The sequence below is a fragment of the Marmota monax genome, unplaced genomic scaffold (assembly GCF_021218885.2).
Source record: "Marmota monax isolate L192 unplaced genomic scaffold, Marmota_monax_Labrador192_F-V1.1 WCK01_AAM20220418_F8-fsc00701, whole genome shotgun sequence".
NCBI lineage: Eukaryota > Metazoa > Chordata > Mammalia > Rodentia > Sciuridae > Marmota > Marmota monax.
This window is the reverse complement of record NW_026692643.1, coordinates 61,439-133,527: the sequence shown is the minus strand read 5'-3', so window position 1 is coordinate 133,527 and position 72,089 is coordinate 61,439. Positions and strand designations below refer to the sequence as shown.

General features: G+C 39.6%; 3 protein-coding genes across 3 annotated transcripts; 1 reads left to right on the top strand and 2 right to left on the bottom strand.

The window, feature by feature from the left end:
• The first annotated feature begins 9,973 nt into the window (after positions 1-9,973).
• Positions 9,974-10,918, top strand: LOC124093748 (olfactory receptor 2T27-like). The gene has a single exon (XM_046446319.1). It carries the CDS (start codon positions 9,974-9,976, stop codon positions 10,916-10,918), a length of 945 nt encoding a protein of 314 aa, XP_046302275.1.
• Positions 10,919-38,044: 27,126 nt separating this feature from the next.
• Positions 38,045-38,980, bottom strand: LOC124093747 (olfactory receptor 2T33-like). The gene has a single exon (XM_046446318.1). It carries the CDS (start codon positions 38,978-38,980, stop codon positions 38,045-38,047), a length of 936 nt encoding a protein of 311 aa, XP_046302274.1.
• Positions 38,981-38,982: 2 nt separating this feature from the next.
• On the bottom strand, positions 38,983-57,487 carry LOC124093746 (olfactory receptor 2T8-like). Its single transcript, XM_046446317.1, has 4 exons — positions 57,462-57,487; positions 47,517-48,401; positions 44,450-44,514; positions 38,983-38,993 (listed from the first exon to the last, which is right to left on the bottom strand). Exons 1-4 carry the CDS (start codon positions 57,485-57,487, stop codon positions 38,983-38,985), a joined length of 987 nt encoding a protein of 328 aa, XP_046302273.1.
• Positions 57,488-72,089: the final 14,602 nt, after the last annotated feature.

Below are 72,089 nucleotides of genomic sequence, written 5' to 3'. Positions count from 1 at the left end.
ACAGCCAGGACAGGGGCACAGGCAGGGTCCCAAACCTCACTCAATGCTGGTCTTCTTGACTCACTTCTAGGTCATTTCATTAAAAAGAGGACCACAGCAAAATGCTGCTAGCAGTCCAGGGAATTAGAAATAAGGTTAAGAATTGATCTATGCATGACACAGAAACAGCATTTATAAAAAATATATGCAAGACTAAATCATTTATGCACTGTTAGTGACTTAATTTTCACCTGTGCAAAGATCAAAATTTATTATATTTAAACTCAATAGCAATAGTCAATGAGTTGATCAATATTTTTGTTGTTCCTAATTTTGACGACTAGGCTATGTGTTGAAAGATAGAAACCTAGATTAGTGTATCCATACATTTCTTTATTTATAAACATGCGTATGCATGTTTTTTATATATATATATAATCTCCATATTGAGGGAGAGAGCATATATACAGAATATTACAAATAAGTATGAAGTAAGGATACAAGTAACCATCTTCCAAGTATAAATAAATAACATGAACACCTACGATTTCCCATATGTAGAATAAAAATGTTATGATTCAAATTCTACATGTTAAGAAAACAGGGAAAAGTAAAATATATTTGTAAAAATACATTGTTGATTTTGACTACATATAGCCTTCATTTCTTACATATCAACAAGGACAACATTTAAAATCATCCTATATTTCATCCACTATAAGTTTTATCCACTTAAAAATTCATTTAAAATGAAGTCATTGTCATAATATTTATGTGTCTATTTGTATATTTACTCATTTGTTCATGGGCTGCTGTGGCACATGCCCTTGAGGGAGGACTCTCACATCCTGGGCTCATGGCAGAATGGTCTCACTAGCATGGCCCATGTATGGTAGTCATGAACTCAACACCCATGATTGAGCAACTGCTGAAGGCCAGGTCTGTCCTGGGCAATGTCTATCATGAGGTTAACCTTGGTGGAGCAATGACAATGAGTGATGAGTAGAATTGACCTGTTCATTTAATAAATAGAAGGTGAAGGTGGATTGCAAACCCTACACAGCAGAACATTAAGGAGACCAGAGGAGTTTGGGTCCAGCAGGAGCATTGGGATTTTAAGAAGCCTATGCAGGGTAGGCCTCCTTGAGAAGGAGAGAGCTGACCAAAGACTGGACTTCAGTTCATTACGTGAAATTAATTGACACTTTGAGACCCAACATAGACTCAAAGGTCAATTGAAAAAGCTAAGCATGGCCCAGGAGCGGATCAAGTGCAGGCCCGCTCTGTGAAACTAGTCTGCACCAAATAATTATAACATATATCAAAAATTTGAGATAGGGGACTTTGCAGGTTAGTGACCAGCTGGTTGAAAATAGGTGGTTGTTATTCATAACCCATCAAATGACACTGAACTTTCATGGGAGAGGCAGAAGTCAGATGCTGAATCAATATAAAGGTGGACGGATGTGATCCCTGTTGTGTTACCAGAAGTCTTGTGAAGAATGGCTACAGAAAGACATGATCCCCCACCTCATCTAGGGAGAAGCACACCCTTGGCCCAAGTAATTATGGAAAAATGGTAATGGACAAAGTCTATTTCCTGTGAAAAGAAATAAAGAAGAAAACTTAACTATATATAGTTTCAGCAAAGATTCCATTTGGCGGGCCTTTTTTTGTGCACAATTGCCTATGAAATTACATCTGCAATAAATTTCTAATAAATGCAGTGAGTCACAATTTTTCTTTGAAGGTTAAATAAGGCATATTAAATAATGGGAGAGTTGGGTAAGGAGCACAGTCTGCCACAGGATGTGCTCAGGGTTTGTGCTCACCATCGCTGTCTCTAGGATTACTGTGTCCTTGTTAATGCCACTACCCTGTCACCATGGCTTCCATCTGTTTCAAAGAGACCCTTAGAGAGTCATGACTGAGCCAACCAACATGCAGCAGAATTGTATTTTGTGCTCACTGATGGGTCAAAGTGGTCCCTGATCTCTGAGAAGCAGGGGCACCTGGGTCAGAATGCTTGCTGTGGCTTCCCTTGTGTGCAGGATGGGTGGTGAGAGGGTAAGGCCATGCTCCTCCTGCAAAACCAACCACCTGAACCCACAGGCCCACTTTATACCAACCACTGCCCCTCTAAATTTTCAGATCACTGCCTGGTGACCATTTGTCACCTGCTAGTTGTTGTCACTGCACTTGATGGGAATCTGTGATCAGGTGTCACAGAGACATCATCTCCACCAGGTCTGACATGGACCTGCCCAATTGAGTCCTCTGACAGTGAAGGTTTCCACCAGGTGCAGTAGATCAAGCCAGAAACCATCCCACCAGCCTCAACCGCTCATTGCTGCCCATTCCTCATAAAGTACCATCAGCTATACAGTCTTCCAACACAAATGTCTCTGATAAGCTACTGTCTCTCCTCTATTCTGTCCCTGTGTTGTGGTGGCTCCAAGGCATGCCTTCTCGACCTCTCTTTCAATTCCACAGAACCTGGGTGGAATCAGCACCACCCATGTGGGACAGGACCACTCTGCACCCTTGAAGCCAATTGTGTGGGATTGGCTGTGGTCTGGACGATCTCAGCCCAGGAGCCGTGAGGACTGGGAAACACAGCCTCCATCCCCCCTTTATCCTGGGTTCCTCACGTGCTGTGATGGTCTATGTTCCTGCAGGGCTTCTGCAAAATTCACAGGAACATCCCTGGGGATTCAGAGGGAGAGAGAGCTGGCACCTCCACGTACTGCTGCTGATGAGGCACCAGCCCAGTTTCCATCCACCAGAATCTGCCCCGTCCCTCAGGGACAAGCAAAGAATGACCCTTCTCTGAGTTCTCTACAATAACTACAGTTGTGTGTATTTGAGGTTTATAACATGATAATATGGGGTGCATTTCGACAGTGAAGTGGCTACAGCAGTGGGGCAGATTGATTCCCATCATCACCTATGGTTACAAATATCTGTCATCACATTGCTATTTTTGTGAAATAAAGAGTTAAAATCTAGTCATTAAACAACCTTCCTTTATACAACATTATCTTATTCAATTTAATCTTTAAGCACATTTGCTTATTCTTCTTTTTTAAAAATTTCTATGTCATTCATACTAATGACAAAACCTAATTCTCTAATGATACACTATAAATTACAAACAATAGAGTTTAAAAACTATTTCCATGCTTTGGTGGAGTAAACTAATAGCGAAGACTCAAGGAAGTCTGAGAACCTAGGGAGGTGTGTAATGTGGTGATTATCAGGGTATGAGATTACTCTGCTGCCTGTTTTAGCCTTAGAAGGCAAAGGATGTATTGCATGAGATATAAAATCCCAGAAAAGTTTGAAATATTGCTCTTTCACTTGCTATTTTCAGCAAAGAACCATGAGTGAGATGAGTGAGGAGTGATGGTCTAGTGACTTGAGTGGACACAGGCAGGTGGAGGGGAAGGGCGGAGAAGGAGGAAGCAGAGCCCTTGGGGACTGTTCTGTTCCTGGATCTCCCCCATCCCCCCCCTCTCTTTCTCTCTCTCTCTCTCTCTGCTTTCTGGCTGCTATGAGCTGAGCAGCTTTCCTCCACTGAGTCCTTCTGCTACGGAACTTCAAGCCTTGGAGCCAGCGGACCATGGACTAAATCCTTTGAAACTATGAGCCACATAATTTTTTCCTCATTTAAGTAGTTTTTGTTAGGTGTTTTGGTCACAGTGATGAAAGGCTAACACAGTTTCCTGCAGTTCTCTGGAATTTACATTTAGTTAAATTTAGTTTTAACTGATATATAAAACCACACACACTGTGCATACTAATGGGGTTCCATACCGTGTTTCAACATATGACTACATTGTATAATCTTTAAATCAGACAGAACATGTCTATCTCCTCAAGCATTTTTCACGTCTTTATGATGAATACTTTCTAAATCCTTTCTTCTAGTTTTCTGAAATGTGCAATGCATCTTGTCACCTGTTGTCACCCTACTGTGCAATAGCACACCAGAATTCCTTCTCCTGTAACTATAACTTAGTTACCACTGATCTACTTTCCCCATCTCTCCTTACCTCCCTACGCCCCACCTCCTGGTGACCACTCTCCCACTCATCTATGAGATAATTATTTTTCCACATCTGAGTGAGAGCATGGACCCTTATTTTTCTGTCCCCATCTTATTTCATGTGACAGAATGATCTTCAGTTCCATCTGTGTTGTCACGAATAACAGAATCACATATGTCTATGTCTGATGGTGTGTCTTTTGTGTGTCTGAACACATTTCCTCTCTCCATTCTTCAACTGATGGACACTGAGGTTGCTTCTATTTCTTGGTTATTGGGAACCGTGCTGGGATGGACACAGCAGTGTCAATGTTGCTTGATGTGCTAATGTCATTTGCAAATTGAAACTACATCACTAGAAAGCCTAATCAGTGTTCCAGGATGCTTTGGCCACAGAGGAGGGATGTCACATCTTCAGGTATTCACTAAAGCATTTGGCAATGTGATAGTATTTTATTGTCATTTTAAATTTAATAATTTGGTGAGATTAAATGAATTTCCCTCAATTAATCAGTACACATTGTGCCTCTTTTGGGATTTCTTGCAATTGTGCAGATTCATTAATTTATACTTTTTGAGTACTGTCATATCTATTTTGAACACATACTTTTGCCATATTCGTTTTTTAATTTCTTTTAATTTTTATTATTCATTATTATTTCAATTGCACATACTATGGACACAGTGGGTGATTCAATGCATGTGCATAATATAGAATGATTAAACAAAGATGGTTAGCATTTTCATCTTAAATTTTTAAGAATATTTAATTAGTATATAACTGTGTGTTTATTCTCAAATGTTTCAAGAAGATTATTTCTCTATTTGTTTTATAAAGCATATCATTTCATAAATCATCTATATATCTTAGCTGGAATATGAATTTAAATAATTTACCTGTTTCCTCTTGGTGTACTGTTAAGAAAAGTAGCCTTTCTCCTTATGGAAAATAAGAATATAAAACAAAAAATTGATTTTTTTTCTAGTTTTTGTTTAATTTCACTAAGTAAGCTATTGTACTTAGTATAAATGGGATTTATTATTATTTGTGAGTTGGAGCATATGATTTTCTTCTTCTCTTATCCCATTTGGCTCTCCAGTGGACATGGTGTGCCTGTTAACAACATGCCGTGTAACTTCTAGTACTTCATCTTTCTAAATTTACACACACCAAGTCCAGGTCCTGCATTCTGCTCCTTGGGCCTCCTTGTGTCTCTCTTATATGAGAAACACACTCTCAGGCAGGGCAGTACTTTACTGTATGTGGCCATGAGCACGTGTGTGTGTGCATTTCCTTCTCCTTCTGTTTGGGTAATTCCTAGGCAGCATGGGGTGAGTGCCCCTTGCTGGGGAGCACATGGAGGTGGGATCAGCAGAATCCAGAATGCGGGCTACTCCACAGCACAAACAAGTTGCTCCCTTCATAAGCAAATTCCATTTAAAAAAGTATATAGGATAATGCAGATCAAAGCTGACTTTTCAAATTCTATAGTGGGCTTCTTTCATATTCCAGTTGTTAAATACAATGTGTATGACAATCACAATGGTACCAGAGGTGATGTTGTATCATTGTGAGAGTTGTTTTAGATTTGCTGATGGCACAGTAACTGTGCATATGTCCCCTGTTGTCAGCTACTTGCACTAGTGGGAGTGGCTGTGAGTTCCATGAAAACACACCACATGGGATTGTGTGGATGTCTGTAACACATTGTACTTGTTTGCTTCACACAAAGTGGTTAGATCCTGAGACTCCCTCTCCTGGGATATGAGGCTGGCGAGGCAATTAGAAGTGTTCCACAGTTGTCTCCTTTCATGCACACAGCATTCCCTGTGGTAAAATTCCCACTTGAGATCATTCAAGATGATGCAGTCATCAAGGGAGAACAAAATGCTCATGTACACACCCTTGGATGGCTTTATTTGGCTCCACATGTTTGTTCCTGGAGTCAGTGGGGACAGCTGCACAAGGAAGACACTCCATGCTCAGAGGCCATCCCTTCACTTGGACACCCACTCCTGCCCAGGCCAGCTGGAAGGTCATACTCAGTTCATTTCCTAGTCGTTTTGAATCAACCACTCACCAGCAGAAAAGTGAGTACCTATAAAATGGACCTTTCTAAGTGAGCAATGTGAAACTCATCACTGTGCAATAGCTCGGGGCTTAGGATCTTCTGTTTGTAAAATCTCACAATGAGGATGGTTGTGTTTCATCGAGAAAACATCTTCCTAATTGACTTCATCTGTAAGGGCTACAAAAATTATTTAAATTGCATTAACACAGTGTCAAATTTTTGAGTAATCACATGTGCATTCCTCTATTTACACACCTGGGGAAAACAACCAATCTTAGGTGTCTTCCATTAACACACTTACATTTTGCTTAATTGTTTTCTTTCTATGTCCTATTTTTGTTTATATATTTTTTGGGGGTACTAGGGATTGAACTCAGGGACACTTGACCACTGAGCCATATTCCCAGCCCTATTTTATATTTCATTAAAAGAAAGGGTCTCACTGAGTTCTTATCACCTCACTTTTGCTAAGGCTGGCTTTGAACTTGTGATCCTCCTGCCTCAGCCTCTCAAGATGCTGGGATTACAAGCATGTGCCATCATGTCCAGCCTGTCCCATCCTTTTTGAAATTAAATCTTTTGAAATTCTTCCTTTGATTTTACTGTGTCTCTGTGATACTTTCCTACATGCTCACTTATACCCATAATTCATACAAGTTAAGTTATGTGGCTCAGGTATTATTCAGATCAATTAATATATCTTCAAGCTTTCTCATTATCATAAGGAATTTTCTCATACCATGTGAGCAGTCAACTTAAAGATCATTTCCTTTTAAGCTAATAAAGATTAATTTGCTAACTGAAAAAAATTCTATGTGAATTTTGAAATTAAATCAGGCACTTTTGTAAACAGAAAGGGGAAGAAAGCAGAGAGTGAAAGAGGAGGGCAGACATGAGAGTGAAATTGAAGAAGAAATAAATAAACGAGTTCCAGGAATTGGTCCAAACAATAGGAAAGGGCGATGAAGGTGGATACAAAGAGCATCGTGTCTGTTGGAACTTTGTCCAAGCTACTGCCCTCAAAACTTCATGTGTAAATTGCTTTTTCTTTCCAGCTAGAGATAATAATCTCATTTTGTTGCTAAGTGCAGTTCTAGAATACAAGTTCACTGCAAATCAGAGGCCACAACTGACAGTGGGATCCCAGGTGTGAGTCGACTTCAGCAGAAAACCCAGCTTTGTAATGACCATATGTGTTGTATGGCCTGCCCCTTAGTGACCATGCAGACATCCCTGGACAGTGCAGAGTGGAGATTTCCTAAGAGTCCCCATGAGGCACAGAGAGGACAGTGGTGGTGGTGGGAAATCTAAAATAAGGGACAGCAGCACATGGCTCTGATAATTAATCACAACAGAAGAACAGACTTGGATCTCAGGAAAAAAGAAAAGTGTTATGAAGATAATTCAATAACATCAATCCAACTATTATTTAACAATTTAAAAGTGTATATATTTTCTAACATACTTTATGTGTGGAAAATTTTGAACTACATTAAAAACAATCTCAATTTTTTGATGGTTAAAACTGAGACTTAGATTGTATTAAATATTTCATTCCAAGACATATAACTAGTCATATAGACATATAAATAGTCATTCCAAGATATATAACTAGCAGAAAAAACTTACAAGTAAAGCTGACTCAAGTTCTGTACTTGACCAAAGTACAATTTAAAATGTATTTAATCCTGTCTGATCTGTATGAGTGAATAGAATGTAAAGGTTCTCTGTTTAGTGAGCATATGCTGTTGTAGAAAGCAGAACTCTAAAAATACATGTGACATGCATCAGAATGTGAAGTATAATAATGCAGCAAAACTCAGGAAGAGCTTGATAGTGACTGCAACCTCATCAGCAGTCAGGCAGCGGTGGGCAGGTGGGGGATGAGGTTGTCTTCAGCTGGGAGGATTCAGAGGCCTCTGGGTGCAATGAGAGACCAGGACAGCCCATGGGCAGATGGGAAGATGTCTGAGAAGTACACTTATGCCAAGAGTCAGGCATATATCCTATGCAGGAGGCTTGTGACTGGTACTTGCTTCACATTAACACTTTTCTTTTTAATCTGATTAATTGGAAACTGTAATCTCCACTAAGAAAAAAGCATTTGGATGGATGGCAACAGAGCATCCCAGCATTTTATTAATGTCCAGATATTTTGCCGCAGTCTGGCTGGGCACAATCAGGAGCCACTTGTCAAAAGAAACTAACTTTATTTTTAGAACCACACAGGACAAACAAAATAGTCTCTCAGGAAAAACCCTCAGAGCCTCAACTGCCACCACCGGCTTTCCCCAAGCCTCTCTCTCCCACACAAGCTTCTCTCCACCTCCCACAATCCTCCTGCTCTTGAGGCCGATTGGCTGGGTCACGTGGGCGGAGCCAAAAAAGTCCCCCAATGAGCAGCTCCGTGGTCTGAAAGGGCAGGGAAACAGTCCAATGAGCATCACCGCAGAGGAGCCAATCAGCTAGATGTTGCTGGGGCCGAGGAGCCAATCAGCTAGATGTTGCTGGGGCTGCTGTGAGCCAATCATCAGCCGGCAGCTGGAAGTTTGCTGGCAGCTGGAAGTTTGCTGGGGCCCCTCAGGCTGTGGCTCTCAACAATATTTGGCTGTTTTTCTTACCATTTGTAAATCCTGATGCCATTCTTTTTTATTTTCCTGCTTTATGTGTATGAGCCCTATCATTAAAATAGGTACCCATTGATTGCCCTACTGTTGAAGGGTGTGTCTGTTCTGATCATCTGCTGTTCATTAAATATTTTAAAACAAATGCACTTGGGTTATGGAACCCACTGGTAAAATTCTTCATGAGAATATATTCGCCACTTAGTCCTCACTAGCATCTCCCACACTTCCCACGATATAAACAACAAGAAGATAAGTTTATGAAATTTAGATGCACATATTATTGGAAGACAGATTTATTACTTCACAAAGTAATGTAAACGGTATCCAATGGTATTTAAAGGTGGACTGACCTAATGAAAACTTCACCAGTTTGATAAAGCCTTTTGGTTTACTGTAAAGAGAAGGTCTGATTTATCTGCAAGGGAAGGCTGCAGGCCCCTCTTGAAGGGGTGTGCTCCCAAGGCTGAGGAGCTTGGGCTTCTGCAGTGAGCAGTTCTGCCAGTCTGAGCACAGCCTTCCGTTTGAGGCAGAAGTGCACATCGCTATGTGAGACCACAGCAGACAGGTGTCCAAGGTGAACACACATATGGAGACAGCCCTGTCTTCAACACCAAGAGCAAACACCTGCCAAAACATTCTCCATGTCCTCCTTTGTTCTTAAAGGTGGGTGAACAGTCCCTCAGGTGAGTGAGACTGTGTAAATTCTGTAAGTTACCAGCAGTGAGGAAAATATCTGTAAAATTCAGTCTAGGAGCATTAGAATGGTCCATGATCCAACAGGGAACCCACCTGTACTCAGGTCTACTGTGCTGTCTTCATGCCCAGAACACTTACAGAACTTTGCTTCCTTCCAGACACCACAGTCATGATGCAAAGGGGATCCTGCAGTGGGGGAGCTCAGGGAGTCAATGGGAGCAGCTCTGACTCACTGGCCAGTCTGCACCCAAGGTGCTGGTGAGACACAGACAGACTCCCCTCCATTCAGCTATCCTGGACGAGAAGCCCTTGCTCAAAATACAGCAAAAGATGGAAAAATCAACTGAAGCCTTCACCTGATAGAGCATTTAGTAAACTAGACAAATACAATTGGATGAACCTACACCTGCAGGAGTCACCATTTTTTCTGAAACTGTCACATATAATATGAATAATGTTTTGATGGGCCAATTTCCAAATAGTTAAACTTTACCATAAAATAGGGTTTATACTTAGGTGCATTTTCTATGACCTTGGTGGAGCTTCTGAGCATGACAAGTTTGGAGAACCACACTGTGGCCGAGTTTCTTCTTCTGGGACTGCTGCAGCACACACCAGCTCACTTCTGTGTCTTCGTGCTCATCTCCATGATGTTCTTCGTCACACTGACAGGAAATAGCCTCCTGATCCTGCTGATTCTGGTGGACCCCCTTCTGCACACTCCTATGTACTTTTTCCTGTGGCAGCTCTCTCTCATTGACATCCTGTTCACAATTGCCATTGTCCCCAAGATGATGTCTGACTTCCTTCTGCACAAGACTGCCATCTCTGTGTCTGGCTGTGGGACACAAATCTTCCTGGGATTGGCCTTGGGCGGAACTGAGTGCATCCTTTTGGGACTCATGTCCTATGACCGATATGTGGCCATCTGTAAGCCTCTCCACTACTTGCTGCACATGAACTGGCCCCTCTGCAGGCAGATGGCACTGAGCTCATGGGTGAGTGGTGCTTTCAATGCCTTGGTACACACTGTCTACACCATGAAGTTCCCTTTCTGTGGACCCAGAGAAATCCATCATTTTTACTGTGAACTCCCTGGTGTCCTGCAGCTCTCTTGTGAGGACACCTTGGCATATGAGACGGGGGTGTTGATCAGTACCACTATTCTGCTTCTCATTCCATTCTCCGTCATCCTTGCCTCCTACATACTCATCCTGGTCACCATCATCCACATGGCTTCTGCTGAGGGGAGGAAGAAAGCTTTCTCCACCTGCTCCTCTCACTTGGTGGTGGTCAGCCTATACTATGGTGCCATCATTTTCATGTACATGAGGCCAATCTCTTCCCATACTCCAGGCCAAGATAAAGTTGTATCTGTCTTCTACACCATTGTGACACCAATGCTCAACCCCTTGATCTATAGTCTTCGTAATAAGGATGTGGTGGGAGCCCTAAGAAAAACCCTACGGAAGTGTTCAGCATGTGGGAAAACGTGACTATAAGGACGGGGCTTCATGAGTATTGACCAAACGTGAGCACTGACCAAACGTTAGACTGCCTCCAGTAGAGATGCTCAGAGTCAGGGCTGCAGGTGAGGGGCCACTGAATATTCTGAAGTGTCAGGTGTGGCACCAAAGGGATGCTGGGCTTCTCTGCAGGAACCCCTCTACAGCTTGGCCAGTGTGATGAGGGTGGCACTACCCAGCCATCAGGAAGACAGGGAGGCTCTGGTTCCAACCATGTTGTCACAAAGAAGCATGTGACTGCATTAGAAGAACTGTGATTACAGCTTATGAAAAGTCACCCTCTGTAAGGTACTGGGATAAAAGACCTGCAATTTACAGGTCTCATTAGTAAGTCAACTTCAAAATGAATATTTTATTTTAATTGAATGCATATAAGTGTCATATACAGTCCTTTAAAAACAATTGAGTTGCTAGATGGCCATGTGTGCGTGTTTGACATAAAGAGTCCTTTGTTCATTAAACATACCCGTCTCCAATTCTAGGGAGAACTTTTGTAATCACAGATTGTGTGTGGAGTGGTTTATGTTAACCTTGAAATTCTTACCTGAAGAGTGAGGAATAAGGCACAGCCCTGCACTCAATGCTTGCCACATTCAGGAGTCAGATGGTTGGTGGGTGATAGATTTAAATCTGTATAATGCTTTTGGAAGTATGGCCATTTTGACAATATTAATTCTGCCTATCTAGGAGCATGGGAGATCTTTCCATCTTCTGAAGTTTTCTTCAATTTCTTTCTTTAGTGTTCTGAAGTTTTCATTGTAGAGATATTTCACCTCTTTTGTTAGATTGATTCCCAGGTATTTTCATATTTTTTGAGTCTATTTTGAATGGAGTAGTTTTCCTAAGTTCTCTTTCAGTGGATTCTTTGCTAATGTATAAGAAGGCATTTGATTTATGGGTGTTGATTTTATATGGTGTTTGCTGAATTCATTTATTAGTTCTAGAAGTTTTCTGGTGGAATTTTTTTGATCTTCTAGATATAGAATCATGTCATCAGCAAAGAGTGACAGTTTGAGTACTTCTTTACCTGTTTGTATTCTTTTAATTTCTTTCTTCTCTCTAATTACTCTAGCTAGAGTTTCAAGGATGAAGCTGAATAGAAGTGGTGAAAGAGGACATCCTTTTTTTGTTCCAATTTTTAGCAGGAACGCTTTCAATTTTCCTCCATTTAGAATGATGCTGGCCTTGAGTTTAGTATATATAGCCTTATGTTGACATATGTTCCTACTATCCCTAGTTTTTCTAGTGTTTTGAATATTAAAGTGTGCTGTATTTTATCAAATGCGTATTCTGTATCGATTGAGATGATCATGTGATTCTTGTTTTTAAGGCTGCTAATATGTTGTATTACGTATATTGATTTTTGTATGTTAACTAACCTTGCAGCTCTGGGATGAATCCAACTTGATGGTGATGCACTGTTTTTTAAATATATTTTTGTATGTGATTTGCCAGAATTTTATTGAGCATTTCTGCATCTATGTTCATCAGGAATATTGGTCTGAAGTTTTCTTTCCTTGGTGTATTTTTTACTGTTTTATGTATCAGGGTGATATTAGCCTCATAGAATAAATTTGGAAGGGTTCCCTCCTTGTCAATTTTTAGGAGTATTGGTGTTAATTCTTCTTTGAAAGTCTTGTAGAACTTGGCTGAGAATTCATCTGATCCTGGGCTTTTCTTAGTTGATAGGCTTTTGATAGCATTTTCTATTTCATTACTTGAAATTGATGTATTTAAATTATATGACCTGCTCATTTAGAGTGTGTAGGTCATATTTTTCTAGAAATTTGTTGATGTCTTCTATTTTATTAGAGTATAAATTTGCAAAATAGTTTCTAATTATCTTCTTCATTTCAGACATGTCCATTGTGATATTTCCTTCTTCATCTTGTATTTTAGTAATTTGAGTTTTCTCTCTTTTTTTCTTTTTGTTAGAATGGCCATAGTTTTATCTATTTTAGTAATTTTTTTCAAAAAACCAACATTTTGTTTTGTAATTTTTTTCAATTGTTTCTTTTGTTGAGATTTCATCTCTGATTGTAATTGTTTCCTGTCTTCTATTGCTTTTGGTTGATTTGTTCCTCTGTTTTTAGGGCTTTGAGATGTAGTGTTAGGTCATTCGTTTGTTAACTTTTTTATTCTTTTGGACAATAAACTCAATGCAATGAACTTTCCTCTTAGTACTGCCTTCATAGTGTCCCAGAGATTTTGATATGTTGTATAAGTGTTCTCATTTAACTCTAAGATTTTTAAAATTTCAGCCTTGATTTCTTCTACTACCCATTCATTATTCAATTGTGTATTATTTAGTATCCATTGGTGACAGTAGCTTCTATTTTAAATTTTATCATTAATATCTGTTTTCATTCCATTGTGGTCTGATAGAATGCTTTTTTGTATTTACTAATAGTTTCATTGTGGCATAAGATATAATCTATTTTAGAGAAGGAGTCATGTGCTGCTGAGAAGAAACTGTATTTGTTTGTAGATGTATGAAATAATCTATATGTGTCTATTAAGTCTAATTCTTGATTGCATTATTTAGTTTTATACTTTCCCTATTTAGTTTTTGTTGGAAAAATCTGTCTAGTAGTGAAAGAGGTGTGTTAAAATCACCCAGTATTGTCCTGTGGTCCATTTGACTCTTGAAATTGAGAAGGGTTTGTTTGATGTTAATAGATGTTAATTGTTTGGCTCATAAGTGTAAGTGTTATATCTTGCTGATATACACTTCCCTTAAGAAGTATAAAATATCCTTCTTTGTCTCTTCTGAATAACTTTGGTTTGAACTCTTCTTTATCTGAAACAAAAATGGAAACCCCTGCTTGTTTCAGCAATCCATTTGAGTACTAAGTTTTTCCCCATCCTTTCACTTTCAGACTGTGGATGTCTTTGCCTATGAGACAGCATATTGTTGGATCGTGCTTTTTAATACAATCTGCCAGTCTCCGTCTTAGGATTGATGAGTTTATGCAGTTAATATTCAAGGTTATTATTGAGATATGGTTTGTATTCCCTGTCATCTTGATTTATTTCTGCTTTTTGATTTGTCCTAGTTTCTCCTTTGGTTGAATGTCCCTTTAGTGCAGACCCTCCCTTTGCTGGTTTTCACTTTATCCTGATAGAATATTTTGTTGAGAATGCTCTGTAGTGTAGACTTTATAGTTGTGCATTCTTTTAATTTTTGTTTATTGTGGAATGATTTAATTTTATTTTCAAATCTGTATCTTAATATTGCTGGATATAAAATTCTTAGTTGGCATCTATTTTTCTTTCAGTGATTGAAATATATTATTTAGGACTTCCTAGTTTTGAGGGTCTGGGCTGAGAAATCAGTTGAGATCCAAATTGATTTTTCCATATATGTAATTTAATTTTTTCTCACAGCCTTTGAGATTTTATCTTTATTCTCTGTGTTAGTCATTCTCATTAAAATGTGTCTTGGTGTGGGTCTGCTGTTATGAGAGAGAGAGAGGTTTTCTGGCACCGGTGAGGCCCTGGGTTTTAACCTCACCATGGAAACAAAAAACAATAACAACAAAAATTACTTGGGGAGACAGAGGCAGGAGGAGCCCAATGTTCAGTTCAGCATCTGCAAACTGTGAAACCCTAGCTCAAAAAACAAAAAATAAAAACAAGTGTCATGGATTCAGCTCAAAGTTTGAGCCCCACTGGGATTATTCCACAGCACCTCAATGAAAAACATTTCTCTATGCACATATAGTATCAGCTGCTGCAACTTCAAGCAACTTAGCAAATTATGCTTGTTAGGTGCAGGGCAGGCTGAACTAACTAAGTTGTCTGCAGGGCAGCCTGAACAAACATTAGCTGCAGGATAGCCCACACACTCAAATCCCCCTCTGTCTGGTCCTTTATCACCTGTTTGCGTCATGTCTGAACACTCAACCCCATTCAAGGCTGAACCCTCGACCCCCACCCATCTGGTGCAACCAAAACCCACATCTGACCCCTGCCTCATCTGCCTGAAGGCAGAAGATGACACTCTTAGCAACCACTGTATGATCCAATCACTGTATGCCAACAAGGAAGCTTGAAGACCAAGAGACCCCATTAGATTTTGGCTATAAAAACTCCCTCCTGCTGGGCCCTCCTCTCTTACTCTCTCTCACTTTCACTCTCTCTCACTCTCCCTCTCACCCTCTCTCTTGCTTTCGCTCTCCTCCTCCCTCTCTCCTCTGTCTCTCTGCTCTCCATGTCTTTCTTTTCTCTTTCCCCACTCTTTCTTTCTCTCTTTTGTCCTCTTTTGCACTGCTGCAATAAAGATCTCTTGGTCGCTCTGAGTGTTGTGGTCACTTTCTTTTCAATGCTGCCCAGCACAGTGGCGCATCCTGCAATCCCAGTGGTATGGGAGGCTGAGGCAGGAGAATTGTGATTCAAAGCCAGCCTCAGCAACTTAGCAAGGCCCTAAGCAAATGAGCAAGACTCTGTCTCAAAATAAAATATAAATAAATAAATGAATAAAATAAAAAAGAGCTGGAATTTTTGGCTCAACAATTTTGCCTTAGTTGTGTCACGTGTAGGGCAGGCTGGAACTTGGTGAAGATGGTGACCTCTGAGAGAGAGAGCATGAAGTGCAGGACAACCTGGACACTCAAACCCCCATCTGTTTGTTCTTTATCACTGATTTGTCTCAAGTCCAAATGCTCAAACTCTGCACTCAAGGCTGAACACTTCACCCCCCCTGCTCAAGGCTGAACACTCAACACACCTCCCCCCCCCGCCCCCCCCCCCCGCCAAGGCTGAACACTGAACCCCCCTTATGCCAACAAGGCAGCTTGCAAACCCAGAGACCCTATTAGATTTAGGCAGCACAGCAGAAGGTCTACAAATCCCTTCTGCTGGGCTCCCTCTCTCTCAAACATACATTGGAGAAAGGATAGTTTTTTTCAAAAAATGGTGCTGAAAAGTAGGAGTTTAGATGTAGCAAAATGGAATTAAATCTCTACTTCTCACCACATACAAAACTCAAATTAAAGTGGATCAAGCACATAAAAATTAGACTGGAGACTCTGCACTTAATAGAAGAAAAAGTAGGCCCACTGAGTCAGGGACACCTGGTGCAGCAGACCTCTCTTCTTATTTGTAGATAAACAACTTAGCTGGGTGGGAATGTGCCTAGGAGTGCTCTGTGGGTCTTTCCAAGGACAAAGGTCATGTCCCTTCCTTGGAAGGTTTTGCTCTGAGGTAGAGGCTGGTTTTTCATTCTGAGAAGTTTAGTAGTTTTAAGAATTTTCATCTGACACAGTAATTAAGGTAATTAGCTATTACAGGGCTTAAGATAGCCCAAGATAATGCTTGCTCTCCACACAGAACCTGTCTTCCCACCCTCATGGTGGTCTAGTTAGCCAAAGTCAAGTGGTCTGGAGGTTCTTTGATGTAAATGAAAGTGATGCTGCCAGTTATCAGTGAGGACTCCTGCCTCCCCACATGTTGAAGTCTGAACGTTAGAGAAGCACACTGAGGCAAACAAAGTTGGGTTTATCTAAAAAGGGGTAACCTAGACTTCTCCCAGGAGGGAGAAGGGGCCACAGCTGGTATCCTGGTATCCCAAGAAGCAAGGTGTTCCACCTTTTCATGTGTCCTAGGCTTCCTCTGTTCTCTGCGCTCTTCCCCTTATCTTTCTCCTTCCTGCACAGTGACTAGGCCCAGGAATGCTCCATGGGATGGCCCAAAGGTGGGACACAGGTGGGTTGAAGAGGGAAGGGCAGGATGGAGCAGCCCAGGACACATTAACAACCTTATAGCTCCCTGTAGGGAGGGGCAATTCCTGGGGTAGATTACCTTGGCAACAAGTTGGAGCAGGGGCAGGTTCTTGGTAAAGGTGGAGGAAGGGCTCTGAAGGAATTAACATTTCAATCCCTCAGTGGGCAGTCTCCAACTTCCCAGACTCACTCTAAATTGGCCTCCTTGATCCAACCTGACTCGGTTTACCTATATATACCAATTTCCTGTCTGGTCTGAAGGTTCTTTGATGTAGATCCAAGTTCATAGAGAACTTCAGTTCACACCTGTAAAAATCCTGTGCTTCTCCTTTTATCATTCCTAGACAACACATCACAATTTCTTTTTTTATTAGTATCATTCTTTTTTTAATTGCTTTTATTTTTTAAATATATGACAGTGGAATGCACACAATTCTTATTGCAAATATAGAACACAATTTTTTTCATATCTTTGTTTTTATATAAAGTATGTTCACACCAATTCATGTCTTTACATGTACTTTGGATAATGATGTCCATCACATTCCACCATTATTGCTAATCCCCTGCCCCCTCTCTACTCCTCCCTCCTCTCTGCCCTATCTAGAGTTGTCTATTCCTCCCATTCTCCCCCTCCCTACCCCACTATGAGTCAGTCACCTTATATAAGAGAAAACATTCACCATTTGCTTTTTTGGGATTGGCTAACTTAGAATTATCTTCTCCAACTCCATCCATTTACCTGCAAATGTCATGATTTTATTCTCTTTTATTGCTGAGTAAAATTCCATTGTGTATATATGCCACATTTTTTTATCTGTTCATCTACTGAAGGGCATCTAGGTTCATTCCACAGTTTAGCTATTGAGAATTGTGCTGCTATAAACATTGATGTGGCTGTGTCCCTGTAGTATGCTGTTTTTCAGTCCTTTGGGTATAAACTGAGGAGTGGGATAGCTGGATCAAATGGTGGTTCCATTCCAAGTTTTCCAAGGAAACTCCATACTGCTTTCCATATTGGCTGCACCAGTTTGTAGTCCCACAGCAATAAATGAGTGCTCCTTTTTCCCCATCCTCACCAACACTTATTGTTGTTTGTCTTCATAATAGCTGCCATTCTGACTGGTATCTTAGAATAGTTTTGCATTTCTCTAATTGCAAGAGATGATGAACATTGTTTATATATTTGTTGATTGATTGTATATCCTCTTCTGAGAAGTGTCTGTTAAGGTCCTTGCTCCATTTGTTGATTGGGTTATTTTATTTTATTTTTTTGGTGTTTAGCTTTTGAATTCTTTATATATCCTAGAGATTAGTGGTCTATCTGATGTGTGAGGGGTAAAAATTTGCTCCCAAGATGTAGGCTCTCTATTCACCTCATAGATTGTTTTTTTTTGCTCTAGAAACTTTTTAGTTTGAGTCCATCCCATTTATTGATTTTTGGTTTTAATTCTTTTTTTTTTTTAATTTTTATTTATTTATTTATTTTTTAATTTTGGTTTTAATTCTTGTGCTATAGGAGTCTTATTAAGGAAGTTGGGGCCTAATCCCACATGATAAAGATTTGGGCCTACTTTTTCTTCTTTTAGATGCAGGATCTCTGGTTTAATTCCTGGGTCCTTGATCCACTTTGGGTTGAGTTTTGTGCATGGTGAGAGATATGGGTTTAATTTTATTTTGTTGCATATGGACTTTCAGTTTTCCCAGCACCATTTGTTGAAGAGGCTATCTTTTCTCCAAAGCATGTTTTTGGTGCCTTTGTCTAATATAATTGTAGTTTTGTGGGTTAGTCTCTGTGTCCTCTATTCTGTACCATTGGAGTACCACTCTGTTTTGGTGCCAATACCATGCTGTTTTTGTTACTATTGCTCTGTAGTATAGTTTAAGGCCTGGTATAGTGATGCCACCTTCTTCACTCTTCCTGCTAAGGATTACGTTAGCTATTCTGGGTCTCTTATTTTTCCAGATGAATTTCATGATTGTTTTTCCTATTTCTATGAGGAATGCCATTGGGGTTTTGATCGGAATTGCATTAAATCTGTATAGTGTTTTTGGTAGTATGGTCAGTTTGATAATATTAATTCTGCCTATCCAAGAGCAAGGTAGATATTTCTTAGGTCTTCTTTGATTTCTTTCTTTAGGGTTCTGTAGTTTTCATTGTACAGATCTTTCATCTCTTTTGTTAAGTTGCTTCCCAAGTATTTTATTTTTTATTTCTCGTATTGTAAATGGGGTAGTTTTCCTCATTTCCCTCTCAGAGTATTTGCAACTGATTTACAGAAATGTCTTTGATTTATTGGTGCTGATTTTATAACCTGCTACTTTGCTGAATTCATTTACTAGTTCTAGAAGTTTTCTGGTGGAGCTTTTTGGGTCTTCTAGATATAGAATCATATCATAAGCAAATTGAGCACAATTTAATTAATTAATTTAATTTAAGTTCTTCTATTTCTATATGCATCCCTTTAATTTCTTTCATCTGTCTAATTGCTCTGGCCAGTGTTTCAAGAACTATGTTAAACAGAAGTGGTGCAAGAGGGCATACCTGTCTTGTTCCAGTTTTTAGAGGGAATGCCTTCAATTTTCTCTATTTAGAATGATGTTGGCCTGGCGCTTAGCATAGATAGCCTTTACAATGTTGAGCTATGTTCTGTTACCTCTAGTTTTTCTAGTGTTTTGAACATGAAGGGGTGCTGGATTTTGTCAAATGCTTTTTCTGCATCTATTGAGATGATCGTGTGATTCTTATCTTTGAGTCTATTGATGTGAGGAATTACGTTTATTAATTTCTTTAAGGCTCAGATTTATTTATTCAGGACCAAATAAGATGAGATATTATTAAAAAGGGAAGAAAGAAGTGGATTTAAAAAAAGTCTTCTTACATTTTCATTTGTAATTTACAGTCAGGTGCAATGGTGCACATCTGTAATCCTAATGCTTCAGAGGCTGAGGCAGGAGGATTGCAAGTTTGAGTCTGGCTTTCGGAACTTAGTGAGACCCTATGCAACTTGCTGAGACTCTGTCTTAAAATACAAAAGGTTGGGGATGTGGCTCAGTGATAAAGTGCCTCTGAGTTCAATCCCAGGTCTCAACCCCCCCCCCAAAAAAAAATCCTAAATTACCTTTCTACACCTGAGTATGTATTGAAAGTTTGTGAAATTTCATCTTGTATTTTTAGTGATTTCAAATTGACATCCATGTCCTGAAATCCAGAATGCCACTTAAGAAACAGAGAAACTCTATCTTGCATTATTGTTGAAGAACATGAATTCATTTCTACAAAAGAATGTGGTGGATAAATTCATAAGTAAGGATTTACAAAAACATCAGTTTCTGTCCTTCACAAGGTGGAGAATTTGACAGGGGATAATAGTTTGTTGTTGTTTTATGGATGTGGCGGGTTCAGGTTAACTGTATGGTTTTTGGTATCAGCAATGAAACCCACAGGTGCTTAACCACTGAGCCACATCCCCTGCTGCTGCTGCTTTTTTTTTTTTTTTTTTTTGGTGTGTGTGTGTGTTGAGACAGGGTCTTGCTAAGTTGCTAAGGGCCTCAGACCCATGAGTCACTGGGTTTACAGATGTGTTCTATGGCTCCTGGCTTCCTACTAAATTTTAAGGACAATTATAGCAGTACCTGAAATACTGAAATGTGATGATTTAATCACTAAATAATTTACCATTGAATTAGTAAATGACACCTATTTTCTGGGAAGGATATATACATGTTTCTGAAAAAGAGAGCTGATTCCCTTCACAAGCACTCTCACCATGTCACCTAATTCCTGTTCCCTCCCAAGTGCCTCCTCCTTGGGCCACCCCTTTGGGAACTGGACTTTTAGCTTATGAAGTTTGGGAGTTACATAAATACTCTGTCTACACTCACTGTGATTTGTCCAACATTTTGGCTGGTCTTAGATATCGTCTACAATTTCTATTTTTAGAAGTAGTATTTCATAAGTTCACCAACAAGCACAGCACACTGGTCCTGGATTTCACAGAATTTTCTAAAATACTCATTGTTTCTTTCTGAGAGTGTAGATCATGGGGGAAGTTCAGTCTCCTTGGTAAGAAACTGTATTGTCTCTATGCCTCTAATTTTGTGCATTTTCTATTATAATAATTTTTTTATCATTCATTAGATGTATTTTAGTTTTTGTTTTCTTTTAGAGTCTGTAAACAAGTCAAAATAACACCTGGCATTTTGCCAGGGGAATGTTAGAGTTCCTAAACAAGTCTGGATGGTGCCTGGCAAAATGCCAGAGGGAGTGGTTTGAGAAGTAACAAAACCGAGCCATTAAGTGGGGAGATTCCTTATTGGTTGACTGCTGTATCTAGTTTATGCTAATTAGATAAGCTGTGTGGAATGTATAAATACCCCTCCTGTCCTGCAATAAACGGCTCCCACTCCTGCTGTATCAATCTACACAAGTTGCTCGTCACCCCCCAGTTATTTTGCTGCAGCCGGACTGCGGCAGTTTTCCTTTTCTTTTTTTTTTTTTTGTGTGTGTATATGTGGACTGCTGGGGATTGAACTCAGGGCCTCATGCATGCTTGGAAAATGCTCTACTATCAAGCTAGCCCAAGAAAACTAGTGTATAGACTGCTATTTATTTACTCATGTATTGAGTGTTGGGGATTCAAGCCTGGGATAAGAGAGTTATCCTTCAAAAAATACTTTCCACTTTATGAAAGGGTTTTCCAGGTGGGTGGGTATTTTACTCAGGATTAAAAATAGAGGCACTTGAGCACTGAGCACATCCAGCACATTTTTAAAAATTTACTTTAAATTTTTGTTTTTGTTGTAGATGGACAGAATACCTTTAATTTGTTGATCTTTATTCAGTGCCTCACACATGCTAGGCAAGTGCCCTGCCACTGAGCAACAGCCCCAGTATGCCCATTTTTATTTTTGATAAAGACCAATTCTAACTAAATTTCTGACAGTCTCCACTGGGAGCTGGCTTTGAGACATTTGTGAAGTGAGTATGTTTCATTTCTTTGAATGTTAATGTCCAGGTGCTTTGGCAATTTTCCAAAAGAGTATGTTTTCCACTGATTTTCCTTTGCTTCTTTGTCAAAGATCAGTGGAATGTATTTATACAGTGTCAAATACTACACCGTCTTGATGATTGTAGTTTTTTTGTACTTCTTAACCTCAGGTAGTGTCCATCCTGTGAATTTAGTATTCATTACTGTGTTGGTTGTTCTGAGTCTTTCATGACTGAAAATCTAACTAAAAGATATTTTATTGGGATTTTATTGAATGCATCACTAGAATTGGTATGACTTGATGATAAAACTATTTCCATCTATGAACATGAAATAGCTCCACATATTTGCATTGTCTTTTATACTCTCCTTAGAAGCTTGCAGTTTTTGTCATAGAGATTTTTTCAGATTGATATTGAGTATTTCTCTATTTTTTTTTCCTTTGTGCTATATAAGTGGTGTGTGTTGTTGTTAATTTTTTTTTTTCTGTTGCTAGGTGTTGGACTCAGGGGTGCTCTACCATTGAGCTACATCCCCAGTTTTTTTTTTTTCTTTGAGACAGTCTTACTGAATAGCCCAGGCTGGCCTCAAAGCTGTGATACACCTGTCTTTGGCCCCTGAGTCCATGAATCTTAGGCATGGCTTCTGTGCCCAGATTGCTGCTGCCATCAGTATAATGATAGTCCTACTTATTAACCTTGTGTTGTACAACCCTAATGTCATCTTGTTGATTTTCATAATTCTTTGGTTTATTTCACATAATGTAGAGAATCATGCTGTCTCTTTTTAAGTTTTTTTAGAGAGAGGAGAGAGAGAGAGAGAGAGAGAGAGAGAGAGAGAGAGAGAGAGAGAGAGAATTTTTAATATTTATTTTTTAGTTTTCGGCGGACACAACATCTTTGTATGTGGTGCTGAGGATCGAACCCGGGCCGCACGCATGCAAGGCAAGTGCGCTACCACTTGAGCCACATCCCCAGCCCTCATACTGTCTCTTGATGAGGAAATTTGTGGGTTTTTTTCTGATCTTGAGTGCATTATTTCATTATTCTTGACTTTAACTGTTGATAAACTCATGATGTTTATTATTTAGCTTTTTGTTGTGGTGGATGCTGTTAACTGGGTTTTAAATTTTGAATCAGCCTTGCAGAGGTGTCCTGACTCCCTCTTGGGGAGGGATTATTTATAATTTTTTTTTATATTTTTGGATTCAGTTAAGTAACGTTTGTGGAGGAATTTTGCATTTATGATCATGAGTAATTCATGGTTTTCTTATTTTATCTGTTTAATTTTGATAATATCATAATATATGCCTCAGAAGAAATTAGAATGTGCTTACTCTGCTTCTGTGTTCCAGAAAAAGAAAGTACAAAATTAGTGGCAGTTCTTCAGTGTCTTGTGGAAGCCTGTATGACTCTCAGAGCCTTGTGTTTTCTTTTTTGTGTAGTACTTAGGTATTGAGTCAGTTTGTTCAGTAGGCATGGACTAGTCTGTTTTGTGTATTTCTCTTTCTGCAGAAGCTATAGAAGATTGTCTTTCTTAAAGAATCGGCTCAGTTCCTCTAAGTTATCTGATTGTGTCAAGCACATGTTCACAATGTTCTTGAATTGCCCATGAATGGTAAGGATGGCTCGCTTAAACCTAATGGGTTTCTCTGTCTTGTTTTTTAAATTTTTCAATGTTATTGTATTTTTTATACCTTTATTGTATTTAGTTCTTATATGTGGTGGTGAGGATTGAACCCAGTGAATCATAGATGCCAGGCAAGTGCTCTAGCCATAATCCCAGCCCCTCTCCTCCATTTTCCTAGCCTCATATCAGTTCATCAGGGATGCTGATGTTCATGAAGAACTTGGTTTTGCAGACTTCTGATTTCCTGATTGTGGTTTCATCACCACCCTCTCTTTTACTTTCCTGTGCTTAACTTTCATTTACCTTGCTCTTTTTTCTCTGGTTTCCTGAAGTGGAAGGTTCCATGATTGCTTTTATGTCTTCTTTTCTGAAATGTGCTTTGGATGCCTTCGATACCACAGAAGCACCATCTGTGAATTTTTTCCACATTGACTTTTCCATTTTATTTTCCTCAAAATGGTCAACTTTTCCCTTGAGTGAACTCTTCCTCCTGTTTACAGACCTGTTTCACCTCCCATTTCCTGGAGGCTTTCCAGCTGCTCTGATCTAGTTTCTGATTTAACTCCCGTGTTTTCTGAGCATGATCTAGATTTCACTGTTTTTTGTTTTTTTTAAGAGAGAGAGATGAGAGAGAGAGAGAGAATTTTTTATATTTATTTATTTTGTTTTTTTTTAGTTTTCGGCGGACACAACATCTTTGTATGTCTTGCTGAGCATCGAACCCAGGCCGCACGCATGCCAGGCGAGCGCGCTACCACTTGAGCCACATCCCCAGCCCCAGATTTCACTGGTGTTGCATGCTTGTTGAGGTGGGGTTTATGGCTTGGAGTGTGGCTGTTCTGGGTAGCGTTGCTATGACCCTGAGAAGGCTTTGTGCTTTGCTGTTGGCTGATGGCCAGAGAAGCCCTGCTGTCTGCTGCTCTGCTGCGTGGTCTCAGACCCGACTGAGTTGTGCTGATGTCTCCCAGTGTAACTGTGTATTCCTCATTGTCCTGGGCAGTTCTGTGTGTTTCCACCTGATATATTCTGACTCTGTTTCAGGGGCATGCATATTAAAAATTCTAGACAGTTTATTGAAATTTGAGCCTAGTGCCACCATAGTGGCATATGCCTGTAACCCCAGCATCACAGGAGGCTTAGGCCAGAGGGAAGCAAGTTCAAAGCCTGTCTCAGTAACATAGGCCCTGAACTGCCTAGAGATTTTTCTGTCTCAAGATAAAAATAAAATTAAAAGAGCTGGGGATGTGGCTCAGTGTTTAAGCACCCCTGGGTTCAATCCCTCATCCAATAAACAAACAAACAATGAAATAAGTGAAAAGAAAATAAAATTAGCTTAGGCATCCTAGAGCCTGATCTTTCTCAGGGATGGTCAATTTCAATTGGTTTATTTTCCATTCATGAGCCATGATTTCCTGTCTCTCAGTATTCTTTTTAAACTTTTGTTGTTGTTGAAAAGTGAATGAAATGTGTTTCTCCCCTTTCTCCTATGGTGCTATTCCTGTTTGTTGAAGGCTTTCTGTGTTTTTCTAGAGATATATGTTATATGTGCTCTGTGTAATGAGTTAGTGTTTGTTCACTCATTTGACAGATTTTTCTGAATGGCAGTGTGGTAGGGCAGAATGGAAACTGCAGCAGTTTCAGAGCTGACAGGCTGTTTTTCACCTGACACACAGCAGCTCCGCTTAGTGACACTTCACTTGGAGGCTTAAGAAGCTACAGGTGCCTGAAACAAGATAACCTCGGCAGCAGAAGGAGCCAACAAAGTAGCCAGGAGTGAACAATCCCTTTTAGTCTTACAAGTCCCTAATCTGAATGAGCTGAGTCCTTAGGCTGTTGAAAAGCTTGTGCCCACATAAGGAATATAAAATTGACCCTCCAATATATCACCCAACTCCCTTGCCTTGATGTCCTCAAAACTTGCTTATGTATAAAAGTAAAAGCCTGCTGTGCTCAGGCCTCAGGCTTGGGGAATTATTCCTCTGAGCTGTGGTGCCACTAATAAACTGTTGATTCCATATCTCAGGATCTTGGCCCTCATTTGCCCCTACAACAGAAGCTAGGAAAGAGCCATAGAAATAGAAAAAGCTCAGTTGTCATGTTTTCTGTTGTTGTTGTTGTTGTTGGATTTTTTTTTTTGGTAGTTGTTCTGTTGCCTCTGCTTGAACACACAGTGGAGCTGTTTAAAACTCTGCTGTGCCTTTACTCTGCAGAACCACCCTGGGGAGCAGCCAGTGCTGAGCATGTGGGTCTTGGTCCTCTCTGAAGGGATTTCTCTTGGCCTCTGTGTGCTTGCTTCCTTCCTTAGAACACCTTGATTGTTTTATTTTGGAGAAGGATACTATGGTGTGAACCCTTGGGTGCTTAATCAATGAGCCACAGCCACAGCCCTCACCTTTTATATATATGCATTTATTTATTATTTATTTATTTTTTTACCCTATATACATTTTGCAGATTCACATCCGTTACACATCCACTTTTTTACCTACTGCCATACTAGTGTATGTTGTATTCTGCTGCCTTTCCTTTCCTCTACTATCTCCCCTCCCCTCCCTCCCCTTCCCTTCCCTCCCCTCCCCTCGCCTCCCCTCCCATCTTCTCTCCCTACCCCATCTACTATAATTCATTTCTCTCTCTTGTTTTTCCCCCTTTCCCCTCACTTCCTCTTATATATAATTTTGTATAACAATGAGGGTCCCCTTCCTTTACCATGTAATTTCCCTTCTCTCTCTCTTTCCCTCCCCCATCTCCTCCCTGTTTAGTGGTGATCTTCTTCTCATGCTCTTCCTCTCTATTCTGTTCTTAGTTGCTCTCCTTATATCAAAGAAGACATTTGGCATTCATTTTTTTGGGATTGGCTAGCTTCACTTAACAGAATCTGCTCTAGTGCCATCCATTTCCCTGCAAATTCCATGATTTTGTCAATTTTAGTGCAGAATAATACTCCATTGTGTATAAATGCCACTTTTTTTATCCATTCATCTATTGAAGGACATCTAGGTTGGTTCCACAGTCTAGCTATTGTGAATTGTGCTGCTATGAACATCGATATAGCAGTATCCCTATAGTATGCTCTTTTAAGGTCTTCAGGGAATAGTCCAAGAAGGGCAATAGCTGGGTCAAAGGGTGGTTCCATTCCCAGCTTTCCCAGGAATCTCCATACTGCTTTCCAAATTGGCCGCACCAATTTGCAGTCCCATCAGCAATGTACAAGTGTACCCTTTTCCCCACATCCTCGCCAGCACTTGTTATTTGACTTCATAATAGCTGCCAATCTTACTGGAGTGAGATGGTATCTTAGGGTGGTTTTGATTTGCATTTCTCTGACTGCTAGAGATGGTGAGCATTTTTTCATGTACTTGTTGATTGATTGTATGTCCTCCTCTGAGAAGTGTCTGTTCAGGTCCTTGGCCCATTTGTTGATTGGGTTATTTTTTATCTTATTGTTTACTTTTTTGAGTTCTTTGTATACTCTGGATATTAGGGCTCTATCTGAAGTGTGAGGAGTAAAATTTTTTTCCCATGATGTAGGCTCCCTATTTACCTCTCTTATTGTTTGTCTTGCTGAGAAAAAACTTTTTAGTTTAAGCAAGTCCCATCTGTTGATTCTTGTTGTTAACTCTTGTGCTATGGGTGTCCTATTAAGGAATTTGGAGCCCGACCCCACAATATGTAGATCAGAGCCAACTTTTTCTTGTATCAGACGCAGAGTCTCTGATTTGATGTCAAGCTCCTTGATCCATTTTGAGTTAACTTTTTTGCATGGCAAGAGAAGGGGATTCAGTTTCGTTTTGTTGCATATGGATTTCCAGTTTTCCCAGCACCACTTGTTGAAGATTCTATCCTTCCTCCATTGCATGCTTTTAGCCCCTTTATCAAATATAAGATAGTTGTAACTTTGTGGATTAGTCTCTGTGTCCTCTATTCTGTACCATTGGTCCACCCGCCTGTTTTGGTACCAGTATCATGCTGTTTTTGTTACTATTGCTCTGTAATATAGTTTGAAATCTGGTATCGCTATACCGCCTGATTCACACTTCCTGCTTAGAGTTGCTTTTGCTATTCTAGGTCTTTTATTTTTCCATATGAATTTCATGATTGCTTTACCTATTTCTACAAGAAATGTCATTGGGATTTTGATTGGCATTGCATTGAACCTATAGAGAACTTTTGGTAATATCGCCATTTTGATGATGTTAGTTCTGCCTATCCATGAACAGGGTATATTTTTCCGTCTTCTAAGATCTTCTTCTATTTCTCTCATTAGGGTTCTGTAGTTTTCATTGTATAAATCTTTCACCTCTTTTGTTAGGTTGATTCCCAAGCATTTTTTTTTTGAGGATATTGTGAATGGGGTGTTTTTCCTCATTTCCATTTCAGAAGATTTGTCGCTGATATACAGGAATGCCTTGGATTTATGCGTGTTGATTTTATATCCTGCCACTTTGCTGAATTCATTTATTAGTTCTAGTAGTTTCTTTGTAGACCCCTTTTGGTCTTCTAGGTATAGAATCATGTCTTCTGCAAATAGTGATAATTTAAGTTCCTCTTTTCCTATTTTATGCCTTTAATTTCTTTCATCTGTCTAATTGCTCTGGCCAGTGTTTCAAGGACTATATAGAATAGAAGGGGTGATAGAGGGAATCCCTATCTTGTTCCAGATTTTAGAGGGAATGCCTTCAATTTTTCTCCATTCAGATGATGGTAGTCTGAGGCTTAGAATAGATAGCTTTTACACTGTTGAGTTAAGTTCCTGTTATCCCTAGTTTTTCTAGTGTTTTGAAAATAAAGGGATGCTGTACTTTGTCAAATGCTTTTTCTGCGTCTATCCAGATGATCATATGGTTCTTATCTTTAAGTCTATTGATATGGTGAATAACATTTACTGATTTCAGTATATTGAACCATCCTTGCATCCGAGGGATGAATCCTACTTGATCATGGTGCACAATTTATTTGATGTGTTTTTGTATCCGATTCGCCAGAATTTTATTGAGGATTTTTGCATCTAGGTTCATTAGAGATATTGGTCTGTAGTTTTCTTTCTTTGAGGTGTCTTTGTCTGGTTTCGGAATTAGGGTGATGTTGGCCTCATAGAATGAATTTGGAAGGGCTCCCTCTTTTTCTATTTCCTGAAATAACTTGAAAAGTATTGGTTTTAATTCTTCTTTAAAGGTTTTGTAAAACTCCACTGTATACCCATCCAGTCCTGGGCTTTTCTTGGTTGGTAGTCCTTTGATTGCTTCTTCTATTTCATCCATTGATATTGGTCTGTTCAAATTGTTTGTATCCTCCTGACTCAGTCTGGGCAAATCATATGACTTAAGAAATTTATCGATGTCTTCACTATCTTCTATTTTATTGGAATATAGGGTTTCAAAATAATTTCTAATTGTCTTCTGTATTTCTGTAGCATCTGTTGTGATATTTCCTTTTTAATCATGTATGTTAGTAATTTGAGTTCTCTCTCTTCTTCTCTTCATTAGCATGGCTAAGGGTCTGTCGATCTTATTTGTTTTTTCAAAGAACCAACTTTTAGTTTTGTCAATTTTTTCAATAGTTTCTTTTGTTTCAATTTCATTGATTTCCGCTCTGATTCTAATTATTTCTTGCCTTCTGCTATATTTGCTGTTGTTTTGTTCTTCCTTTTCTAGGGCTTTGAGATGAAGTCTAAGCTCATTTATTTGTTGATTTTTTTCTTTTTTTGAGGAATGACCTCCAGGCAATGAATTTCCCTCTTAAAACTGTTTTCAATTTTTCCCATAGATTGCAATATGTTGTGTCTGTATTTTCATTTGTCTCTAAGAATTTTTTGATTTCCTCCTTTATGTCTTCTGTAACCCGTTTATCATTCAGTAACATATTGTTCATTTTCCATGAGATGTAGGATTTTTCCTTCCTTCTTTTATCGTTGATTTCCAGTTTCATTCCATTATGATCAGATAAAATGCATGGTATTATCTCCACCCCTTTATATTTACTGAGGGTTGCCCTATGGCATAATATATGGTCTATTTTTGAGAAGGATCCTTGTGCTACTGAGAAAAAAGTATATCCACTTGATGATGGTTGATATATTCTATATATGTCAGTTAAGTCTAGGTTATTGATTGTGATATTGAGTTCTATAGTTTCTTTATTCAACTTTTGTTTGGAAGATCTGTCCAATGGTGAGAGAGGAGTGTTGAAGTCACCCATAATTATTGTGTTGTGGTCTATTTGATTCTTGAACTTGAGGAGAGTTTGTTTTATGAACATCGCAACACCATTATTTGGTGCATAAATATTGATAATTGTTATGTCTTGTTGGTGAATGGTTCCTTTTAACAGTATATAATGTCCTTTCTTATCCCTTTTGATTAACTTAGTCTTGAAGTCGATTTTATTGGATATGAGGATGGCCACCCCTGCTTGCTTATGTGGACCGTGTGCATGGTATGTTTTTTCCCAACCTTTCACCTTCAGCCTGTGTATGTCTTTTCCAATCAAATGTGTCTCCTGGAGGCAGCATATTGTTGGATTTGTTTTTTAATCCATGTTACCAGCCTATGTCGCTTTATTGGTGAGTTTAATCCATTTACATTTAGAGTTACTATTGATATATGGTTTGTACTTTCAGCCATGTTTGGTAATTTATCTTTTTTTTTTTTTAAATTTGGTTTGTTTCTCCATGATTAGCTTTCCCCCCACTCTCTTGCTTTACTGAGGTACTTCTCACTGTTGGTTTTGGTTATTGTTTTTCATTTCTTCCTTGTGTAGTGTTTTGCTCAAGATGCTTGCAATGCTGGTTTTGTGGCTGCAAATTCTTTTAACTTTTGTTTATGATGAAAGATTTTTATTCCGTTGTCATACCTGAAGCTTAATTTTGCTGGATACAAAATTCTTGATTGGCATCCATTGTCTTTCAGAGTTTGAAATATGTTGTTCCAGGATCTTCTCGCTTTCAGCGTCTGTGATGAAAAATCCATTGTTAACCTTATTGGTTTACCCCTGAATGTAATCTGCCTCCTTTCTCTTGTAGCTTTTAATATTTTCTCTTTGTTCTGTATATTGGATATCTTCATAACAATGTGTGTTGGCGTTGGTCTACTGTGATTTTGTATGCTCGGTGTCCTGTATGCATCTACAATTTGTACATCCATTTCCTTTTTAATATCTGGAAAGTTTTCTGTAATTATTTCATTCAACAGGTTGTTCATTCCCTTGGTTTGAACCTCTATACCTTCCTGTATTCCGATGACTCTTATGTTTGTTTTTTTTATGTTATCCCATATCTCTTGGATGTTTTTCTCATGAGGAGGACATACAATCTTAGTTGGCTAGACTCTTTTCAAGATGATATATTTTGTCTTCATTATCTGACGTTCTGGCCTCTACTTGCTCCACTCTGTTAGTGATACTCTCATATGAGTTTTTAATTTGGTTTATAGTTTCCTTCATTTCTAAAATTATTGTTTGATTTTTTTATAATCTCTATCTCCTGATAAAGATGTTTATTTGCTTCTTTTATTTGCTTGTGTATTTCATTTTCAATGAGTTCTTTCGTTGCTTGAATTTGCTGTCTCATATCCTCTTTAAGATTCCATTCCATCTGTCTAAGGTATTCCTTGAGTTCTTTATTTGACCATTTTTCTGATTCCTCTAGGTCCTCCTGCATATTTAGGCTGTCCTGCATTGTTTGTACTCCTTTTCTTCCTTGCTTTCTCATGCTGCTTATGTTACTTCTTGCTCTGTTTGACTGCTGAGTTACTGTATACTCCTATAAATTTATTTGATTTTGTGTGTCTCTGGGGTCTCTCTTTTGTGATGGGAGACTATGACTAGAGATGATGAGTTTTGTTGCACTCTAGTGCAGATTCATTCGTTTCCTAATCTGTGTACAGATTCTGATGTCATATAGCGGTCTGCGGTTTGGTCTTGGGACTTATATTTAGGTCAAATGATGTGATGGTATTGAGGTTGGTATCTCTTGGCAAACTTGGAAGTTTCTCTACTGATGAGGGATATTAACAGGAGAATGGTCTGGAGTATTTGGGGGAAGTTATGGTCTTGGTAGCACTATATAACATCTCGGAACATTGACCTATACATATTTAGTAAATTACACATAAACAGCGTAGTGTTGCTTGGGAGGAAAGGTATTAGAAGGGAAGGGAAGAAGTTACTAAAGAGAATGAGAGTAAACAGGTAGAATTCAAGGAAAGGGGAATAAGGAAATTGAAAAGAAATGAAAATACAAAGAAAAAATAGAAAAGAAAAAAGAAAAAAATTTTAAAAATAATCAAAAAAGTGAAAATAAAAAATAAAAAAAATAATACAAAAAATATTTTAAAAAATTAAAAAAGAGAAAAAAAATTAAAATTAAAAAAAAATGCAGTCTTAGAGTTCAATTAACGTCTCTTCCAGTAGGTGGAGCTGTGCCCACCAGGCCAACTTCTCCTCTCAATGCGGGGGAACCAATCACTGTGCAGCAGCTCCTCCACCCCGACTGGGTGGGTCTCCACTCCTGAGTGCCTCGGGCCATTTCTTGTGTCTAGACATCTCGCCACTGGCCCTGTTCACCGGTGACACTCACCACAATACTGGTTACGCGCCAGGTCTGCTGCTCATGGGAGCCCTATTTTCTTGTACAACTGGGCACAATCTCCCTGCTTGCCAGTCCCTCATCCCCTAAGGTTGTGGAGCTTGGGGCTGAGAGCCCTCGGTGTATTTTGCTTGCCCTCTGGTAGCCAGGCCCCTGGAGCTGGTGCAAGAGACCTCAGTTGTCTGCGCTGGTGGGAGCAGTAGCCAGGGGTCCCGCGCCACGGGTCCCGCACCACTCCTGAATCCCTCCGTCTGACTATCATGCTCACGGGAGGGCTGGGAAGGGCCCTTGAGGTTTCCCTGTTGTGTGGAGAGGGAAGGCTAGGGGGTTACACACCTGCCATGATTTCAAACAGAAGAGGCACCAGCAGTTCACTTTTTACAGGAGAGGTTGACTAAAATTTTAGACTCTTGAGGGAAAGATTGGCAGTCTTAATGTTAAAGTTTGGTGAGAGGGATAAAAATGCAGAAAATAAAACAATTAAGGTGTTGCTTAAATCTTGTGATTCCTCATGGGATATTGATGGTTAAAAGGAAAGGATGCACGTTTGCATTCTAGTATTTTTGGATGGAAAATATATGTCACAATTCACAATCATCAGGAGGAAACTTTGTGGAAACAGAATAAAATAGAGCTGAAAGTTGAAAGCCTCCAACTTCCTGTACCACAGAAAAGACAGAAAGACACACATTCTGGCTGTGCTGCTTCTGCTCCTGTCAGTGCCTTGAGCCAACTATCACTTTTGAGCAGCTGCTGGCCCTGTGATGACACAGAGACTTCTCTGGTTATCCCCACCCCCTGCTTTTTTCCCCTTGCAAAGCTTTCACATATTGAGAATGAAGTGGTGGCTACATATTATTTCATAGTAACCGTCAATAAGCAAGGACAGCCACAGAAAACCAACCAGATGCCCCAGGAGACCACACTGAAGTGGGACACAAGTGTCAATGCATATGACATAGCAATGCTACGTTCATTACCTCATAACAGGAACTTCTGAGGCTGACGGGGCCCACACATGATATGGGACATTCAACAATGAGGAAACACTAGATGGACATAAAAATATAGCCTTTATGACTTCACCTGAGATCCCATTCAATTTATTAACCATCCCAGGAAGTGTTGGCACTGTAACATTTTAAGAATTTAGTACAAAACAAGAAACTTCTGGGGAAAGGTTGAAAATACATAAATGAACAAATAAATCCATATTATTACAGGTGATAAAAAACAAATGCAAATTAAAAGTGGATGATAGGTGAAAAGAACAGAAACAGTGCTCACTTCTGAGGTGCCATCTTGAACGGCCTGGTTGAGTGAGACCTGGGTGCAGGACCTGATGTCTGAGTAGAGGTCTAGAGGAGGGAGGTGAGCCATGCGAGGGGGTGGGGACATTAAGCAGTTTGGTGCTCAGAGTAGGAATTCTTCTCCTGCAAAGGACAAAGCAGGACCAAGACAATGGAGCTGGAGAGCTGGCATGGGGCAAAGGGAGCACAGCTGGGGAGGAGAGCAGAGAGATTCCTGGGACAAAATCTCAGAGCATGTGAATCCCTCTGAGAAGCACTGGATTTTTTGAGTGAGGTGGAATTGTGGCCATTGGGTGGAAACTCAAAATAAACACAATAAATATTGCCTTCAAAATATCAGGATAATTTGTCCACAGATGTTTGAGATTTTAAAGATGAACACGCTCTTCAATTTTTCTGACCTTAGTCTACATTAATATGGACAAAAACCAGAATATGAATTAATTATATTTGATTGTGAATAGTTGTGTCTGCCTAGGAAAAAAAAGTTGCATGTATTGTTTTTTTAGGTATAAAAATGTTGAACTCAATAACTTGGTGATATCTGGCAATAAAATACTGTGCCACATATGATTTATGTAGAAAAATAGAGCCTGAAAATAAAATGGAATGAAAATAAATTGGGGCAATAATATCAAATAATGTTAAGCATCTCTTTGTTATCACTGATACTGTACAGTTCTAACAATATGTGCTAAAGATGTTTCATCACTTAAAGGAAATAACTCTTTGGTAGAGCTGATTACAGGGATCCATTTAAACAAGGATGGAATGAAAAGAGCTCTTAAACACCTAATGGGCCTGTCAATAGGCCCACTGTTCCTGGATATGGTCCCTCCTCTCCCTGCTGGAGGCCATGCCTTCAAGAGCAAATCTATATTCCAAGCCAGTCACCATCACCATTGCTTATGTGGCATAAATGGGTAGGAGTGGAGCTACATCAACATGCTCGGCAGTGCCAGAGGAGCAGCACTGCTTTACTTCAGTAATGTTGAATTTGTATAAAAAAATCCCTCTACAAATAACCTGGAAACTCAAACACCTAATAATTTCAGGTGAAGGTTTTCTACTCACTGTGAGTCACATTTTATTTAGTAGATTTGTCAGAGTCCAGCTCCAGCAAGGGGTCTCAGGAGACGAATGGATGGTGAGGAGGCGGCGAAAGGTGGCCAAGAAACAACACAGACCCGAAGTGAAGGTGCTGAATCCCAATCTTTACTTGTGAAGTTAATCAAATATACTTTTCATTTTGGCAGGCTCCCAGTATTTTGTGGTTATAAATCAGGAATCATTATTCAAAGAAACAAAGCATTACTCAGCTACAATTAGATAAAAAGAATATATCTTGGCTTATGCATAAGCAAGCATTTTTACTTTCAGTTCACATTTTGCTTTGAGCTGTTTCTGCTTAGTTAGCTTTTAATAATAGTTAGAAATGTCCCAGACTATTGACCTATACCTTAACTATTCTTTCTTGACTTACTGACTAGAACTGGCACCGCGGTTATGGCATGTGGTTATTTGAAAAGAGAGGCTACAAATTTTAATCAAACAAGAGTAAGAACACCAAACCATTGTGCACAGGAACAAGAACAAGTTGGCCAGTACCAAGCACTAATCTGTCTTCTTAATATTAATTTTTCTTCTCTGGATTTTAATTTAATTTCTAAAAAACTTCCTTGACTGTTTTTCCTAAAGGGTGTTTCTCATTAAACATTAACAATTTACATTCCACAGCTGAATCCTTGCATTTAGAGCAAACAGATTTATTCTTTGGAAGTGGTTGCATTAATTGGGAAAGTCATGTTTTTTCCTTCATACTTAATGGTCATATGAGAAGTTGCAACTATACTTATTAGCAGGAATACAAAAACAAACCAGCCCATTACCAGAAACATACTGCGCTCCTACAGAGGATGGATGCCTTGCACTATCCACCTCAGTAGGGCCTTGCCTTTGCCTGAGTCAGGGGAGGGGCGCAGCATAGATTGATAATATAATAAATCTACTTTTACACCTTTTTCTACTTTATAGAGTTACAATTTCTTTTTGAATGTGAGTGTTTTTCTTTTAAAAACTGAGAGCCACATTCCTAATTCTACATATACAATTCATAGTATTTATAAGATTCTACTCAAGAAACTGTCAAAATGATATTGAAAATTGTCTTCACAGATGTACATCTGGTCTAACTGGAATGCATGCTGAACTCTTTTCTGTAAACATCATTGAGAGGAATGGGATCACGGCTAGTGGCCAGACATTACCTAAAGAGGGCCTGGAGCTGGGAGGGGGGTGTGTCACTCCCAGATCTCCATGGTGCCCAGTGCAGGACATGCCCCATCCATGTCCTGGTGAGTGTGAGTGCGCTCACCTCTGCTCCACAGGAACTTTCCTTCCGCTTAAACTGCTGCAAACTCACTGGCCCCTAGGAAGGCTATGCCCCAACCACAGCAGACAAGCAAATGAGGAGCAAAAGGAAGTCTCCCAAAGCTTCTGATTCCACAAGCACCCTACCTTCTGTCACTTTTCTTTTGCAAGCATGAGTCCTGAAGTGACGCTGACATCAAAGAGGAAGAAAAAGGTTTACTGCTCATGGTGCATCAAGGGAAATCTTCCCCTTGTCTCCAGAGAGAGTGATCACACCTCCTCAGTCATATAGGAAGACACCACATGTGGATAAATCTGTACTTTCCATTCTGTGTTTTGGTACAAGTGCACATTTGACACAATGTGAAAAGACAAACACAATGTCTTACTTTCAGAATTCTGACTCACTTCTCTCCGACAACTGTAGAGTTAGCTGGTCATACACTCAAGTTGATTCCCTGTGTTGTACATCATTCCCCTTGGAGTAGTGAAAGGGGAGTTGCTGTTCATAGCACGTGACTTCCTGATTTAGGGTCCACATCAAGCAGAACACTGCTCACAGAGTAGGCTGGGAACAGCAGAGCTCCTACGTCACCACACGGCTTTCACCAGTAAACACAGGCGCCAAGTCAAGGGTCAGGGAAAGACAAGGCCTTGCTGAGCATCAGAAAGACAATTAGAGGAACAAAGCCCAGTGAACAGAGAAGTCTGAAGTCACAATCAAAGCACCAGCAACACAACTGGGTGTGGACCCTGGTTCTCCTTAGTTCAAAGTTTGAAAGGTGAATCTATTGAAAATAACCATTATTTGTTCAAAAGTATGCAAGATACAAGGTTATAGATCATGACAACTTACCTTGAAAATATGAGGAGGGAGTGGAGTTAAAATGGAGTATTCACATTTATGTATTTATATTTGTGGGGCTGGTGACAGAGCGCAGGTCCTTATGCATCCTAGACAAGTGCTGTACAACAGAGAGACACCTGTCTTGTTTTAGTTTTTTTTTTTTCTTTTTTTGAAGGTAATCAAAATTAAGTAACCATTTGATTAATATAACCTGATATTACTGTAAAATAGTCTCTACAGAGTTTGTGGTAATCACTAAGCAAAAAACCTGATGCAATGAAAATCAAAAGCAAAGATTCAAAACATAACAGTAGATGAAATTGCTTAACTACATGGAATTCAGTAAGAAAAAAAGAATTAACATACAGCAAAAATAGAAAAAAAACAAGGGAAAGTAATAAGTTCTTACCTATTAATAATTACATCATTTGAACATAAAATGAATAAATTGAACATACAATGAATAAATACTTTGATTCTAAAATGTTAAGCAGCTGAATGGTTAAAAACACCAAAGAGCAACCCAATGTGCTTCTAAGAGACCCCTCACATGTGAGAAAACACAGAGGAAAGTGATGGAAAGAAGAGGATATTCCATGAATGGAAGCCAAAGAGAGCAGCCACCTAGGCTTGAATTCAAATAAAACGACTGACGCTGAAAGAAACAAGAGTAGAAGTCACCATATTTATACAGGAGATGATTCAGCAGGAGAATAAAACATACCCAATATATAAAGCAACACTCTTTGCTGTGAGGACAGAGACAGCAGTGTAATAATGACAGGCACCTTCAACACCTGCCTTCAGCAGTGGGAACCTCAACCAGACAGAAATCCAACATGGCAGCCCTGGGTTTAACTGCACCTGAAACCAAGTGGATGCAGTGGGCAGGCAAGAACATGGCCCCCAACGTGTTCTTATCCACAGACTCTGGCATCTACCCAAGGAGATGGTGTTAGACCAGGACACAAAGAAAAGACCACTGACTCCAACTAAAATCAAATTAAAACAAGCTTATTATTTCAACCAGCCGGGCTGCCTCTCCTGACAAAAAACGCAGGAACAAGACAGAACTGCAGCTTTCTTGTAGCCCAGCTTTATAGCGCAGAAAGTTACACAAAGGGGGGTCACAGATAACAAAATTCTGAGGAGCATAACACTAATGCGAGTTTACATTTTTGCTGGCCCCGACATCAAAATTTATGAAGGTCATTAGAGCCTCAGTGAGGGTCCTTATCTTGGCCAGGGAAGGCCAAGATTTATGAAGCATCATTAAAGTTTAGAGAAGGCTGCTATCTGGTCAGAGAGAGCCAGGCATGGGTGAGTTCAAGGCATGGGCAGGCATTCCAAGCAAGATCAGAATTTGCAGTAATTTATAGTAAAGCCAAAATTAGATTTTCGTGTGGCGAGACGGCTCCCAATTTTAAGAGGGAATCAGACTGGGCCTATCACAATAAAATTTTTAACTGATTGACCAAACACTGCACAGAAATACCTTAAAAGGTAAAATGGCAAAGTGAAAACAAAATAAATTGAAAGAACACAAAATCAGCAGTTCAATAGAGCAAATAAACTAGTAACTTGTAATGACAGCATGAGTACATTTTGGGAGGTGCCATTTCAGTAAATCCTCGTGTTGGAATCACATAGCATGTGTCTTGCCCAGCCAATTTCTGAAGGCCCCCTTGACATCTTTATTCCTCACGCTGTAGATGAGGGGGTTCAGCACAGGAGTAAAGATGGTGTAAAATGCAGAGACTACTTTGCTGTGGCCCACTGAGTGGTAGGACCTGGGTCTCATGTAAATGACCATGAGGGTGGCATAGAACATCCCTACCACAACCAGGTGAGAGGAGCAGGTGGTTAAGGCTTTCTTTCTGGCTGCAGCAGAATGCATTCTTAACACAGCAGCCAGGATGAGACTGTATGAGACCACAATGAGAGACAGAGGGATCAAGAGCATCAGGATGCAACAGATGTACATGAAAAACTCAAAAACAGTGGTGTCCGCACAGACAAGGCGCATCAACGAAGGTGCCTCACAGAAGAAGTGGTCTATCTCCCTGGAGTGGCAGTAGGGGAAGCTCAGAGCAGCACTGGCTTGCATCAGCCCATCAATTCCTCCCAAAAGCCAGGAGCCTGCTATCAGTTGGGAACACAGCTTGTGGCTCATGAGAACATGGTAGCGCAATGGGTGGCATATGGCCACATAGCGGTCATAGGACATGGCTGCCAGGAGGAAGCACTCTCCCCCTCCCAGAGTGAGTAACAAGAAGATCTGGGAAGCACAGCCAGCAGGAGAGATAGACTTGGATTTCAGCAGGTAGTTGGCTGCCATTTTGGGGATGATGGTGGAGACCAGCATCAAGTCCATGAGGGAGAGCTGGCTGAGCAGGAAGTACATGGGGGTGTGAAGTCTGGGGTCTGTGTGGATGAGCAGGATCATCAGGATGTTGCCCACCAGGGAGGCGATGAAGGTCATGAACACCAGAGAAAACAGGACTCGATGGGTCTTTGTGTAGTCAAAGAGCCCCAGGAGAATGAAGTTCATCGCCGTGGGGTCAGTGGAGTTGTCCATGGCTATGGGCAACCTGGAAGGCAGGAGAATGTCTGAGGAAAAGGGCCTGGTTAAAATGAGGATCTGGAACTTCCTTAAAATGGCTTGGTCACCTGACAGAAAGCCTTATCCTGGAGGCCTAGTTATTTAATTTTCTTCTCTCCAGCAAATCATTTTCCTTAGCATTCCATGGTTCATAGCTGCCAGGAGTTTAGTATGTTCTCAATTCCAGCTAAATTAGAAAAAATGTATACACAGCTTTTATACAAGGCTCTCTCTCAGGCTGCAGCAGAGTGCTAGTCTGAGAAGGCCTGTGATTGCCAGTGTGATGCCTTTCATGTCATCCTGGCCCAAAGAAGCCATGTTGTGTAATCCCAGGTTTCTACATTGGAATATCTCCCTGTTGGAGGACTTTTGAATTCATGTAGATTAGTGGATGTTGCACTCTCTCTTGTGATTGTAACTTTTCAGTTTTCTCACACTTGTATTTAAGGGAGTTTCTGGAGATTTCCTTCAATACTAGGATGAATTGAAATTTAAAATTTAAATAAGCAATCTAAACAAAAATGTATAACCACTGAAATCAGACTTTGCTGTTTAGGAAAGAAAACATGACTAAATTTCTCTATTCCACAAAGGCAGGGGTGTGCCCCACCACGCCCACCTCCTCACCTGGTCACCACTTCTCCTCCTGATCAGGAGCCATTAGTCAGTACAACACCCTCCGGGCAACTGTCTTCCACATCTATTAGGTACTCAAAGAGCTGCTATGTTAGACTGAAAATTCCTATTTAAAAAGTTGATAATTTCATAAATAACATAAAGAAACAAACTATGCTACTTGCAGGCTCTCACATTTAAGTAATCCTAGGTTCTTACAGGCAGGAGACAAGCGCCAGTCTGTTAATTAAGACTTGTCCAAACAAGCTTCTTCACTTGAAGTTAGTGTTGAATACTCAGCGTGGATTATGAACAGGACCCAGAGCCTCTCCCTTAATCACAGGATGGCTCTCTTGTAACTGAAACCTCCAGATGGCGTTTCTCTACCATGATGTCCTCCGTGGGTGAAAGGCTCTCTTCTCACACCTCAGTGAATTTATCTTCTCCTTACAAATTCAAGTTTTCACAGAGAGCAATAGACTAATGACTACCAATAAAACAATGTGGGGGTTCAGTCATAATCTATGTGTAGCAGGCCATTTCTGATTTATTTTTTCAATTTAATTGAAAACCAAGATAAATTTTGTAAGTGGGCAGCACACCTCTAATAAACACTGCAGCTATACTGACTAATGTAGTATGCCAACAATGCTCTTTAAATTTAAATACTTAGATTTTATTGTTATCAAAATAGCCAGTGTCATAATATCATAATTATCATAATATTTAACATTATTGTTATAATATTGAACATATTACTGTCATGCCCTCTTTATTGCATATGTATGTATATGTACATCCAGTTTACCAATTCTTAATCACTGCTGCATCAGTTGGACATTATGCATATAGCATATTATACTTATAAATGCCTGGTTCCTCTGTAATACTCATATTGTGATCTATGTCCTTTACATGTGGTAAGAATTTCTATAGTAATCAATCTTAAATTGTTGTCTTTATTCTTGAAGATATATGAACCCCTTACTTTCTCACTATATTCAGCTGTCAATCTGTTTCATTTCCTGCATCTGTGATGTTGTTAAATATTTTCAGGAGCAGTAATAATTGCCAGTTATAATACTGTGAAAATAAGTTTTCAGTCACATTTCCTATGATACCAAGGCAGAAACTGTTATACTCCTTGACCCCTGGATTCATCTGCAAACCCATTGTGAAGTATTTTCCACTTCTTTCTGTTGAAAATGTTTCTTACACATCTTTTTTTAAAGAGAGAGAGAGAGAGAGAGAGGGAGAATTTTTTTTTAATATTTATGTTTTTAGTTCTCGGTGGACACAACATCTTTTTCTGTATGTGGTGCTGAGGATCGAACCCGGGCCGCACGCATGCCAGGCGAGCACTCTACCGCTTGAGCCACATCCCCAGCCACTCTTACACATCTTGTTATTTATACACAATTGCTTTATTTTATCATTTATATACATTGCAGATATCTTCCCTGAACTATTTTATAGAATCCAAACTTTTATTACACTATTTAGGATCAAAATTTGCATTATATACCCCCATATTGGTGCACTTACATGCTGTTACTCATATGTGGATGGGATGCATTATGTGAGTAGCTTTTCAAATCTGAATGCTCTGCATAATTTTGGGATAAAGGTGCCACTGATTGCTATGTAAACTATATTCATAATCACTGTGAGTTTGGTATTGATTTTCACTGTTAGCAAATACTGCTCTCATATATCTCAGTCTTACAAATGCACTGGTCCAAGCTTGTCTTCCCACTGCTTGGTGTGGATGGAAAGGCTGTGCTCTGTGACTGCCTCAACCACAGATGAAGGAGGGCTTGCTGTGGTTAAGCCAGGCAGCACAGTGCACCATGGACAGAGATGTGATTATGGGTGGCTGAGTTAGCCTGAGAGTGGAAGGAAAGCATCCAAGTCCTGCACAAATCTACTCAGAAAAGCTGTGTGAGATGTGGGGCAGGTCACTAGCCCCCTGAGACATACCCTGGCAGGTCCCAGACTCGGGAGAACCTCACACTGCCCTGGAAGCTTCCAGCCCTGGCTTCCTACTGCTGTGGGTTCTCTCTCTGACCCATGTTTTATGAAAACAGCAACAGCTGTGCCGACACCAGCTTCCCACAAAATCTGCAGAGCATAAAACATTTCAATGTAATTTGCACTCTCTATTCATATGTGAAGAAGAAAATCATTTGACACTAAAAGTATTTCAAAACATTTTTTGTGATCTGATGAACTTTTCACTCACTGAACACTCCTTTCTATTTAAATTTCCACATGAAGTATCCTGTGGAATGTATGCATATTAACAAGTGGACACCGAAAATCCTGAAATTTATGTGAGTTGTTAAGACAAATTCTAAAAATTAAAGAACTAATATGCATTTGTCTTCCTTTCCTTATCTCAATAGAATCATTTCTTTTAATAATGTGCATACAGAAATACAGATTTGTGGTCTCCGGACTTAACCTTAAAAATCTATATATCTTACCAGTAGATGGATAAAATTAGGAAACTTAAATCAATATTCACCTCAACTTTATTCTGTACAGACTGGACTTTTCAGTCCAGTCTGTACAGAATACATACAGACTGGACTGAAATACTGGACCTAATACAATATGTATTAGGACAGTATGCACTTCTTCCAGTGTTTGGTGATTACAAAAGAAAATTCATGCAAAAACATTGTAGCATGCATGACCCTTCAGTTCCACAAATATTGCCCATAATTATTAGGTTTGGAATATTATTAAATTGGTCATGAATAGATACTGCCTACCCAAATATTTTGGAAAAATAAATAAGTACTTTAGGATTATAATATTGTGTGTGTGTTTTTTTGTGTGTGTGTGTGTATACTTAAAAGACAATACTTTCAACATCACTTTGGACTCTGAACTTTGTCCAAGTTTCATAAATTATTTCAATATACAACTGTCCCACAAGAGCACTGCTAATTTATTCATTGTAAGGCTATTGTGCCCTTTCATTATTAGTCTTGAAATTCTTCATAAATTAGCAAATTAATTTTAATTAGTAAAATTAATATACTTAAAGAATTGAATTAGTAAAATTAATAAGCTAAAGAATTATTTTGAGTTAATATATCATGGATATTTTCATGTACACTATAATTTTCACAATTTTTTTTTCAAATTTGGAAGCATTAAGTCAAATGATAAAATCCTAGAATGTGTTCATCACAAAAAAAAAAAAAATAGATGTTGTGGCCAAGTGAGTACAATTATGTATGCCTCCATACAATTAATTTCAAGAAACATTTGTGGGGACAAAGAATTGTCAGTTCGCTGCCCTTTTCCTCTCTATATTGAAAACAATGACATCCTGCTGTTGCTTATTTCCCAATTACATAAGCTTTGTGATTATGGAGAGCTCACTTCTTACATCTACAGTGTATGTCCACCCACTTCAGTGTGGCTCCCCAGAATGAAAAAAACTACAATCTTTCCACTGAAGGTGCATGTCACATATCTTGCTGACCAATACTTAGATTTGTCCTGAATGGGGTAGTTTTCTTCAATCAATCACAGAATTTGCCATAAAGCACCCTTCACTATGTCTCCCAGGGACAGAGTGGTAGCTCACTTCCAACATGGATGATGACAGCTGTGGAAATATCGCCCTAAGCCCCACTTGATCAAAGATTGTCTTATCTAATGTTACAACAGATAAATGAGGCAGACTGTGCTTACATTTTAGAATTGCAGATGTAGAAAGAGAGTATTTAGAAAATGGGTTTTTTTTTAGTTTCCAGAAAAATCAAAGGGAAATGTTTGTTCTTAAACCAGAGAACATGACTCTAGAATGCAGGCCTGAGAGAGTCCTCCTAGGTTTCCCCATTCCCAGGTTTCATTGCAATTACAACAGTGTCAAGGTGCATGTACTGAATAAATCAAATAACATGAAATAAATAATGGACTTTCCAAGGCTTAGGCTGTTCCAAGAATAAGCTTTCTGGTAACTGACAAGTTAATTCAAGTAGGGTACACCACTGTGATAGTCATTCTCAGCAGATGCAGTGCCCCACACACCCTTATTGCACAAAGGAAGTAGGTGAGAAATACTTTATTAATTTACCACAAATGAAAACTCTTTGACTATAGGAATGCTGACCTAACCCATGGGAAGCAGTGGCTCTGTCCCCCTTGTAGTTTTAATCACTAGCCAACCTGTCAGTGTGTTCCAGTGAACCCCCCATTCCACAGGAGTGGGTTGAGGGCAAGCAGGTGGGCTTGTGCATGACATTATTACTGGTTTCTACTATGGCAGTGACAGGTCCTGAGGGGTAGCACACTTGCCACCCTGCCTGTCTGCAGTCGGTGTTTTAAAATGTGGATAGAAACCTTACCCCAAAGTCATAAGGAAAACACAGGAGTGAAGACAGAGTGATTAATCTGTTACTGTTTCCTAGTCAGCTCTCACTTCATCATAGAAGCCACTGCTCTCATCTACTCAAAAACTCCCGGAGTTAGGTGCACAGGTTTAAGTGGAGGATTCACTGCATTCATCTAACCCTGAGCTGAACCTGAGCATCTCTCACTGCTCCTGAATTCCCCATCACCAATATTTTTTGCCTAATTTCAACTTGATAAAATGAAATCATTTAATGTAAGCATAGAAAATATGTAGTCTCTGTAGAAATTGACAGGTCTAATACAATTACTGTGTTTATGCACAAACATTCAGACTTCAGTTTCTCCTGGTACTATGCACTGCCTGTTGGAATAGCTTACTATCAACTACACTGTGAGAATTTTAAAAATATAATTTGTTCATTAACATGGGGTGAAAATGTAGAGCTAACCTAGTACCTGGAAATAACCGAAAGGAAGGAAAAGCACCTTGAGTACACTGAAGTTGTCGCTTCTTTAAGTTCCTTTTCAATAGACAATGAGAACTATTATACAACTATGAAATTGTTACCAGGGAACCCATAGTGACAGTCACAGTGATCATGCTATTTGACAGAAGTAACAGCTATGTTTTTCAAATTTTACAAAATGTGTTTGCAGAGAGTAAAAGGAAAGTTAAGAGATTACTGGATGAGATCAAGATACTTTAATTCTTGATTTTAAAATTATGTACAGGCCTTAAAAATATGAAAAAAAAAATTGACAGCGACATAAGCTTTAGAGAACACTACCTCTTTCCAGCACTCAGGCTAAGTCTTGGCACTGACCTGCCTCCTGAGCAGCCACTGTGCAGGGCCCCGTGCTCCCAGGCTCTGGCCCTGGACAACTGTGTACTTGTATAAAAGGCTCTGCTGCTTGTATAAAATGAGAGGCACCCATCCAAAGTCCTAGAGCACCTTACCATCAGGCTTAGGAAGTCTCAACAGGAGCATGTTCAGTAGGATGGGGTGACAAGACATTTCCTCTGCTTATTATCTCAATACAGATGATTCTCAAATCCCAGGATATTGGATCCCTGAAGCAAACTTCCTGCAGGGCTAGTGCACTGTTATTACCAGGATATGATTCATTGAAAGGAGGCAGATTTCCAACAATAAATGAGATGGTACTTGTAAATGAATTCTCTCTTTCCTGGGAATGCAATCCACTCTTTTGGCCTGTACTTTAGCAATATCCATGTGTCAATAAAGATCTGAAAGTTACAGAGGATAGAGTGTCTTAGAAATACCTTGCTCTAAAATATGTTATTTTAAAGTGGAAAACAAAATTCGGTCTAAATGTTACTAAAAGAAAATAAAAAGTTGTGAAAGAAGTAATTCAGATGAGAACAAAATAAGTCAAAGTAAAAAACAAAATAGTTAATCTCAATATTTTATTTTGATTGTCTTGGAGTTGAATTTGTACTAATTATTTTTTCCTTTGACTTTTATACAAATAATATCTAGACATTTTCACAACACATAAATATGTTTAATTATTTTATTTTAAAATTAAGACCTTTGCAAGCTTGCCACATGTCTTGGTGAAAATTATTATTGGTTTATAAACATTCACCAGTTAAAGATAAAACATATAGTCTGACCACATGAAACATCATTTTTGAAATTCAATTTTTATCTAATATTTTATAATTTAGCATAAAATGTTTCTATGAAACTTCAGATTCTCAATGTCATCATTCTTCCAATGGAAATGGAAGACTGTGTTAAAGGGTTTACTCTATTGCTGCGGTTGCGGTACAGTGGTAGAGCGCTTGCCTAGGATGCATGAGGCTTTGGGTTTTAACCTTAGCACAACATAAAAATACTGAACAAAACAAAATGCATAGTATAACCAAACATGTAAGTTTTATTGTTTAAAGTAAAATGAAAGAGGATGAAGATATATTACACAAATACACAATTAGTAAAAACAGTTCATCTTCAGCCATTGAATTAAAGTGAGTGTTTGAAAATACACAACAAATAACTGAATATATAATTTCATTTTTTTCTTTTATACTAAATTTAATATAGCATTTTAAATGTCATATATGGTCCATGAATGAACTACCAAGTTGGGCTCATTGGGGAGACTACATGCTTTATTATATCTTTCCAAGAATAAAAACATCCAGTTAACAAAATTTTTAAAAAAATCAGGCAGCAAAATAATACAAAAATATAGAACTTTCACAGCAATAAGGGGAAGCCAAGCTAAAAACAAAATAAGTTACCAAGACACTCACTAGAAGTTCTAAAAAATAAAGTCTGATAACAATGGATGCAAAAGAATCTTGAGCACTGTGGTGGTGGAAATGTCATGTTAACATTCTGTTTCAGCAAACAAGTCAAGAAAAAGTTCACCATCCATCTACCTAAATAATAGTAATTAACAACAACAACAACAACTTTTGATGCCACAAATGAGCTTTAATTTCCACAGATCCAAACTGAACATAGTCCAGACATCCTCCAAAACACATGGGGTAGCCCATTGTGGCATTTTAGACAATAGAAGACCTGTAGGATTTAAACAGGGCAAAGAACTGGTGAGAGCAGAGTTGCAGAGGAGTCTTTGAACTAGAGAAAAACACAGGATGTAGGACTATTCATCATGGGGTTCCAAGGACAAGAATAGAACAGGCCAAACTAAACAATGGGATAAACAGCAGATCCATGGTCATTCTTGAGGGTGCTTCACTGGTGGTGGAGGGACTTGGGAGGCTGGTGCATGTAGCCTTTCTTGATTACAGTGTAGACTATTAGGCTTGTATTTATTGAAATTGCTTGAAAGAAAAGGCTGGTTTGTGAGCATCCTACTTCTTAAAAAGTATACCTCAGTTGAAACAGATAATAATCCCAAAATTGCTGGAATAGTGAATTCACTTTTTGAGTAACAGTTCATTAAAACATGCAGGTTTATTGATAAGTAAAATGTGGGGGGCAGATCCAAGGGAATCCAATTGTTCTCCCTTATCTCTGGTTTTGTGCACCATAGACTCAGTTACCTGCAATCAACTACAAACTGAAAACTTAAAATTAAAAAATCCAGAAATACATATTCCATAAGTATAGAATCTGGCACAGCAATGCTCCAGTCTGACCTGAAAAGATGAACCTCTCCACTTAATGAGAAAAGAATTATAAGCAGAGGTTGCAGAGATCTTTGCTAAGAGTAAATATTCATGTGAAACTGCAAAGAAGGAAAAACAAAAGCGTGCTACTTTTGCTCTTGTACCTCAAGTTGCAAAAGTTATGGCCACAGCACTCAGTGTTCAGCTAAGGTCAACAATGTTTGTTTTCAAAGAGAGCATCAGTGGTTCCAGGTATCCCCTGGGCAATGTGGATCGTGTCTCTAATTCATAAGGAGGGGTCCCTGTAATTACCATTCTAAAAATCCCACCAGTCACTCTGCCTAACCACAAAAGCTGGGGCAATTTGGTGTATTGTTAATAAAGCATCAAGGCCACACACTGGCCACACACTTTCTCAGGGCCCCCTTGACCTCGCTGTTCCTCAGGCTGTAGATTAGGGGGTTCAGCATAGGGGTGAGGATGCTATAGAAGGCTGACACCACCTTATCGTGGTGAGCTGACCTGTAGGATTTGGGTCTTATGTAGATAAAAATGGCAGCTCCATAAAAGAGCCCCACCACAGCCACGTGTGAGGAGCAGGTGGCAAAGGCCTTCTTGCGGGCTTCTGTGGAGCGCATGTGGAGGACAGCAGCCAGGATGAGACTGTAGGAGGTCAGGATGAGGCAGAAGGGCACCAGGAGCATCAACACACAGCAGAAGTACATGACATTCTCAAAGACAGACGTGTCAGCACAAGCCAAGCGCACCAGTGTAGGGGCCTCACAGAAGAAATGGTCTATCTCTCGCCTGCTGCAAAATGGGAAGCTCAGGGCAACAACTGCCTGCATCAGCCCGTCAGCTGCTCCCAGGAACCAGGACCCCATGGTCATCCTCAGACACAGTGGCCAGCTCATGAGCATGGGATAGCGCAGAGGGTGGCATACGGCCACATAGCGGTCATAGGACATGGCTGCTAAGAGGAAGCACTCCCCACCACCCAGAGTGAGAAGGAAGAAGATCTGGAAGCCACAGCCAGCAGGGGAGATGGACTTGTTTCCAGTCAAGTAGTCAGCAGCCATTTTGGGCACAGTGGTGGAAACCAGCATGGCATCCATGAGGGACAGTTGGCTCAGGAGGAAGTACATGGGCGTATGGAGCCGGAGGTCCAACTGAATCAGGAGAATCATGAGGGCATTGCCCACTAGAGCCGTGAAAGCTATTGTCAGAACCATCCCAAAGAGAAACTGCTGGGCTCTGGAGTGGCCCAAGAGACCCAGGAGAATGAAGTCGGAACTGGTGTTCCCACTTTCCATGATTTCAAACAACAGAAGAGACACTGTCACTGGAAACATAGGAGAGAGATTAATTTTTAAATGCCCCTTGTTATTTATATCCTTCTAAATAATCACATGTGTAATCATGAAACCTATTTCAAATCTTTCATCTCTCATTTTTCTTCTTGTTTTTATTTTTGGTGCTGGGGATTGAACTCAGGGGTGCTCGGCCACTGAGCCACATCCCCAGCCCAGTTTTGTATTTTATTTTGAAACAGGGTCTCACTGAGTTCCCTAGTGCCTCACCATTGCTAAGGCTGGCTTCTAACCTGCAATTCTTTTGTCTCAGTCTCCCGAGCTGCTGGGATTACCGGCATGTGCCACCATGTGTGGCTTCTTCTACTTTTTAAACATGTTTAAATCAAGATAAAATTAACTAAAAGGGTATTTGTTTTGTCATTTTGAAGTTTCACATGATAAATGCCTCATAGGTTGAGTGTTGATTAATTGGCATACCAAATCCTAATTCTTGAGAAGTTGGAACTGACATGCAAGAGAGGCTTTTTAGTTAATTGGTGCCCAAATAAATAGGTGAGCAGGAAATGGTGTACGTGTGTCATTCATATTTATGCTTTAGTGGTGTACTGCATGATCAATATTCTTAGAGATGAATTGTCAATATCTTACTTTAAAAAAAATGATGTACTTACTAATGAAGATTCCAAATCTAAAACACATGAAACTTGGTTAAACTACCAAAATCATGATGTTTTCCCTGACGCTGACTGAATCTGGAAAGCCCTTTCTAAAACTGGAGGGCTTACCTTCTCAGATCTAGAAGTCAGGAAGACACCGTCTGCAGACAGAAGCATAACTTCATGTGAAGTTGGTAGTTCCTTAGTTACTTCCACAGTTTTAAACTTAAGGTAATCAGTGTTATTTGAGTTTGTTAGTGTGGAGATCTATTGCTCAATGCACTCATTAATCCTTCAACAGTGCTTTGTATTGGTTTAAAGATGCACTATCTACTGGGTAAGGAAAAAATCTGGTTCTTTATTACAAAAGTGTGCAGAAACATTAATTTCTTCCTCATTCCCCATAGAATCAAAATCTTTAAATCAATTTTTGTCTTTGATCTTCTCCTGCTACAACTGGAAGAAGAAGCCCAGAACTGTACAGATATGGCTACTAGTCTGTCCTCAGGGATGCTGCCTGCTTCATCATACTCACATGGCAGAAGGTGTGCAGCTCTTAGGGAGTGCCAAGATCCACCCTAAGTCCAGATGCTACTTGTGACTGGAGAGCATCCTGCCTTGGATTGTTCCATCCTGTGGACATACTTCTTTGTCAAATATGTCTTCACCTGCCAACCTCTGTGCTCTGCACACCCCTGAATCACTGAAGCATGATCTGTGTGCCTGGTGACCAAATGAAAACCCTGGCCATGGCTCTCACTGGCTTCCCAAGGCTGGAGGAAACCCTAACCCATTCTTCCTTACTCCAACTTCTCAGTGTTAAAGACGGACTAAGCTTAAAACCTGTTTAGAAATCATTATGTAATTCAGTAACTCTAGGTTGTTGGGCAAGTTCCTTCAATTTTTTGCATTGTATTAAACATCTTTAAGGGAACAGTGACACAGTGACCTTAAGTATATTCACATATCGGTACAATCCTCACCAGTGTCTACCTTGAAAACTCTTTTCAACTCCCCCAAACGAAACCATGCACCATTAGAGAGAACTCCCTGTTCTTCTTCCAGGCCACTAGCAGCCTCCATTCTCTCTCCCTCCATAAATCGGTGACTCTAGGAATTGCACCTGGAGGAAGTCACTCCTGTCCTTGTGTGTTTGCACTACCTGCTGTCCATGACCTTGACTCGGGTGCATGGGTACTGCTTGGTGTGTCAGAGTTCCCTCCTTCTTGAGGGTCACTAGTGCCCCACTGGCTTTGGGCAGCACACTTTGCTTATTCCTGTACACTTCAGTGGCCGCCTTGCACTTCCACACACTTTCCTGAGCATTTATGTGATTTTAATGGACATTTGACAGCAGATGTTACAGCTTTTAGTTTAATAAAGTGATAAGATGTCACACGAAATAGGACAACTTCAGTGATCCTTTTACTTAAGTCATGCAAGAGAGGTTTATGAGTTTTTAGAGAATAAATTCAGCAACTCTCATGACTTTTCAGTTCATTACAAAGTTTCTACTTCTGTTTAAATCATTTTAAATTAAAAATCACTAACACTTAACTTTTAAAAGGAGATAGGGATTTATTATATACTTTTTGAAGGTAGAATGGGTATATAAATGTGACTTGCCATTACAAATGTAATTTTCCAGTGAGCATTACATAGCATTTAAATTCAAAGAAAGAGCAAATGAATTCTCCAAATAATAAAATGAATCCCAGTTAGTTATTTCTGTAAGAAATGATAATGTGTGACTTTACTAAAATTAACTATCTATATATTTATATTACACAAATGAAGTAAACTGACACTAGTCAAAATACTTGCAAAGCTATGCAAATAGGATTATTTGGGATTCATTTCTAGAACGATGATCATGGATACGAAGTGTTGCTAAAAGAGTAATAAAGTGTTAACTCTGCTTGCAAATAAAATACAACATGCCATTAAAAGGAGGAAAGGAAGCTCAAATCCCAGGGTTGGGAAAATGTATTATCCTGAAAAACAAAGATTTCCTTTTTCTTTCTTCCCTCTGACTTCATGGGTTTGGAGATTTCTTACCCACATTTCCATCTGCTTCCACAGCTTTCTCTTAGAGTGATGAGAAAACGGTCGCTTTTCCCATGTCTTTGCAATGCTGTGAGGAGCACAGCATTCCCCTGCCCTTTCTTCCTTTTTAAAAAGCTTTTGGGTGATCATGGGAAATTTAAAGCAGTGCCTGTAATTTTCTTTTCTATACTTTTTTCATTTTTTAAATTTATTTATATTAATTAGGTATATATGAGAGCAGAATACATTTTTTTTCACTTTTTTTATTATTAGTTGTTCCAAACATTACAAAGCTGTATACTTTTTTCAGACTCATTGCCAAAATTTGATATTAAGATGTTAAGTTTCTTACCCAGTGTACTGAGATGATCTTCTGTAACAAATAATATCATACAGAACTTTTATTTGAGGGAATCAATGGGCTGTTAAAGAATCCAGCTGGTGAGTACCAGCTAGCACACACTGCAGCTCTCCGGGGGTAACAAGCACAGCAAGCAACAGAGGATTTTCTCAAACTTGTTGAGCATGAAGTGCTAGGATTGGCATCCCCTACCCACATGAGGGGACACTCACTGCAGCAGGCTGCATCTGCGTCCTCTGTGAGAAGCATGGTCGCAGTCCCCTCATGCTGCAGGAGTGACTTGCTGCTGCTGTGTCCAGCTGGAGTATATCAGTGCCCATGCACAGCTACAGGGTGTGTGACCTGTACCCACAGGGGCTGGAAGCACTCTCATTAGCCAGAGCCACGTGATGAGACACTTCAGGGTCAAGGGGTTTAGATTTCAGGGGTGTTTTAAAGATTCCCAGGATTCTGACATACTTTGTATGCTTCAGAAAGCTATGAGTCACAAAATAATAGAGGCTCATTCTGGAGTAAAAAGAAAATGTAAATAAGTGTCCTAGGAAAAGGTCATGATTTTAAAACACATCTATGGGTGAAGTTATAGGATCCTGGTATTTCTTTTCTGAATTCCAATAGAAGAGAAGATTAAAAACTAAACCACTGACACCAACCACTGTCAAAAACTATAACTGGAATGAAATGAAGCCAAGGGTAGAATTCAGCTAATTTTTTTGCCCCTTTTTCACTAAATTTAAGAGAATCAATGCTAAAGTACAGGTGCCAATTTGCATTTATGAAAGAGAGTTTTATTTTATTTGTATGTTTGCATTTTTGTGTCTAGGTAACAACATCCATTATAACAGCAACAGTGCTGGGGAGAGCTCTCACATTTCCTATCTGTAGATGTTGACTTTTAGCAAAGTGTCCAATCCCAATCAGATGCAGATTGTGATTGATGGAACACATGGGTACAGTCTACTTTTAAAGTCAAATCTTCTTATTTCTGCTGAAATATATATAATGTGACTTAAATAGCTATTGAAGTAGTTTCAATTTTAATTTCATTGAATAGATAAATGAATGAAATGAAAGAATCTTACTGCTATAGTGAACTGCATATGCCAAAGTAAACTCACCTACCAATTGCTGTACAGATTGTCAAGGTGAGAAATGGAGTACTCCTGGCTAGAGAACACAGCCTGAGGCATCCAGAGCTGAGGGGGGATTAGCAATTGAGCTTTGGTCTTGCTAAAAACTGGCCTTGAATTTATTTAAATTGCAAAGTTAACTTAATGCCAACATAGTAGGCAGAAAATGGCTTCATAAAGACTTCCATGTAGCAATCTCAGGAATCTGTCAGCATGTTAGTTTACAAGGCCAAGAAAAGTTTGCCCAAGGTGAGCCAGGCCATAGCGGTCAATCCCTGCCATGTGCTACATTTGTCTTACTTTTATTTTCTCCAGAATTGTATCTCTGAAATTCATCCATATAATAATAGGTACCTAAATGTTAGATTTGGTGCAAAATTACCTGTTCATTCTGTCCCAATGTTAGTAGATGTTAGACTAGTTTTCATTTTTGGGATGATAGAAATGATGCTCTCCAGACCCTTTTGTGCATGTGTTCAGTAAATATTTATGCAAATTTGGGGCATCTATACCTAGAAGTGAAATTGGCAGGACAAAGAGAATGTGGAGTTTAATTTTTTAGATAATACAAAAAATGTCTCCTACAATGGCTTTCCCAACCAGCTGTAAAAGACTCTCCTTTATGTATGGGGCAATTTTTGTTACTTTCTCTTATTAACTTGAGACCTTCTGAGTTTGAAGTGGACATCATTTGAGTTTTGCTCATGTCTGCTAGGCTGAGGACCTTTCCAACACTGACTAACAATGCTGTGAAGTGACACTTCAAGATGATTGGACTAGGATTAAGCCCCAACTTCTTTATTAAGACTCCTAAAGCACAAGAATTAATTCCAAGAATCAATAAATGAGATGGATTCAAACTAAAAAGCTTCCTCTCAGCAAAAGAAAAAAATCAGTGAGGTGAATAGAGAGCCTACAATATGGGAACAAATTTTTACTACATGCTCATCAGATACAATATAAATCTCTAGGAGATATAAGGAACTCAAAAATCTTAACACCAAAAAAACAAATAACCTAATCAATAAATGGGTCAAGGAACTGAACAGGCACTTCTCAGATGAAGATATACAATCAATCAACAAATATATGAAAAAAAATATTCAATATCTCTAGTAATTAGAGAAATGCAAATCCATGCTACTCTAAGATTTCTTCTCACTCCATTCAGAATGCCAGCTATTAAGAATACAAACAACAATAAGTGTTGGCAAGGATGTGGGGAAAAAGGTACTCTCATACATTGCTGGTGGGACTGCAACTAGGTGCAGCCAATATGGAAAGCAGTTTGGAGATTCCTTGGAAAAATGGGAATGGAACCCCTATTTTACCCAGCTATCCCACTCCTTGGTTTTATACCCAAAGGACTTAAAAACTGCATACTACTGGGACACAGCCACATCAATGTTTATAGCAGCACAATTCACAATAGCTAAATTGTGGAACCAACCTAGATGCCCTTCTGTAGATGAAAGGATAAAGACAATGTGGTATGTGTATACACACACACACATGCACACACATACACACACAGTGGAATATTATTCAGCATTAAAAGAGAATAAAATCATGGCACTTGCAGGTAAATGGATGGAGTTGGAGAATATAATGCTAAGTAAAGTTAGCCAAAATCCCCCCAAAATACAAATGCCAAATGTTTTCTCTGATTTAAGGCTGTGGTGGCCATAAGGGGGTGGGGATCATGGGAGGATAGGGCAAAGGGAAAAGCAGGAGGGAGAGGAAGGGAAGGAGCATGGGGGTAGGAAAGACAGTGGAATGAGATGGACAACAATACCTTAAGCACATGTATGAAGACACAAATGGTGTGACCCTACTTTGTGTACAACTAGAGATGTGAATATTTGTGCTCTATGTGTGTAATATGAGTTTTAATGCATTCTGCTGTCATATATAACGTTAAAAATAAAAAAAAAGATAATTGGCCTTGTTTACTGAGCTCTGGGACAATATCTAGATATGTAGAGATTCTTTCACAGCATAGCTACGTGGCTATTTCAGCTGGTTTGAGCTGCTTGCATTTCAATGCATTGTATAGTTTAAAGTAAATCTTTCTCTAACTTATCAATATTTTTCTTCATGCTTGGCAAGGTGTTTTTTTTCACATATAAAATACTTCTTTACCTAAACCCTGATAATATTTGCCTACATTATCTTCTTGAAATTATTGTCGTACCTTAAATGTTAAGATAAAAAGCTACCTAGTTTTAGAGATTAGCTACAAAATAAGTCTTTTTAAGTGTATGTGGATATTCAATTGAGTCAGCCACTTTACACACAAAGACAAGAGCTTTCCTACAGCCTCCTTTGTCTTAAGACAGTAATCAGGGTATGAGTTCTATTGTAGTTGCCCTATTTTGCTTTATTGACCTGTATTTGCTCAACAATAATAATTACTTAATTATCACATTTTAAGTAAGTTCTGTTACTCTATAGCACAAACAATTTCATTTGTGGAATTGGAAGACAACAGGAAAAATGAAGTCTGTTTGGAACTACTTTATTCTCTAACATGATTAAAAGTTCTGCAGTGTGCTCTTGTACACACACACACTGACTCACTGAGAAAATTTAATGGAGGGCAATATTGAATGAATTTAGGCAGTAAATTGGAGAAAAATCCCCCTTTTAAAAACTTGTATAGTTGATAGGGAATTTATGTTTTTCCATTAGCTATGATTTAATTCATTTTTTCTCAGCAATATTAATATTTCCTCAGGAAAGATTTTGGTCTTTATGTAGAACTTTCATAATTCTGAATTGGTATTTGGTGGTAATATAAATTTAATATTTGTTCACATAGCTCATAATGTTCTCTAAGTTTTATCATACACTATTTTAATCTCCATTCCTTGGGTGGTTTGAATGACTTTTTTTTCCATCCCAATGTTCAGAGACATCAGGATCTTGCTGTTGTACTCTCCGGCAAATGCCAATCTGACATGCATCCAGATGTGTGCCCTGGGGCAAATGCTGGAGTGCTCACACCACCAGTGTTTGCAGGTGTCCCAAAGAGGAGCAGCTTGTCCCTGTCACAAGGGGAAGCTCTGGTAAGTCATATGAGTCATGGAACAGGATTCCACACACAAGACAGCAGTGGGATTGAGTTGGCCACACCTACAAGAGCTCCACAGACAGACTTCACCAACAGCTGGGGAGGCCGAGGTACACAGAAATACAAGACACGTGCTGCATGCCCAGCACTCCAGCAGCAGGCACAGTCAACCAGTGTGTCACTATAAACATCACAGCTGTACAGGAAGCAAGAATGGGTGGACAGTGGGAGAAGGTGGGGATTCTCATGGGCGGGAAGTGTTGGCCCGACCATGGGGAGCAGTCCCTGTGTGTTCAGTGGTGCCTCATGGGCACACATTGGGCTAATCCCCACTTCTCTGCAGATCTTTATGGCCATAGGATGATAAACTAGAAATTGAGAATGAAGGGGCAGGTTGAGGAGGGTATGTGAGGAGTGGTAGGACTTGAGCAGCCATGCAACTTTATTGCTCGGGTGGGGGTTGGGTCTATTGTTGCACATCATGTTAGGAGCTGTTACCAGTGTGAGCCATTCATGGTCAACAAGTATCTCAACCAAAAATGAAGGCGAAACCATTGCACACGCCCATGAGTAAAAATATTGACAGTGGATATAAAAGGTTTTGTCAAGGACTCTCCAGAACATTTCACACCAAATGTGTCTTTTCTTCCCTGTGACTGCAGCCAGGTTGGGCTTATTAGCTGCTGGATCACACTCTGCACAAATTCAGTCCAGTGTTTTCAGCAAAGTACTGACTTATCATCCTCCTTGGGCACTGGGGAATTCTGATGTGTCATTGACTTGTATATAAGGTATTAAAGCTATTCTGGAAAATGTGTGTTTCTTTTAAAAATATACATTACCCATAACCAAGCAATTTTAGTCACAAGTATATATCCAAGATGACTGAGATGATATGTCCACTAATCAGAAAAAAAAAAAGCAAAACAGATCACCATAAAAATCTTCATGGCTGTTACTTTCTTCATAGTCACAAATATTCAATGCTAGAATAACAATGATTGTTATATAGTATAATGTAGTATAATGCTAATCAGTAAAAAAAATAATTACATGAAAATATGAAGCATGTAAAATTTTATAAACAGGTTGAGGAAAAGAAGCTAGAAAGGCAAAAGCATTTCTGCTCAATGGTGATGAAGTCAAAATGATGATTGGTGTTTCCAGGCACAGGTGTTACCAAGGAAGGTCCACAGGGAACCACATGATGGGACTGTTTCTGTCTTGGCTTCCACCAGTATTCCACCCTGTCCGCCACTCAGGCAACATGGTACCCTGAGCATGAGTTCTCCTCCTTCCCCCACATTTAACATCCCATCTGTCCACACTGCTCCTTCTCCCCTTTCCTGACCGTGGCCTCTTCCCACTTCCCACCATCACCCAGGGGTTGCACCCACCTGCTGATAAGCCTAATGCTTCCTGGCTCTGGCCCTTGATCTCCAAGTGGAGCTGGCTGGGGGCTCTCTCTGTGACGACCAAACACATGGCACCTTTTGTAGAGTCCTTGACAGCAGCACCCACTTCTGGGGAAAGGTGAAAACAGGAAACCCGCACATCATGGCTACCCAGTCTCAGATCCCTGAGGGAATACGTGAGCACCTTCTGCATTCTGGACGAGGAACATCAAAAATAAGGACAGTATTTTCTTCTTTGGAAAAGTTTTCCCACCTTCATTTTCATCATTGTTTTGGCTGTTTCCTTTGGGTTAGTCTCCATTTTCTAAAAGCCTTATCTGCAGGACAATTATGGAAAATGCTCTCCTTGCTGCAAAGTCATTTTCTGAATCAAGCCCCCATGGCCCATGGGCGGTGAGTGGTTGGTAAGCCGTGCTTCCCAGGTGGGCATTACCTGCTCCTGGTCTCCTGGGAGTCATCCGCTCACACACTCTGTGCCTGCATCTGAGTGCCTTGGGTCTGAGTGCCAATTCCCTGGGGCTGCCAGTGTCCCCACCAGTCCGGAGCCTGGGATGGCAGAGATGCTCCTTCTGACTGTCCTCCTGCTTTTTTCAGCATAAGGGGAAAAAAAAGCCCCTGGGCAGCTCGAGTCTTTCCAAATCTGAACATTCTTATGCGTGGTCTCCTTATGGTGAAGTTGTGAAATTTCCCCAAGAATCAGGTCAAGGGACTGAAAGGCACGCGGGAATTTCAAACCCAGAGAAATCACAGGAGGGAGAGAGTAAAAGGAGGCATGAGGACCACGGAGCTATGCAAGATGACTCACCCAGGAACAAGGAGCACAGGAGCTGAAGCAGAGGGGCACTGGCTTGTCTGCGAGGCACAGGCAAACAGGAGCCTGAATTCGGCTGCTCTGGGCTCAGTGTGTGTTCTGAGAGGAGCAGGCTATTCGCCCCAGATCCACGTTAGCTCAGCAATGCCTAGTGATCTTGAGCAAACAACATTTAGACGGTTTAAGACTCCCTATGCCCGCGCAGCTGAAGAGGTCAGAGACTTGATACCTCCTTGCCCGCTGCCATGTTCAAATCCTGTAGTTATTTATTTGAATGGAGTTTTGCCAACATGCTAAGGGCGTCAATTTGTTGCTGAGTCTGGCATTGAACTTGTGAGCCTCCTGACTTGGGTTTTTTTTTTTTTTTTTGGAAAAGAAATTTCTAAAAGAAACTCTCCCTACAATGTACTTTATCAGACTTTAGGTGATGGTTGAGTGGGGAAACGATAATTTGCTGTTCTTGCCAGATGCAGGCTGTATGTTTACTTAAATTCTTTTAAGGAATTTGTGGTAATTCTTTCACAGTGATCACTTCTGACTTAGGAGAGTGAGAGGTTGTTTTAGAAAGTAAGATAGTTCCCATAATGATTTTAATATTACATGCAGAAACGTGGATAAGATCTGCTGTGTGCACTCTGGATCCAGTGACCAGGGTCTCACAAGGGGATGTGAGGCCACTGTCCTATGTAAGAGAGGGGCTGTCTGAAGGGCTACTGAAGGCCACACCATGCTCTCTGCTTTCCGCTGCTCCTCATGACTCTTCCTGAGGCTGTGGTGAACTCTTCAGGGCTTTGGGTCATGATGAGTTTCTTATTCTGAAGGTTCTGCTTGTATTTCAACTTTTCTCTGGAGGTTATGTATGTGGAGCACTCCCTCTCCCTGGAGCCATCGTCATCTTGGATATAAATGACTTTCCTTCTTCACAGGTCAACTGAGTACATTCATAGGAGTTTATTTTGGGTCTCTATTCTGTTCTAGTTTATGGCAGTCTCTTGGCAGTTCCAGACTCTCGGTTCTGTTCTATTTTATGGCAATACCATGATGGTCCCAGACTCTCGATTCTGTTCTATTTTTTTGGCAGTACCGTATCGGTTCCAGACTTCCTTTTCGGTCATTTTGATGTGAGTGTTTATCTTTTTCTTTGCTGCTCATCATTTTTATAGAATTATTTAGGTTTCTCTTCTGTAAAACTAAATTTCCACTGGGTGAATTGATGCATGCTTCTAATCCTAGCAGCTGGAAGCTGAAGCAGGAGGATAACAGATTTAAATGGTAGCCTTAGAAACTCATGAGGCAATTAGTGAGAAAGTTAGTGAGTACTGTCTCAAAATAAGAAATGTGCTGGGAATGTGGCTCAGTGGTTAAGTGCCCTGGGGTTAATCCCTGATTTTTTCTTTTCTCCACCATAATTAAATAAATGAAACTAAATTTCTTGTACATTTCTTAAAAGTGTTTTAGTCTTTCACATTTGGATGTATAATAAATGGACTTTTGTAGAGGAATGTAGTGCCTTTTGGCACCTAGATTCCAGTTTGACGGGACCATCATTTTGATCTGTCTCTACAACATTAATCTTTTTATGCTGTGAAGCCCAGCCAAATAGTCTCGGTCCCTTGCTAACATCTTGTTATACTGTGCTCTCAGGAGGTCACATGTTTAAGTCCTTGAGTATGCTTGTGTGTCAGGGGCCTAGGCCAGTCTGGTAGGTGATCTTGCTAGCTGTTCCATCGCTGTGCAGACATCATAGCATGCTCACAGATGTCCATGGAGTAGCCTGTTTCACTCCCAGACTCTGTCAGATAATTGAAGTTTCTGGGCTGCAAACCTGCTGCTTTACCACACTCTGGAAGAGCTCATGTGTTGGTTTACTTGCACCAGCATTACTACAGGCACTAGGAACCTCTTTCACAACAGACAACCATCACACATGGGTCACATCCTTGATGAAAGTGTCCTTGAACAGAATATGCCTATGTGGCACATTACTACTTCATGCTAGGGAGCTGGCTGCTCTTCATAAGAGTTTGACAATCATTGGGCATACATTGTTGCCACAGTCTGGCTGGGCACAATATAACCGGGAGGTCATGAGCTACTTGTAGGTTCAAATAGGAACTACTTTATTGCCAGAACCCAACAGGAACTCTCTCGAACTCCATGGAAACTCCACAAGAACCAACGGGAACTCAATGGGAACTCAATGGGAACTCCATGAGAACTCAATAGTAGCAGGCACCCGAGGTAGCTGGAGCTGCCTTATTGCCAGACAGCAGAGGTTTATATACACAACTGAATACACAGCTTGTTTCAATTTACCATCATCCAGTTATTGAAATCAGTCATTATCTTAATAATTATACACAGCTTAACTTAATTATCATCATCTTAATGGCTCACTGGCATTACTTCTCAACCACTGCTTCTGGCAAAATGCCAGGCGCCATCTTGACTTGGTTGTGACTCTCAACACATTGTTGCTATGAGGTTTAGAAAAGTAATTTCTACTGTTGATTAAGGAGATTATTAGACTTATAAAATGTTGTAAGAGTGTTATTTGGACAATGTGACATCTTGGGGTCATTGAGTTATTTCTAAGAAAAATGGCATCTTTCCACTTAGCCCATCTTCTTTGACATTAACCACAAGAAAATATCAAATTTTTTTGTGTTTATTAATCTTTGTTCTTATTTACTAGTTGGCTAAATTTGTTCTATAGTAAAGCAGCTAGAAAAGTCTAGTTACTATTTTAGTGTAATCACACAGGATGAGCTCAGTCCCCAGTTAACACCTTGTGACAACCTGTGTGAAAGGTTGCCTAAATGTTGTTTATGAGGGAAGCTCCTTAGTGACCCCATGCCAAGAGGGTGTTTTGGGAGAGCTGATTCTAGGCATTTATTTAAGAATGGAGCAATAGACTTGCAGAAGGAAACAGGAGCTCAGTAAATACCATGTTGTTATCATTAACTGTGTAGGCACAGTGAACCACTGTGGTTAGCAGGATCTGTCCCAACTGATGAGTCTCCTAATTTCAGCAATTTCCTACTCAGTCAAATTTCTTTTCTAAGGATAAGTAATATCTGGGGTGCTAATATTATCTCTCTACTGCACACAAAGTTCCTAGGATGTGTAATAGAGGTGCAAACAACAAAGAAGTTATCAGTGATCAGGAAGACAGTCTTACTTCCTATGAACTCAGCAAAAGAAGAGTGTAAAACACTATACTGTTTGCTTTTTTAGAGGGCCAATCCTAATGTTGGAATGGCTATGTAGAATTAAGTGTAGAAATATTTGATGGACCAAATCATGGAATTAACTGGAAAGCCAGAGAATCATTGAACATCATGCATGTTGAGTCTAGATTCCTCATGCTGTCAATCTCTCTTGGCTTCCACTACACTTATGTGGGATATTTTAGATCTTAGTGACCCTTAAGGATGTGGCTGTGAACTTCACCCAGGAGGAGTGGGCTTTTCTGGATCCTTCCCAGAAGAACATTTATACAGATGTGATGCAGGAAGTCCTCAGAGACCTGGCTTTTATAGGTAATAATGATATTTTTTTATAATTAATCCAATTGAGAACTCCTGTTTATTTTGTTAATTTATGTAGAATGTAAAAAAGGAATCATTTGATAAATTATTGCAGCATGAAAGGCACCTGGAATTTGGCAAAATTGTGCTAGGTCCTAAGAATTTATAATGATTGTTCTGGATTGGTATTTTTAGGAATCAAATGGGAAGACAAGGGCATTGAAGATCAAATTGAAAGTTCTGGGAGCAATCTAAGGTAATTGTAATCAGAAGTGGAAGCAACACCCTTGAGGGATACTGAGAATGTCATAATTTTTAAAAGAAACCAACCAAAGAAATATGCACAACTTGTATTTATTCTTATAAGATTGTTTACTAGAAACATATACTTAACTGTAACAGATAGTCTTTTCAAAGTACGTGACATGCAAACATACTATGAAAATGGATATGGAAATATCATTATTTGGATAATAGTCATAGGGAAGCTGTTTTGTAAAGTATTGTCTCTTTCAATCTCTTTATTTTCAGGAAATTTGAATAAGTCAGAAAACCTAGGCTTTACCTGCTGTTGGTAGAAATGTTAGCCTAAGACTTATTAATAAATAGAAAATCATGAATGAATCAAGCATTGATAATGTGCTGGTCATTCATCAAAGAAGTCATATGGTAAACTTGAAAGGTAAAGAAGATAGTGTGGGGAAACTTTAAGTGAGATTCCAAATCTTAACCTGCCCCCCCCCCCGAAAAAGAAACATTGTAAATCCATGTTACTTTATGACTGTATTATGTGTGCAAAAGACTTCATATGTCCTTCATTCCTATATAGGCACATCACATCTCACTCTGGACACAAACAGTACAAGAATGAGGAATGTGAAGAAAATCCATGTGAATTTAAACAATGCAAGAAATCTCTGGTTTCTCTCAAAAATGTACAAACACAAATGTTAACACAAATGGGAGATGAACCTTCTAAAATTACAGTGCGTGGGAAAGTCTTCAGTTGTTCCAGTTGTATTCAAGGACATGTAGAAACTCATTTTGGATGGCAACCCTCTGAAGGTAAACGATGTGGTGAAGCATTTTCTTCTCTAACAGATATTCAAAGATACATGATAACACCCAGTGGGGATAAAACTTTTAAGTGCAAAGTCTGTGGAAAGTCTCTTATTTCTGTTCCTTATTTAGAAGACATGAAAGAACTCATTCTGGGGAGGAAACCCTATTAGTGTAAACAAGGTGGTCGAACCTTTATTTCACTCACAAGTCTTCAAACTCACATGGTCACGCACACTGTGGATGCATGTTTTAAATATAACGTATGTGGGAAAGACTTTGCTTATCCCAGTTTATTTAGAATACATCAGAGAATGCACACTGGAGCGAAACCCCATGAATTTAAGCACTGTGACAAAGTCTTCATTGAGTCCTCTACCCTTCATTCACATGAAGAAACTCATAGTGGAGAGAAGTCCTATGAATGTAAACAGTGTGGGAAAGGCTACACTACTTCCTCTTACCTCCAAATACATGAACAAATTCATAGTGGAAATAAGCCATATGAATGTAAGCAGTGTGGCAAAACCTTTACTTGCTGCTCTAGCCTTCACTCACATGAACAAACTCATACTGGAGAGAAGCCCTGTGAATGTAAACAATGTGGTAAATACTTTGCTAAATTCAGTTATCTTAAAAAACATGGAAGAACTCATACTGGAGAGAAGGCCTATGATTGTAAACAATGTGGAAAAGCCTGTACTTCATTCAGTCAGCTTTACTCACATAAACAAATTCATACTGCAGAAATACTGTACTAATGAAAGCAATTGGCCAAGTCATCTGTTATTACTGTTCTACTCATAAACATGTAGCAAGGTTACTGGAAGAAAAAACTTTGAATTTAAACTGTGGTAATCAATATTCTCTGTCAACTTCAAAGACAAGAAAGGGCTTAAACTGATATGTATGTGTGTGTGTGAGATATGTATATGTATGTGTATATATATACACATACATAAACATACACACACCTCTCCTATCTGAGTCTATACCCAAGGGTCTATACCCAGGAGTGTGCGGTGTGGCGGGAGACTCCCCTTGTGCTGTAGATTAGTGGTCCAGGTGTGTAAGGACTAGCAGGGAGGTCTCCTGTGCTGTTGAGCCCTGGCACACTCTGCCCCTAATCTGGGTCCCCTGCCAAGAATAGAGAGGGTGGCCTCTAGGAGAGACCTTGTGGTCTGATCTGTTGTAAGAGTGCTATTTAATTGACCTTTCTCTCTGATACCAGGTTTTTGGTGTATCACGTTTAGTGTTCATTTGGAAAGGCAGGTCAAAAGATGGTGTTATGGTGCTTCTGTTTTTAATAATTTGAGCTTAAGCTATCCAGTAGCACTTAGTTTTTAAAGGAGAATTTTGGAAGCTTTCAAGGATTAATGAAAACTTTCTTTCCTCATAATGAGACAGTCTGGCAATTTCCTAGTTTTATTTCTTTGATTCAGTGGAAACATTGCATAGTGGTGTGTAACCACTTGACTCAGAGCCAGGATTTATCTAATAAATCCATTTGCCAAAGGCAGGAGTTACAGGTTTGCTACTGGCAAGTGTGAAACACATGAATGAATGCAACTGTCCTGAGGTGGGGGCATGCTCTGTAGGAGTTCAGTCTTAGTGAGTATATCACTGCTGAAATCAGACTCTTAGGAGGGCCACAGTATCTCCTGATAGGTCCTGCCTACTAATTCTGGGCAATAGTGTTGTTGTGTGAGGTGGAATGTGGATGGCAACCTTCTGATATATTGCAGTGAGTAACTGAGCCAGTAGGGAGGAGGTACGATGATTAAATGAGAAATAAAAGATTCTTCACTAATGAAGACATGATTTGGGAGCCAAACAACATATCTAGTAACCTCTTGGACCTTAAGACACATATTTCCCTTCAAGTATGCATTTTCCCACAAATGATACATGATGTTTTTGTGGAATGAACTGAGATTAATATGAAGAGGATTTATTTAATGGTATAGTGTACTGGAAATTTTGAAAACCTACAGCAGTCTGAAATTCAAACTCTTGTTACAATTTTATAAAAGATTGTGAAATTCTCAAAATGCTTACAAATCACCAGGTGTGGTGAATCACACCTGGAATCCCAGTGGCTTGGTATGCTGAGGCAGGAGGACTGTGATTTCAAAGCCAGCCTGTACAAAAGAGAGGCACTAAGCAAGTCAGTGAGCTCCTATCTCTAAATAAAATACAAAAGGGGGCTGGAGATCTGGCTCAGTATTTGAGTGCCCCTGAGTTCAATCCCCAGTACTCCACACCCCAAGAAAATGCATATAAGTCATGTTTGAATATACAGTGGGCCTGTCCATTATACCATTTTATTCTTTGGATTCTCAGGAATGGTTTGGCAGTGCAAGAACTCTATACAATTAACAAATTCATCAAAAAGCAAGCATATGAATTTTTAAAATAATGATATAACCAGGCCCATGAGGAGCAGTGTCCTTCTCTAGGAATCCTCAATAATTATTGGTTATCACAAGTAGCCATAGTTTTCTTATCATGAAAAGAAGTTGTGAAAGCCTCTGCATTGGAGAAATTTCTGAAGGTGCTAAGAGTGTCTGCCTGTTCAGAGTCTTTGGTGGAAGAATCCCATATGGGCCTGCCCTATTCATAGACACCATCATCATGAAGATCATGTGAGACTTACAAGTGAGGAACACATTGCAGCTTGGTCCAGTGCAGCCTAAAAAATGTCAGATTTTCTTGTCTTTAAGGAGTGTTTCAGGGATTCTTGGAGGAGGTTGTCTGCAATGTAAGTTCAACTCTCTGCTCCTGTAGAAAGGGGGATGCAGCAAGTCCCATTTCAAGGTCACATGTGAAAAATTGTTGAGTATTCTGAAGAAAGTGTTTGTTCCTTTTAGAGGTAAGGACAATTTACAATAGAATGGCTATTGAAATATAGACAACAGAAAATATTAGCCAAGTCTTTCTAGTTTTAAATGTAGAAAATCAAGCTATAAATTTTCCTTTCAGAACTGTATTCATACAATCTCAGATATTTAGTATATTGTATCTCTTCTCTTATTTGTTAAAGAAAAAATCTTTTTTGCCCTTGATTTGTTGTGGGGCAGGTCACTCAGAAAACACTCCAAGTCCCAGTTTTGTCAAATTGAAGAGTCTTTATTTATCCAGCCATCTGCGACTTCTCCCCACAGGACCTATAACTGTTTCTGCAAGCAATTGGAGCCTGAGCATTTTAAGATATTTAAAGACAAAAACCACATCTGGGTTGATGTAGCTGCAATCAAGCAGGTACAGAAGCTGGACTGAGCAGTTAGCAAGACAATGCAATGGGTACCTTGGTGTTTTCCTGTGGGACCTATCAGGTTTGCATAGGAGCAAGCAAGCAGAAAGAAGTGGGTCAAAGGGACCCTAGTTGAGTACAAGTTTGAGAAAGGTACTAATGTCTAGACAATCAATATCTGCCAGGGTACATTGCCCAGGAAAAATGGAAACCAAAGTCAATAATTTTACAGTGTATAATAATTTCTATTTTCTGTTGCCAAGTATGTTATGCTAGGTAAGTATTAATGGGTACACAGGCAGGGATTTCCTATGAGAGAACCTTTTCTTACATGATATGGAGTCTCAGGGTAAAATGGAGTCTGTCTGGCCATTGCTCTATAGCTTGTCCCACAACAGATATTTTTATGATTTATTCTTCTTTCAAATGTGTACAATGTAATCTTCAGGTGTTATAATGATTTCTACTTTTCATCTTGTTGTTTTCTAATTTTATTCCATTGTGATCTGATCAGATGCAAGGAATTATGTAATTTTTGTGTTTGATAAACTTGCTTTGAGCCCTAAATCATGATGTATTTTAGGGAAAATTCCTTGTTCCTGAGAATGAAGTGAGAAGGATAATGAAGTGAATTTGGATGTCAGTGCATGAACTATTTGATGGATGTCTGTTGGGTCCTTTTGATTAATAATGCATTTTAGTTCTGAGGAGTTTTTACTCCGGATGGCCTATCTAATCGTAATAGAGTTGTCTTGAAATCACTCAGTATTGTGTTCTCTGATTCTTTATATTGAGAAGGGTTTGTTGTATGTATGTAGTTACATGGATGTTTGGGGTATAAATATTTACAGTCCTTATATTTTGTTGCATGACTTACTTAACCAGTATGAAATGGCCTTGGCTTATGTTAAAAGTGCTACCATAAGGAAGGGAGTGCAGGCATCTCTTTGATATAAATAAATTCCTTTGAATATACACCCATTCCTGTTGTTGCTGAATCCTCTGAAAGTTCTACTATCATTTTCTAAGGAACTCCCCAACTTTTTTTTTAAAATAATGGCTATACTATTTTACATTCCATCCAGGAAGGCTCCTGTCATCCCAGTGGCCAGTACATGAGAATGGTCAACAGAAGTCCATGCATCTTTTTTCCATTTCTTGTAGGACACAGTGCACATTCAAGTCTCCACTCTCCTACTGGGTGAGAAACCTTCATTGGAGTTTCTCACACCTGCTCTCCTCCAGTGTGCAGGTTATGCTGCTGGGATGGAGACTGCATGATTTGAGGGAAAAGCAAAGCAAGTAAAAATGTGGTAACATGGGCTTCAGGCAAGGTACCTACAGCTGTTTCAAGGGATAAAAAGTAAAGTGGACAAATTATCTCAATTTGACTTATTTTTACTTGAAAAAAATGTCCTCACATTATTGAAACAAATGCATGATGAATAAGGCTGCTTCTGTGTGAGTGTAGCCTCTATTTTATTAACAACTTCATATGATAGGTGTATGATTTTAGCAGACTGGAATATGGTAATGAAATAGATGTTGTGTTGGCTTTTATGACACACAAGCAAAGATATCAGATGTATGTGTCATTCATTAATTTTCTTCCATTGTCTCTTTTTGAAAATTTTAAATCAGGATAATTTTGGCTATCACATGGTAGGTGAGTCATGGACAGTTCAGTAAAAAACCAGAAATTATTATAGTATTAGTTGATTTCAAATAGTATGTTTTTACTTTCTAATAACTATATTACTTAAACATCATGATACATGATGTTATCAGTCTAATCTGCTTGTTTCATGTTGATTTAAAATGGCATTTAAGGGATAATTTACTCTCCTCAGTTTTTTTTTTTTTTTGGGTGGGGGGAGACCATCCTTGCACGTGATTTGAGTTTCCTCCCTGGTTGGGTGTGAGGTGCTCAGTCACTTTTTAATGTGGCAAAGAGCTTTCCCCACCCTTCTTAAGTTCGAGAGCTTGTCTGTGTGGAGGTGTGTCTCACCACTGCCCCAAAGGTCCAATCATCACACCTGACCTTGCCATACTGCCCCTCTTGACCTTCATTGGATGGGATTTCCTCCAGAATTCTTTGTTCTCCAATAAAAGCCCTCTCCCTAGCGTGCTTGCTCTCACTCTAGCCTCTTCAGTAAATCTTGTTGCCCCCTAGGTTAGCTTGAGGCTGAGGATTTGAGGAGCTGATCCAGAGCTGGTTTAAAGGTAAAATGGAGTCTGTGTCTTTAATTTAAACTCCCTGAGATTTTTCCCACGTGATTAAACCATTCACACTCTCTGTGCTGGCTTTGGATTAAATTTTTTCTTTTACAAATTATCAAAGCTCATACCATAATTAAACATCAATTGCTCCACGAAACCTCAGAATTCTACCTAAATTATCTTAAAATACATCTGTCCATTTACATTTAGAATAACTGAAGTTCATTTGAAAGTCTTGGCTTTTATATTAGGATAAAGATACAAAAGATATAATGAAACATTTCAATCATTTTTAAGTGCATAATTTTGTGCTATTAAGAGAATTCACCATCTTGGGGACAGTGGAGGAGATGTACATCATGAGGGAGAGCTGGCTGAGGAGAAAGTACATGGGGGTGTGGAGCTGGGCATCCAAGAAGATGAGGGCAGTCATCCCTGACTTCCCCAAACAGGCGAGAACAAATATAAATAGGATCAAGAGTAAGAGAAGTAGGGTAGTTTAATTTAGAGAAAACAAACCCCCAGTAAAGTAAAATCATTTGATGTTTCATTCCATTTCTCCATGAAAATGTACTGCCTTAATTTTCTTTAAAGAACAGTAAAAAGAAAAACCTAAGTAATAATCATAGTCAAACAGGAAAGGAGAATAATAGAAATTAAGTTTATTAGTGTTTTTTTAGAGTGAATTGTTATTATTCCTACAACACTGCAGCTTACATTCAATGGATTTTTTTCAAACAAGTATCTTTATGCTTCAGATAATGAATTTTATGTGTAGCAGTAGCTAATATGTTTCTATTTTCATATTTTTATTGCTGCATTATAATTATACATAATGATAGTACTTGTCCACACACAAAATGTAACTGTATAATGTGGCTTATATCCCTCTCTGGAACTGTCTCTCTCCCTCCTCGCCTATCCCACCTGGTCCCTTTCCTCTACTGGTCTCCCCATGATCTTCATGAGATTCTAACCCCTCACCTTTCTTTCTCTTTTTCCTCTGTAGATTCCACATATGAAGGAAAAATACGACTCCTGACTCTGAGTTTGGCTTCTTTCACTTAATATAATGGACTCCAGTTCCATTCATTTCCTTTAAATAAAATGTTTTGTGTTTTTTATTTTTTTTTTTTGGCTGAATATATTTCCATTGTGTAGATGGGCCACATTATCCATTGATGGACAACTGGATTGGTTCTGTACTTTGGCTAGTGTCAATGCTGCTGCTATAAGCTTGGGTACAAGTGGGTCACTGGAGTTTGATGGACTAATTCTTTAGGATGAATTCCAAAGAGTGTTCTATCTGAAGCATGTGGTTGCTCCATGCCCAGACTTTTGAGAAACCTCTAGTCCGATTTTCATCCCAACACTGTAAAAGTGTTCCTTTTTATCCACATCCTCTCCAGCATTTATTATTATATGCATTCTTGATGACTGCCATTCTGACAGGTGTGGGATTAAATCTCAGAATATTTTTGACTTGCATTTTCCTGATAGCTAATGGTATGGAATAGAAGACACAGAGACAAAACCAGATACCTGTAGTCACCTAATTCCTGAAAAAGTTGCCAAATCATACATTGGAGTAAAGACAGTCTTTTCTACAAATAGTGCTGGAAAAGCTTGCTCCTCATAATTAGAAGAGTAGAACAATACTTTTGTCTCTCACCCTGTGCAAAAATCAACTCAAAGAGGAACAAAGTCATAGGAATCAGACCAGAAACTATGAAATTCCTAGAGAAAACATGGGGTCAACAGTCGAGCATACAGGCACAGACAATGACTTTTTCAATAGGAGCCTAAAATTCAGGTAATAATGCTAAACATTTATAGATGGGATGCCATCAAATTAAAAAGCTCCACACAAAGGAAATAATTACTAATGGTAGAAAATCTTTGCTATGTACTCTTCTGGCAGGGAATTAGTATCTAGAATAAATGAAGAACTCACAAAACTTATTAGCAAACATTAAACAACTCAATTAATAAATGGGTAAATGAATTAAACAGATGCTTCTCAAAAGAAGAAACAAATGGCCAAAGAATATATGAAAAAGAATAAATTGATTTTAATATATGAATTGAATGTTCCTGTCTCAATTCTCCCTTATACCCATCTTAATTCTAAATACAAAGTCTACTACCAGGTTCAACAAATACAAATGAAATCACCTAAGGAGTCCTTCCTAGATAATGCTGGGCAGGAGCATTCCTAGGACTATGCACCAGGCACAGCCCTGGAGGAAGCCAGGATCCTGCTTTCCCAGCTCCCCAACTCAGCACTCAGGTTCACCACAGACATGGCCTGTGGGGTGCAGAAGTGCCCTGTGTGCTTGAGTCTGCATCCTCAGTGACCTCACCTCCTCCACACCTTTAGTGTCTGCTCTCCCCTCCCCACAGGCACTGCTGCAGATGAGTAAGCCAGGGTCTTCTCCCAGAGCTGTGCTGCTCACCTCCTAAACAGAAGCTGCTCTGCTGGTCCTAGATGTGAGTCACCATCCAAAGCATTGTTCTAACACTGTGAAGGTATCATGACTACTAAAAGATCACCCTAACTGGAACATGTTTCTTGGATATTGTTTCTTTCCTAATGAGGTTTCCATCTGAGGAAACTTTACAAGCTTAATATCAAACGTGTAGGGTTTCTTATATGTTATCCTTTTCTTCAAGTAAGCAGATTACACATGATGAAATTGACAGAATAAATAATATACAATAATTACATTCTATAGTCACAGTGGCAAGCTAGAAGTATGAAAACATTTTGAGAGCTGTCAGGTTGACAAGAAATGAGAGTGAAAAAGGTACCATCAGGAAGCCAACAGGAGTAGAGCATCACTGCACCTGAGGAAGTGATGGGATCACAGGTCCCTGGCATCCAGCATGGCCTAGAGACAAATCTCCTGAGCCTACAGAGAAAGAAAACCACGATGTCCCCAGCACTGAGATGCATTCATCCCTTCAAAATGTGCTCACTGCTTCTGTTTTGTGGCAGTGCTGCTGGGGTTGATTTGCTTTAGCAGTTCAAATACACAAGATTTCACAACCTGGAGTTAATCCTTAGTGGATTAACTTAGTGGACACAGACAATCGAGCAGCAGTCACGTGTGCTCTGAAGTGACCCAGCCATTCATATGGGAAAGAACAATAGAGCAGGGAGGAAGGACAGAGGGACAGCAGCACTGAGCACCACTCCAAGGAGATGCTGCTGGAGCCCTCAGGCTCTGGGACACTCTGCACAGACTGAGGAGCAGGAGCAGCCCTGGGGGAGCCTGCCTGGGTCATCAGGGCAGCAGCAGGGACAAGAGGGCTCTGGAAGCTCAGGCCACAGGGCAAGTGTGCAGGGAGGGGAGGACTCGACTCTGCTCTGGACCAGGTGAGAGGACAGTGGGTGTGGCTTGGGGTGAGGTCCCTTCTGGAGCTCACACAGGAGGCTCTGGTTGAGGAGAGAGCTGAGAGGAGGAGCCCAGGGCAGAGACTGGGCAGTGGGAAATGAGGACAGCTGGGGCTACCCTGGGTTTAGCAAAGGAATCCAAGCATGCCAGGGACCCCTGAGGCCTGGGCACATCAGCACAGCTGGGTGCTGCTTAGGAACAGGGTGAGACACATTGAATCCTCTGTCTCTGGTCCCCATCTCAGGGGCTATTGCATCATAGGCTCTCAGCAGATCTGCTGATTAACTAAACCAAATGTGATCCTCAGAGTTAAATTAGCAATATAGATCAAACAAAGAAAATGTGACTAAATAATTTCATAAATCAATCTTTGACATACACACTCTGCACATCAGGGCATGATAGACTCTTGGGTACTTGCTTCACTCCTCAGTTTAGTCCAAGTTTAACTTCAGAGGATGAAAGGGCCCAGCAGCCCTGGCAGTGCCAATCCCTGAACAAATAGTCTGCTGTGCGTTTATGACTTCCTTGGGCCAGTCATTCTGAAGGCAGGCATTCTGCGGCATAGGATGTCATGAAAAAGTGTTGATGGTAGTTACTACATTTTTTTTCTAAGTTGAATTTTTTTTTTTAATTTTGTCAGGTAATTGATGATCATAGTTATTTTCCAGTCCCTGAAAATCTAGGATTTGAAGTTTTTAGGATCTAGAACATTGGCT

Bases quoted from the DNA above. Each gene is read 5' to 3' on its own strand.
- LOC124093746 (XM_046446317.1), bottom strand. From the start codon at position 57,487: ATGGGCCATGGGGGCTTGATTCAGAA. The intron at 48,402-57,461 runs AATGACTTTGCA...AAGTGGGAACAC, and splicing joins CATGGGGGCTTGATTCAGAA to CAGTTCCGACTTCATTCTCC. The intron at 44,515-47,516 runs GTGTGTGGCCAG...TCTATTGAAAAG, and splicing joins GTCAAGGGGGCCCTGAGAAA to GAACTTAAAGAAGCGACAAC.
- LOC124093747 (XM_046446318.1), bottom strand. From the start codon at position 38,980: ATGGACAACTCCACTGACCCCACGGCGATGAACTTCATTCTCCTGGGG.
- LOC124093748 (XM_046446319.1), top strand. From the start codon at position 9,974: ATGACAAGTTTGGAGAACCACACTGTGGCCGAGTTTCTTCTTCTGGGA.